This window comes from Patella vulgata, chromosome 2 (assembly GCF_932274485.2).
Source record: "Patella vulgata chromosome 2, xgPatVulg1.2, whole genome shotgun sequence".
NCBI classification, from domain to species: domain Eukaryota; kingdom Metazoa; phylum Mollusca; class Gastropoda; family Patellidae; genus Patella; species Patella vulgata.
The window spans coordinates 9567571-9621863 of NC_065880.2; the positions used below are offsets into that span (position 1 = coordinate 9567571).

General features: G+C 38.5%; 3 protein-coding genes and 1 long non-coding RNA gene across 5 annotated transcripts; 2 read left to right on the forward strand and 2 right to left on the reverse strand.

Moving 5' to 3' along the window:
- Nucleotides 1–15380: 15380 nt before the first annotated feature.
- On the reverse strand, nt 15381–18009 carry LOC126809773 (uncharacterized). Its single transcript, XR_007674941.1, has 3 exons — nt 17897–18009; nt 16818–16849; nt 15381–15725 (listed from the first exon to the last, which is right to left on the reverse strand). It is a non-coding gene; the product is annotated as an uncharacterized LOC126809773 (long non-coding RNA).
- A 473-nt stretch (nt 18010–18482) lies between these two features.
- LOC126810643 (hepatitis A virus cellular receptor 1-like) lies at nt 18483–19647 on the forward strand (the record flags this gene model as incomplete). Its single annotated transcript, XM_050535822.2, has 3 exons — nt 18483–18617; nt 18978–19052; nt 19627–19647. Coding segments are annotated over 3 exons (231 nt in total), but the record flags the coding sequence as incomplete, so codon positions are not given.
- Nucleotides 19648–36266: 16619 nt separating this feature from the next.
- On the reverse strand, nt 36267–43072 carry LOC126809767 (60S ribosomal protein L34). The gene is made up of 6 exons (XM_050534529.2): nt 43002–43072; nt 40140–40204; nt 39674–39687; nt 38739–38818; nt 37042–37145; nt 36267–36388 (listed from the first exon to the last, which is right to left on the reverse strand). The coding sequence occupies exons 2-6, from the start codon at nt 40202–40204 to the stop codon at nt 36310–36312; spliced, it is 342 nt and encodes a 113-aa protein (XP_050390486.1). The 5' UTR covers nt 43002–43072; the 3' UTR covers nt 36267–36309.
- On the forward strand, nt 43037–52344 carry LOC126809766 (vesicle transport through interaction with t-SNAREs homolog 1A). Of its 2 annotated transcripts, XM_050534528.2 has the most exons (8): nt 43037–43190; nt 44351–44409; nt 44993–45103; nt 45747–45821; nt 46586–46670; nt 47250–47320; nt 51646–51707; nt 52121–52344. In XM_050534528.2, exons 1-8 carry the CDS (start codon nt 43097–43099, stop codon nt 52215–52217), a joined length of 654 nt encoding a protein of 217 aa, XP_050390485.1. In that variant the 5' UTR covers nt 43037–43096; the 3' UTR covers nt 52218–52344. The 2 variants fall into 2 exon arrangements, with proteins under 2 accessions (XP_050390485.1, XP_055954511.1); XM_056098536.1 differs by lacking the exon at nt 52121–52344 and having other exon boundaries at nt 51646–51711.
- Nucleotides 52345–54293: the final 1949 nt, after the last annotated feature.

Below are 54293 nucleotides of genomic sequence, written 5' to 3' on the forward strand. Positions count from 1 at the left end.
GGCGTGGTTTCGATTCCCCGGTTGTACGTGACAAGGAGTTGGGTCGCCTGTCCAACCTCGTGGGTCTTTTCTGAGTCCGCCAGTTTCCTCCCACTGCTGAATACCCCTACGCGCAAGCGAATTGTTGAAATAAAATTGTCAGTACCGAAATGTCCTAGTTTGTGTCGAGTGGACGTTAACCTCTCTCTCTCTCTCTCTCTCTCTCTCTCTCTCTCTCTCTCGTATATTTCATTTCAAGCTTTTTAATCTAAAACTTTTTAATTACTTACTCAAATTTCATCTGCTGAATCGTGTTTTAATTCCATTTTAGATTTGATTTCATCTGTTAAAGGGCATGTGACTCTATTTTTTGGAACCTTGAAATATACAAAAATGGCTCTAAAACCACATATTAATTTAATATGAACGTATGCAAACGTATATTCAATTTTTGAAGAAAAAAATATTGTAATTTCTAATCAATTAGGTTCGGTGAAATACGAGATCAGATCAAATTAAACGGCAATGGTTTTTACGCCTGCTTAGTGCAAGTTTTTTTAATTATTATTTTGTCGTTTGTGATCCAGCCTTTACTAATTACTTCCATATTGTGTTTTAGGATATGGTTTTATTTGTTCATTACAAAATGGCACCCGAAACCATAGGGTACACGACTGTGTACTGATTATAAATTAATGTTAATTGTGTCTTAAAATATTGGATATTCGGATGCTATAGTTTCGCGGCAAGATAACAACATCCATGTTGAATTTTAAATTGATCAATATTCAATTCTGATTCGTGTTTTTAATTTCGAATGTTATGGGAAATATTGAGTTAGAGACTTAGCTCCTTTAAACCGAACGCAGACGATGGAACATTTATATCGATGAACAAAAACACTGTACAAATAGTTTTGTTTATCTTGTCGGCAAACGACGAACATGGTAAGGAAGACGAACGAATGTTTTAGGTCGAACAATACCTATCGCCCGATGACGTAATATAAATCATGTGATGGAACGAAAAACCGAGGTCCCGTGTATACATTAGCATGCAGGTAAAATCCCTTGGCAGTTGGAATTCGATATAAGAGTAGGTCATAGTGCCGCTACCCGGGCAAAATTTCCCTCATAGCACAATGTATGGCGTATGTCCGTCTTCATTAGCCCAGTATAGGAACAGAACAGTAGGTCGTTATACCCCATTTTATTTCATTTCATTTCATTTCATTTGTCAAATGATATGTCTATATGGAAGTCGATCGCGTGAATGTCATATTTCTTAATCGTCAACGGGCGTATAGCTGGCTCTATTGTTCTGAATGTATCTTTAATCGTTAACAGGCGTATAGCTAGCTCTATTCCTTTGAACCTTAAAATAGAAGAAAATAGCACATCCTAAAGGAGCTAAATCACCAATATTTGGGACCTAGAAATTGACACAAACCGATCACAACGCATATAATAATGTAATATGAATGTATATAAACTGATCAAAGTTGATCAATTTGACTGAAATTTTCAGCAAATTCCCTTTACATTATCTAGTTTCTAACTATTATAGTAAGAACTGCCAGCTCTTTATTTAATCTCCCATAATGTTTCTTTAAACTGAGTTACCGTCAATAAAATGTTTAAAATTGTTATTGTAATTTACAATCAATTATGTTCTGTTAAATACGCGAACAGTCGGAATTAAAAGGTAGTCCATTCTACAGGTTTTAAAACTATTATTTTGTCGTTTGTGAATCAGCCATATTTGATTACTTTTGCATTGTCTTGCGTGATGTATGTTTCTATGTTCATTACAATAGGCGCCCTAAACCATAGAAATAGTAGGGGCGGGGTGTGGCCGAATGGTTAGCACGTGCGCGCTGTATCATAAGGCCTGTCATTGAGTCAACTGACGTAGTTTCGAATCCCAGGTTGTAAGTGACAAGGAGTAGTCTCGCCTGTCCAACCGCTTGGGTTTTCTTCGGGTCGTCCGCTTTCCTCCCACTGCTAAAGACCCCTACGCGCAAGCGAATTATTAAACTAAAATTAAGCCTTATGTTAGTCCCGAAATGACCTCATTTGTGTCGAGTGGACGTTAAACTTTCTCTCTCTCTCTCTCTCTCTCTCTCTCTCTCTCTCATAGAAATTAGGATATTAGGATCACATATTGCCATGGCAATTCGGGGGGGGGGGGGGTAATTTCAAATACTATGGATACTATTGGGTTACACGTTCAGCTCTTTTAATTTATAATGAAAATAGCCGTATGTTGCAGGCGGGCCTAACTACTCATATTCTGACGATATTAAACATTTGATTAAACCAGTTATTAATACAAATTCTGACTGGTGTCAACAACAAATTTCAATAGTTCTACATTTAATATGGTAGCGGAGATAGTTTAGTCGGAGTCCATATTTTCTTAATTCCTCAAAATGGTGGACTGTCGTCTGCTACTACTTTTGACCAACTCCATATTTGGTAAGTTAAAACTATTGTTTAAATTTATAAATATATATAGGGCGGCAATAAACTCAAACCAAACATATTGTCAAATGGGACACACAAAGTATAGCCCAGGAGCTAATGACAAAATAATATGGCCACCAGGCGCCCCCAATTTGTTGTGGGTGTCCATACGAGGAAAAATCAGTTGGTCAGATCGGGCCCTGCTATGGGGCATATAACCACAGCAGCACCTTAAAGTACCTCTCAGGGGGCCAAAAATTAGGTCATAAGTTACATGGCTGAAACTTTCTAGAAGCAAAGGTATCCATAGCTGGAGTAAATATTTCACAAATCTAACCAAAATTTCAGACCAAAATTAGGTCACAAGTTACGTGACTGAAACTTTATAGAAGCAAAAATATCCATAGCTGGAGTAAATATTTCACAGTCAGACCACAGCCAATATATCCTCATGAGACTAATGGTATGGTCATCAGTTACATGGCTGAAACTTAACAAAAACAAAGATCAAAAATCTAACCAAAACATTGGTACCGGTCTTAAAGATGGCCGTCTGCTGAAAGGAAATGAAATGAAATGAAATGGGGTTTAACGTCCTACTGTTCTGCTACTAAACTGTGTTAATGAAGACGGGTATACGCCATACAGTGTGCTATGAGGGAAATTTAGCCCGGGCAGCGGCACTACGGCCTACTCTGATATCGAATTCCAACTGCCAAAGGATTTTTTACGTGCACGCCGATGTGTACACGGGACCTTGGTTTTTCGTCCCATCCGAACGGCTAGACAGCTATCCTTGTCAGGCCCTCCGTCCTGCATCACTGACAAGGGGAAACCACGCTGGAAAATCTGGATGAACTTTCTCGGCCAATGCAGGGATCGAACACCTCCAGGCTAGCGAGCCAGCGTCTTACCCACTTAGCCACGTGATCTCCGTCTGCTGAAAAGTGTGCATACACCATACAGTGTGGGCTGAATGTATCACTCCGGTTTATACTTATTACCGGGTACGCGGGGCCTCACTCGAATGGGTAGACGTACTTTCATCGCCAGGCCCCATTTCTACCACCGCCAACAACAGAGAAACCAGATTCGAAAATCTTGTGGAACCTTCCCGAGCAAAATTAAGCGGATTTAGTTCTGACCGTTCGGACATCAAATACTATTTCATTTCATTTAATTTCAGTTGTACCAGTATATAACCATGTAATTAATGCCCCAATACACACACCAAATGTAGTAAAATCTAATACAATACCGGTTCAAGTCAAAGACAGTATGGAAAAACTGGAGCATTTTCCCAAAGTACTGACTGTCCAGGCCGTGGACACGATGTTTAAACAAGGAGATGTGGTTAAAAAGGTCACAGACAGTCTGGCAAGAGACAGAGATTTGGTTAAAACAGTCACAACCAATATTATGACAAGAGACAGAGGTGTGGTTAAACCAGTCACATACAGTCTATTAGGGTTTATAGATTTGGTTAAAACAGCCACAGATATTCTGGCAAGAAATTTGGTTAGTAACGAAAGAAAGAAAATATACTATTCAAAAAAAGTAGGGGATATTTGATTTTTAAGTGTTATTAAAGTCACCTAATGAAACTGACGAAGAAACAAATGACAAAATGAAATGAAGTTCACATTCATCGATTTATTCCAAATGATCGTTAGACTAAGTAAGGCACAGACTGACCATTATAAGGGTAAAATGATACCCGGGGTCAAACAGCAAAGTTACCACAGCATCACAACCAAGTCAGTAACGGGTAAATCCTCCTCTGTTTGCCAAACAAGCATTGATCCGACGTGGCATACTCCTAATGAGACGTCTAAGGTCATTTTGGTCCAGATTGTCCCATTCCTGTTGCAACGCAGCAGCAAGTTCTTGGACATTGGCAGGAGGTTGTTGACGTTGACGTAACCTCTGTCCAAGCATGTCCCAGACATGCTCGATGGGGGAGAGGTCGGGACTCAGTGCTGGCCAAGGTAATGTGGTGATGTTCTGTTGTTGGAGGTAACCTGTAACGATCCTGGCCCTGTGACATCTTGCGTTGTCATCCTGGAAGATGACACGCGGCCATGATGTCGTGCGAACGGCACAACATGGACTGCCAAGATGTTGTCCCGGTAGTACTGGCCTGTAACACGCCCTGCAACAACATGTAAAGCCGTTCTTCCAGCAACAGTGATGCCTCCCCACACCATAACAGAACCACCCCCAAATCGATCATGTCTGATGACGTTAACGTCTTGGAAGCGCTCGTTTCGACGACGCCACACCCTCCTACGTCTGTCCAAAAAATCAACAGTGAACCTCGACTCATCTGAAAACATCACATTGCTCCAGCGTCGATTATCCCAGTGTTGACGATCCCTACACCAACGACGTCTTGCCTGAATGTGATGATCTCTCAAACAAAGGATCACGCGAGGACGTCGGGCGCGAAGGTGACCCCTATGCAGTCGATTCCGAATCGTCTGGCCACTCACTCTCACACCAGTGTCTGTTTGAAGACGAGCGCTGATCTGATTTGCTGTGATGACACGATTTCTCAAGGCCAAGGTACGGATAAATCGATCCTGGGCTTGAGTTGTCGCCCTTGGTCGACCTGAGCGAGGTCTGTCCTGCACAGATTGTGTATCACGGTATCTGGACCATAGCCTGCTTATGACAGACTGAGAAACATTCATCGTCCGCGCCACAACCGCCTGTGTTGTGCCGATCTGTAGCATGCCAAGGGCACGTAACCTTTCATTTTGGGTAAGCCGACGCATATCAAAATTTGTTTTCTGGTCACTAAAACAATTAAACTGATGTTTCCACCCTGGAATTCAATGCCACAATGACTGTAACATTCAAAGTCAGAGTCGTGCAAATCTTGGGTTGGACCCCCATGATGATCCCAAGCATCACCTGCATTCCATGCGGTAGCTATTGGTGCGTTTGGGCGTCACATGTAACTGGAAATGTTTCTTCTGTTAGGTTCTATAGTGACTTTTTTCGTAGTCATTTGCATATTTTAGTATTATGCCCCCAAAATCAAATATCCCCTACTTTTTTTGAATAGTGCGTCGACAACAATGGTGGAGGAGGGAATTCTTTTTATTATGGTAGAAACGGTTGGGGAAATTATGATTACGATAGAGCAAATTATGATTATGGTGGAGGCGGCGGAGGAGGAAATTATGGTGGAGGCGGCGGCGGAGGAGGAAATTATGGTGGAGGCGGCGATGGAGGAAATTATGGTGGAGGCGGCGGAGGAGGAAATTATGTTGGAGGCGGCGATGGAGGAAATTATGGTGGAGGCGGCGGAGGAGGAAATGATTATTTTGGTGGGGGAGGCGAAAGAGGTGGAAGTGGGAATTATGATTATGGTGAGAATTATGATGAGAATTAGGACTATGATGAGAATTAGGACTATGATGAGAATTTTGATTACGATGAGAATTATGACAATGATGAGAATTATGACAATGATGAGAATTATGATTATAATGAGAATTATGATTATAATGAGAATTATGATTATAATGAGAATTATGATTATAATGAGAATTATGATTATAATGAGAATTATGATTATAATGAGAATTATGATTATGTGGAAGATGAGAATTATAACTATGATGAGAAGTATGACTATGATGAGAATTATGATTATGACTATAATGAGAATTATGATTATGGTGAGAATTATGACTATAATGAGAATTATGATTATGATTATGGTGAGAATTATGATTATGGTGAAGATGAGAATTATGATTATGATGAGAATTATGATTATGGTGAAGATGAGAATTATAATTATGGTGAAGATGAGAATTATGACTATGATGGCTATTATGATTATTATGAGAATCATGATTATGATGAGAATTATGATTATGATGAGAATTATGACTATGATGAGAATTATGACTATGGTGAGAATTATGACTATGATGAGAATTATGACTATGATGAGAATTATGATTATGATGAGAATTATGATTATGATGAGAATTATGACTATGATGAGAATTATGACTCTGATGAGAATTATGATTATGATGAGAATTATGACTATGATGAGAATTATGATTATGATGAGAATTATGATTATGATGAGAATTATGACTCTGATGAGAATTATGACTCTGATGAGAATTATGACTCTGATGGCTATTATGATTATGATGAGAATTATGATTATGATGAGAATTATGACTATGTTGAGAATTATGGTTATGGTGAAGATGAGAATTATGACTCTGATGAGAATTATAATTATGAGAATTATGACCATGATGAGAATTATGATTATGGTGAAGATGAGAATTATGATTATGGTGAAGATGAGAATTATGATTATGGTGAAGATGAGAATTATGATTATGGTGAAGATGAGAATTATGACTATGGTGAAGATGAGAATTATGACTATGGTGAAGATGAGAATTATGATTATGGTGAAAATTATGATTATGATGAGAATTATGATTATGGTTATGATTATGGTGAGAATTTTGATTATAATGAGAATTATTATTATGATGAAAATTATGATTATGATGAGAATTATGATTATGATGAGAATTAGGACTATGATGAGAATTATGACTATGATGAGAATTATGACTATGATGAGAATTATGATTATGATGAGAATTATGACTATGGTGAAAATTATGATTATGATGAGAATTATGACTATGGTGAAAATTATGATTATGATGAGAATTATGACTATGGTGAAGATGAGAATTATGACTATGGTGAAAATTATGACTCTATGGTGAAGATGAAAATTATGATTATGGTGAAGATGAGAATTATTATTATGATGAGAATTATGATTATGATGAGAATTATGACTATGATGAGAATTATGACTATGATGAGAATTATGACTATGATGAGAACTATGATTATGATGAGAATTATAATTATGGTGAAGATGAGAATTATGACTATGATGAGAATTATGATTATGGTGAGAATTATGATTATGGTGAAGATGAGAATTATGATTATGATGAGAATTATGATTATGATGAGAATTATGACTATGGTGAAGATGAAAATTATGACTATGGTGAAGATGAAAATTATGATTATGGTGAAGATGAGAATTATGATTATGGTGAAGATGAGAATTATGATTATGGTGAAGATGGGTTATCTGGTGGTGGACGAGGAAAATATGGGGACGGAAGTGAAAAATATCAAAGGGCAGGTAAATATGATTATGGCTGGGGTGGAGAAAATTGCGATTGTGACCGGCGAAGTGGACATAGTTATGATTATGGTAAGGGTCGGTGCAGAGACTTATGATTACGCTGGATATGGGGATAATGATTATGATGGGGGAAATGGAGGGCAATCTGGAGGTGGGGATAATAAAGACAAGGCGGGGGGGGGGTGGAATTACGATTATGCTGGGGAGGTGGAGGGAATTATATTAATGGTGGCGGAGGCGGGGTGAATTATGATTACAATGGGGAAGTGGGGATAATTATGGTTATGGAGGTGAAGGGAAACACGATTATGGTGGGGAAGTGGGTCGGTTTGAGTGTGTGTGTGTGGGGGGGGGGCGGGGAGTAGAGGTAATTAAGATTACAGTGGGGAAGTGGGTGAGTTTGAGTGTGTGTGGGTGGGTGGGGGGGTGGAGGAGTTTATGATTACAGTGGGGGATTATGATTATGGAGATGAAGGGAAATACGATTATGGTGAGGAAGTGGGTGAGTTTGATTGTGTGTGTGGGGTGGGGTGGGAAATTATGATTACGGTGGGGAAGTTGGGGGGGGGGGGTATGATTATGGAGGGTGGAATAAATTATTATTATAGTTGGGGAGGTGGACGGAATTGCGATTTTTGTGGGGAAGTGGGGTTAATTATGATTTTGGTAGGGGGAGTATGGTGGCTTCAAACTGCCTACCTTTGGATGTGCATTTGTTTGCACTTTGGATATGAGAGAAGACAGTTTTGAATTTAGGACCCAAGATACATTGGAGCCACCGAAACTAATGACCAATCTCAGAAGATGTCTCTTGCATTAAAGTAGGGCGTTATACCCTACTTCATTTCTATTTGAAAGACATTTATTATCGCGAATGGAGATAAATGAAATGGAATGGGGTTTAATATCCTACTGTTCTGCTCCGAATCGGGCTAATGAAGACGGGCATACGCCATACAATGTGCTATGAGGGAAATTTTGCCCGGACAGCGGCACTACGATCTACTCTTATATCGATTTCCAACTGTCAAGGGATCTTTTACGTGCACTCAAATGTGTAAACGGGATCTCTGTTTTTCGTGCCATCCAAACGACTAGATAGTTGTCCTCGTCAGGCCCTCCGTCCTGCATCACTGACAAGGGGAAACCACGTCGGGAAACGAATGGAGATAAATACAAGAAATGATACAACTCAGTGTATGGTTTGTAATTTTGAGTTCGTGTGATACACATAATTTGAGTTCCAATGTTTTAGCCTTAAAATGTGAACCCCTTTTCGTTTTGTTTAATTTCAGGGGCTGCAATCTGTTATCAAGAATATTATCAGGTAAGAGATCAAATTGAGATGGTGCTCAGGTAGAAGATACTGGGTGGACATAGAGTTAGGGTGTTCTGGTGGAACCACAGTTAAGGTGCTGGAGTGGGGCCTTTATTGGGATATTGTGTGGAACCAGAGTTGTGATACAGGGTGGATCCAGCGTTGCGATACCGGTAGGTCCCCAGTTGCGATACTGTGTGGAACCAGAGTTGCGATACAGGTTGGTCCCCAGTTGCAATACTGGGTGGAACCCGACTTGCGATATAGACTGGGCTCAGAGTTGCGATACAGGGTGGGCCCGGAGATGCGACACAGGATGGGCCCTGAGATGCGATACAGGGTGGGACTAGAGTTGCGATACAGGGTGGGCCCAGAGTTGCGATACAGGGTGGGCTCAGAGTTGCGATTTAAATATATATATCGTCTCAATCTGAATCTTAAGATGCCACTCCTGTAAAACAGCGCCAAAATATAACAGGGGCTAGGGGGCTAGTGCTACAGTGCTTGGAATTGAGCACGCCCGCCATTTTGGAATTAAGTACGCCCGCCTGTTTGGAATTCGGCACGTCCGCCTGTTTAGATTGAGTCAACCTGAAGGAGTAAGAATTGTGGACATATGAGGTCCCCAAATAATTGTCCATATACTGGGCAACAGAATATTTTGACCCCTCCCTTTTATTAGCTTTTTTAATGAACACAATGTTCTTTTCCTAAGACTCCATTTTTAATTCACGGCGAAAGCGGCAGATCCATAGTGGGCGTGTCTTTTTTCTTCGTTAGTCTGCTTGGTGCAGAAAAGCATGACGTTAAACCCCATTTAATTTCATTCCAGACACTGGTATCAGTAGGCCTGCTACTATTGTTGATCACTGGCGATTAATATTTTCCATTCAAGAAACGGCCAATTCACTATTACGTCATGGGTGATGTCACGGGATACCATGGTGATTAGTCGTCACATCGAATACTGATTTTACTATTCGAATTGTTTTCCAAGTCATTGTTCGAATAGTCTATAAATTTGTAGATGTTTTCTTTTATTCATATACATAACTATAAATCTATCAACTCAGGATATATATATTTTTATTTGTTTATTTGTTTTGGGACATTTGTTTATTTCGAAACGGGGATAGGTGGCCGAATGGCTAGCGTGTAGGCCTACACGTTGTATCATAAGATCTGTCTTTGGGTCAACTGGCGTGGTTTCGATTATCCAGTTGTAGGGTCGCCTGTCCAATCTCGTGGGTTTTTTCGGGTCCTCCGGTTTTCTTCCACTGCTAAAGACCCCTACGCGAAAGCGAATTATTGTGTTAGTGCCGAAATTGACTAGTTTGTGGACGTTAACCCCCATCTCTCTCTCTCTCTCTCTCTCTCTCTCTTAAACCTACTGGTACTAATTATAATGATAATCCTCAAACCATCTTTCCCATTAATACTTTTTAGACTTTTTTAAAAACATTTTTCGGCACTTTTCCCTCTTCACGCGCTTTCCCTCTTTGTTCCAGCACCCTTCGACATAGTTCTCTATGACGTCATTTCTGTTTCCTGAAAGATTATTTTGAAATGTTTTATTTATTATATTATCTTGAAGAAGAAGAGGGTACCTCTTCGAAACGTTGGTTTAATAATATCTGACGATGAAGACAGTGTTAGTGTCGATTTGTTTTTATCTACTTTAATGTCTTACACACAGTTAGAAGAAAGCTTTCGCATTATCTCTGTGAAACAGATTGATACATTTGCCTAGGTGTGCGTGCGGGCGAACGCTTAATCGGAGACGGTCCTGCATATAACGTCATATTTGGATTTTTATTTAGGGTTAGGGTTCTAGGCTTAGCCCAGGGTTAGGGTTAGCGTTAGCCCTGTTTACATCTCAAGACTTTTGCGAAATCTGCAGGTCCTAACCCTAACCCACAATGCACATATAGGACGTCATATGTGCTAAAATGTGCAGGAGTGTCTCCGATCTAGCGTTCTCCATGCGTGCATGTTAAGGAGACACAACTTTGCGATCCTAACTGATTTAGAAGCTGATATATAGGGGTTTTTTTCATAGCCGTCATAGATCCCAGATGGCCGCGATACCAGATTTGGAGGAGGTGATGCTTATCAAAAATGAGAGGCTAAGGTGGTAGGCCTATGTAGTCTTTGTGGAACAATAGGCGCATTTGTCCGGAGCATTCCTATCCATCTCAAATCAGTTCCTAAGCTGCCTGACTATTGTGTCATATTGTTACTCAGAACCTGAGACAAAATGTTAAAGCATGCACGTCACCAACTCCAAAAGGTCCAAAAGAACGTCTTTTAGTCGTATCAGGAAAGATAAGTGTTTCGCCACAAATGCATCTTCAATAGAAGGCTTGATCTCGCTTTAACTACGTACATCTTATCAAGGTCTTCACGTAATACCCTGCATATTTCGGCACTAATTTAGATTGGGTATTTACTCAGCTTGTGAGCCTATCAGATTCATCGATAATCGCGATTACCAAGTCGCGCGCTTTCCAGCTAAAATGTCTACTTGTGATAATCGAGTTGCAAAGTTCAAGGTTCGTTCAATGTCCAGGTTTCCACGGTGTCACTATGCCACACCTCTGATTGGATGCTACTGTTCACGTGGCTGCAGATAACGTAGCTATAAGTTCAGGAATTGTAAAGTAATCTAGCAACGTCCAGATGTTGTTAAACTCGCAGTCGTTGCCTCAGGAACCAGATGTTGTAAAACTTGCAGTCGTTGCCTCAGCAACATGCCATAAATGGTGTATATTACGCTGATGAATTCCGCAAGTTGCGTGATCAATTTAAGATAAATGCTGCGGTGTCTGACCGATCTATGACAATGCCCCAGTTCAAACTATCCAAGTAGCCGTGGGCACTGCAAAGGACTGTAGCTTTAATTCACAAGATCATCCACCACCCAACATATTCTCCAGATCTAGCTTCCTCTGCATTTTTCCTCTTCCCACACCTCAAATCTGTCCTCAGAGGCCGCAGGTTTGGGACAGATGATGGCGTCGCCACTGCTATGGGAGAGGTTTAGGGTCACGTGACAAACAGGGATTTTCTGGCCGGTTAAATCATGCTGGAGAAACGGTGCATTGAAAAATAAGTATAACCATTGTCATATAGATCGCTTATTACTTAGGGAAGTCGCAAAGTTCCGTAGGGGCCTTTAGCAGTGGGAGGAAACCGGTGGACCCCGCGAGAATGGACCGGCGATCCTACTCCTTATCACGCACAACCGGGGAATCGAGACCACGCCATTATATATGAGTCAAATATGTGTACACATCGGAAATAAATGCGATCAAAGAAACCGTATAGTGTGGATATCCAGCCACAGAAACTCAAACTATGTTGTCCTCAGCGACTCGCTAAGTAGTCTGGAATCCATAAGAAATCAGAGATCGGACGCCCGTTCCGAACTGCTAACCCAGATCTACCTAGCGTACGAAAAGTCTCTGGCAAAGGGCAACCAGATAGTATGGGTCCCGTCGCACATTCACCTAAAGGGGAACGAAGAGGCGGACAGGCTTGTCCTAAAGGGGTCACAATTGGAGGTACCTAGTGTCGAGCTTCCTTATAGCATGAACAAATTTAAAAGTATGGTCGGGTTGCGCGTCAGCTCTGAATGGGAAAACACCCTTGCAGAACTCTACACATATAGATTCAGATCCGATGAGTCCTTAAATGCTAAGTTATTAGTAAATCATCCCAGCAGGAAAACCTGCCGGTTAATAACAAAGCTAAAGGTGAAAGAAACGCTCAGATATCGTACCTTTAAGTCTATAAGGTGCAGTTGTGGCTCGGACGTGTCTCCTACTCATATTCTAGTAGACTGTGCTCGCCCCACAGCCGAAAGGAAACCCCTCACGGATAAGCGGAGTTCCCTTAACACGGCTCTCAGTGTTCCGGACTTACTGTATCCAAAAGTAAGCAAACACGAGATCTATGAGTTAATCTACGAATTCGTGTGTGAGATCGGTATCCTAGATATGATGATGTGACCCCGCAGGGACGAAAAGGGTGTTCTACTTTGTGAAAATATGGGGAACCACCCCAAGCCCAACGGACGGGATCCATAAGTGATCACCCCGAGGGCTACTGCTAGTCGGACGTACCTACGTGAAGGGACGTCGGGTGCCCTGTGGGGGGCGTTTTCTGTTTCTTATTTTGATGGTAAGGCCTACGGCACCACAATGCCTGGCCAGAAAGCATTGCTGCATCCTTGAACCTAGGTCGGACAGGGGGCGGGGTCCTAGGGCCCGGCTGACCGTCCTACCTATCCCTACCGACCCAAAGGTCAGAGCATCTATGAACTCTACATCTAGGTCGGACAGGCGGCCCTAAACGCCTAACCAACCTACCTACCCAAATTAAGGTAGTAGCATTAATGGCTAAGCGGGCCAGACTGCGCACGCTCGCCATCCTTCCCTTTTCTACCCCCCAAAACTTTCTCCTCTCCTTTCGATGAGATTTTTACCTTGGGCATTCTCTGCAAAGACACTATGTCTCAAATTATACTGGACCAAGCCTAATCCCTACGGCTTCCTCCAGTAAGTTTCTTAGGAAACATTTTGTCTACGATATCGCCTTAGGTGGAAGTGGACGTAAAACTCTAGAAACGAACGAACGAGTCAAATATTACGGGTCTTTCTTTTGACTTCAAATTTAATATATAAACTATTATTTAGACAGTTATCAATATGACACGCCCATATTCAACACTCTAGAACATCGGATGACTGAGATTTGAATGGTTTAGAACACCCGCGAGATTTAAAATGTAACGATAAAATGGATAATTGAGACTTAGCCTGGTTTGTCCAGTACTGTTGCTACAAAAAGGTCTACGTTGCATATTCTCCAACCCCAAAATTTCGCTCATAATAAAGAAATTTGAATGAAATTTTCAATGTGTTCACTTTTCATTATCTATTTTTGAACTATTACCATTGCTACGATAATAAAATAGATATAACACAAATAGATAGAACAGTTTTAATATCGTATGTCACAAATAGAACAGTTTTAATATCATATGTCACAAATAGAACAGTTTTAATATCATATATCACAAATAGAACAGTTTTAATGTCATATATCACAAATAGAACAGTTTTAATATCATATATCACAAATAGAACAGTTTTAACTACATTTATTTGTTGTAATGTTTATCTAAAGATTGCGTAACAAGAACAGTGAACGACCATGACAGCAGTTCTAGACCCACGCTGAAAGGCTCCCTTTCCATGTACCGGTACGCGTTTCCATGTGCGTTTCTGTCGACGAAAGAAAAATTCGGTCTAATGAAAATGAGCGACTTTTTCCCAGCTTTTTTCTCGGATATTTATATTCTATATTTTGGTGTTCTTTGTTTGTTGCGTTTTACAAACACGTGTTCTGCAAATGGCATATTTTCGGGGCTTGTTGTTATTATAAAAAGGCGGCGACTAAACGTAAATCATGTCGGACTCACTTATGACATCGGATTCCCAAAACTTTTCAGCGACTTTTCGGTACAAATTGGAAATTATAAAACTAGCGCGCGGAAGCACGTACATATAAAGCGGACCTTAGACTCTGATTATAAACATAGAAAGGCACCATTGACGATATTAAAGACCCAGAAAATAACAGGGCCCTGTTTCTCAAAATCCTAACTAAAGATAAAATCCAAATTTTAGTAGATACTTCAATTTTGATTGTCTAAAAACTAAAATCAATCTAATATTATCCAATCAAATTACTAAAATTTTGATTTTATCTTAGTTAAAATTTCGTGAAACAGACCACAGGGCTTTATGAAGGGGGTATCACAGAGAGTTTAACGTCCACTCGACGCAAACTAGGTCATTTTCGGACTAACATTTGGTTCAATTTTATTTCATTCATTTTTCATTAAACAGGCGACCTTTCCCTTTGTCACGCACAAGTTAAAAAATTGAAACCAAGCCACTTGACTCAATCGTAGACCATATGCATTAATGAGCACGCGTTGACCATAACCATTCGCCACCTCCCCCCCCCCCCCCCAATTAAATAGTATTTATTGTACTAATTTTGTGGCAAGTAAACTAATTAGTTCTCCAGTCGGTGATTTTCACATCCAGTAATGTCGCAATCGCATGCCCTTAGTCATCCGTCTAATCGTGGAGGAAACCAAGTTGATGACAGGTGGATAATCAGACAAAATACAGACAGAATTGAAAGATTCATAGTTCTATAACCCTTATAAGACATATAGAAGTAGATTTCACAAATTAAAAACACTTATATGGATATAAAAACACTTATATGGATATAAAAACACTTATATGGAGTAATCGTTAATGATTAATCTGTTACATGTATATGGTTTCCAAATTGTTATCTATATATTGCACCACATTTTTTGCTAAATATCATTATTTGCTTGATAACGATATCTGTATGTGTATCGAAACGTAGCATGTTCATAAATTCAGAAGTAGTATATCCATATAAGTGTTTTTAATTTGATTTACAGGTCTGTATATAAATAAAAGAAAACATCTACAAATTTATAGACTATTCGAAGAATGACTTGGAAAAATATTGGAATAGTAAAATCAGTATTCGATGTGACGACTAATCACCATGGTATCCCGTGACATCATCCATGACGTAATATATAGTGAATTGGTCGTTTCTTGAACAGAAAATATTAATCACCAATGATCAACAAAAGTAGCAGGCCTACTGATACCAGTGTCTGAAATGAAATTAAATGGAATGGGGTTTAACGTCCTGCATGTGCGTGTAAAAAAAAACGTCAGGCACAAATATGAAGGAGGGAGGAGGGCGGCTCAGTAAATAAGGCTGCCGGGTTCGTTTAAGGTGTTAGTGTTCCACCCGAACACCATGGCTCTAGTTCCACCCGAACACTAGTTCCACCCGAACACCATGACTCTAGTTCCACCCCAGTACTGGTTCCACCGGAACACCATGACTCTAGTTCCACCCCAACAGTAGTTCCACCCGAACACCATGACTCTAGTTCCACCCCAATACTGTTTCCACCCGAACACTGTGACTCTAGTTTCACCCCAACACTGGTTCCACCCGAACACCGTGACTCTAGTTCCACCCCAATACTGGTTCTACCCGAACACTATGACTATAATTTCACCCCAACACTTGTTCCACCCGAACACCATGATTCTAGTTCCAAGCCAACACGGGTTTAACCAGAACACTATGACATTAGTTCCACCCCAACACGGGTTCCACCGTAACACTATGACCTTGGTTCAACCCCATCTCTGGTTTCACCAGAACATCGTAACTATAATTCCCCAGAACATCATAACTTTAGTTCCACTCCAACACTGGTTCCACAATAGCACTCTAACTCTAGTTCCACTCCAACTCTGGTTTCACCAAAACATCATAACTCTAGTTCCACCCAAACGCTGTAACTCTATTTCCACCCCGACACCGTAACTTAAAGTTACAATTTTCTAAGAAAGTCAAAACATGTCTTTTGCTCAATAGGTTGTCAACTCACTATTATACGATCTTTCTCACACTTAAAACTCTTCAAACCGGAAATAATAACACAATTACCTCCCTTGTTTTCTATTCTCCACCATGGAATAGCTATCTTCAAACTTTTGAATTTGAAGTTGAAAATGACATTTTTTCCAATTTCTCAACTGGCAATAATGAATTATAAGATTAATAGGATTAATCGTTAACAAGGTAGGACTGTTTATAGATACCATCTATTTTAGGGCTTTATTTTAATACATTTTAACAATATAACTTAAAAATAACAAATTGTTACTTTAATTTGATTTCGTACCTGGTAACATTCTTGAGAACAGGTTACAGCCGCTGAAATAAAATGAAGAGAAAATGGATTCACATTTTAATGTCTAACACAGTGGTCTTTTCTGACCTGTCATATTTCCCAGTGTAGCATTTACATATCATAAATTTAGAATGTCTCTGAATTTAACCAATCATATTTGTCCGCCTAAAATTTACAAACCATAAAATCAATATGTCTCTGAATTTAACCTTAAAACAGAGTAGGCCTACACGAAAATTATTGGCCCTAGCCCCAATGCTCATCCTAACCCTAACCTACAATCTCGCCAACAATCACAATCGGCGACCTTGACAAAAATTGAGCTGGCCTTAACAAATAGATTTAGCCCTTGGCACATCGAACGTTACAAATGGCGTCTTATCATTTCGCTGAAACGTCATACTGCTTGAAATATACCTTTAACAACTCCCATAGATATTGGTGTCACGGTGGCTAATTGGGTAAGACGCTGGCTCGCTAGCCTGCATTGGCCGAGAAAGTTCATCCAGATTTCTCGGCGTGGTTTCCCCTTGTCACTGATGCAGGACGGGGGCCTGGGAAGGAGAGCTGTCTAGTCGTTCGGATGAGACGAAAAACCGAGATCCAGTGTACACATTGGGGTGCACGTAAAAGATCCCTTGACAGATGGAATTCGATATAAGAGTAGGACGTACTGCCGTTGTCCGGGCAAAATTTCGCTCATAGCCCACTGTATGGCGTATGTCCGTCTTCATTAGCCAAGTTCGGAGCAGAACAGTAGGACGTTAAACCCCATTTCATTTCATTTCCGATGGATATTTAAATGAAATTAAAATAATTTATGATATTCACCCATTTAAAACAAAACACAGTTTATATGGAAATACAATCACTGGTTTATAGGCATAGCACGACGTTTCGACAAGTATTCTCTTATCGTTATCAAGCACATATTGACCCATGATATACAATTCAGTAATATTGTGGCTACTGCACAATAACACTCTCGCTAAATACCAAACAGTGTTTTTCTCTTAATTGTAAATAAAATAAAAACTTATAGAGCGCAAAGGTCGCATGTATACACTTACCATTTTTGCCGTTGAAATCACCCACTAAAATATCTTTATAATCTTCCTCTCCATCATTATTCTTCCCACTTCCAGACTTCTCTCCATTTTCCCAATCATAATCCCCACCTCCATCATAATCTCCACCTCCACCTCCATCATAATTACCACCTCCACCATAATTACCACCTCCTCCACCATTATTACCACTTCCACCATAATTACCACCACCTCCACCATAATTAAACCCACCACCTCCACCATAATTCCCACCTCCACCATAATCCCCACCTCCACCATAATCATAATTACCACTTCCACCATAATCATAATTACCACCTCCACCATAATTACCACCTTCACCATAATTACCACCTCCTCCACCATAATTACCACCTCCACCATAATTACCACCACCTCCACCATAATTATCACCTCCACCATATTTACCACCACCTCCACCATAATTCCCACCTTCACTTCCACCATAATCATAATTACCACCTCCACCATAATTACCACCTCCACCGTAGTTACCACCACCTCCACCATAATTACCACCACCTCCACCATAATTACCACCTCCACCATAATCATAATTACCACCTCCACCATAATTACCACCACCTCCACCATAATTACCATCACCTCCACCATAATTACCACCACCTCCACCATAATTCCCATTACCACTTCCACCATAATCATAATTACCACCTCCACCATAATTACCACCTCCACCGTAGTTACCACCACCTCCACCATAATTACCACCACCTCCACCATAATTACCACCTCCACCATAATTACCACCTTCACCATAATTACCACCTCCTCCACCATAATTACCACCTCCACCATAATTATCACCTCCACCATATTTACCACCACCTCCACCATAATTCCCACCTTCACTTCCACCATAATCATAATTACCACCTCCACCATAATTACCACCTCCACCGTAGTTACCACCACCTCCACCATAATTACCACCACCTCCACCATAATTACCACCTCCACCATAATCATAATTACCACCTCCACCATAATTACCACCACCTCCACCATAATTACCATCACCTCCACCATAATTACCACCACCTCCACCATAATTCCCATTACCACTTCCACCATAATCATAATTACCACCTCCACCATAATTACCACCTCCACCGTAGTTACCACCACCTCCACCATAATTACCACCACCTCCACCATAATTACCACCTCCACCATAATCATAATTACCACCTCCACCATAATTACCACCTCCACCATAATTTCCACCACCTCCGCCATTCCCAGATGATCCACCTCCGTTACCATAATTCATACCTCCACCATAATCATAATTCCCATCCTCACCATAATTATAATTCCCACCTCCACCATAATCATAATTCCCTCCACTACCAGATGATCCCCCTCTGCTACCATAATTATAATTCCCACCTCCACCATCATTACCACCTCCGCCATAATCATAATTGCCACCTCCACCATAATCATAATTCCCTCCCCGACCAGATGATCCACCTCCACCATAGTCATAATCCCCACCTCCACCATAATCATAATTACCACCTCTACCATAATCATAATTACCACCACCTCCACCATAATTACCATCACCTCCACCATAATTACCACCTCCACCATAATTACCACCACCTCCACCATAATTCCCATTACCACTTCCACCATAATCATAATTACCACCTCCACCATAATTACCACCTCCACCGTAGTTACCACCACCTCCACCATAATTACCACCACCTCCACCATAATTACCACCTCCACCATAATCATAATTACCACCTCCACCATAATTACCACCTCCACCATAATTCCCACCACCTCCGCCATTCCCAGATGATCCACCTCCGTTACCATAATTCATACCTCCACCATAATCATAATTCCCATCCTCACCATAATTATAATTCCCACCTCCACCATAATCATAATTCCCTCCACTACCAGATGATCCCCCTCTGCTACTATAATTATAATTCCCACCTCCACCATAATTACCACCTCCGCCATAATCATAATTGCCCCCTCCACCATAATCATAATTCCCTCCCCGACCAGATGATCCACCTCCACCATAGTCATAATCCCCACCTCCACCATAATCATAATTACCACCTCTACCATAATCATAATTCCCATCTCCACCATAATTATAATTCCCTCCACGACCAGATGATCCACCTCCACCATAATCATAATTCCCACCTCCACCATAATTACCACCTCCACCATAATCATAATCCCCACCTCCACCATAATCATAATCCCCACCTCCACCATAATCATAATTCCCACCTCCACCATAATTACCTCCACGACCAGATGATTCACCGCCACCATAATCATAATTCCCACCACCACCATAATTCCCTTCACGACCAGATGATCCACCTCCACCATAATTATAATTCCCACCTCCACCATAATCATAATCCCCACCTCCACCATAATCATAATCCCCAGCTCCACCATAATTATAATTCCCTCCACGACCAGAAGATCCACCGCCACCATAATCATAATTCCCACCACCACCATAGTTCCCTCCACGACCAGATGTTCCACCTCCACCATAATCATAATACTCACCCCCGCCATAATTCCCACCTCCACCATAATTATAATTTCCTCCATAGCTGTCCATGCTCCGAGCGACCCTCTTTTTAGCCTCTGGTTTTGTTTTCTTTCTTTCATTACTGAACAAATCTTTGTCTCTTGTCAGACTGTCTGTTTTAACCACATCTCTGCCTCTTGTCAGACTGTCTGTTTTAACCACATCTCTGCCTCTTGTCAGACTGTCTGTTTTAACCACATCTCTGTCTATTGTCAGACTGTCCATAACTGTTGTAAAAAACGCCTTCTCATTAAATTTTTCCATGCTGTCTTTAACCTGACCCCTTGTTGCATCAGATTTGTCTACACTAGGTATCTGGATTGGGCTTTCAATTACTTGGTTAGGCCTATAGATTGGTACAGCTGAAATTAAATGGAATGGGTTTCAACGGCCTACTCTTGGGCACCAACCGGGATAATGTTTCCTGTACAGCAGCTTTTCCGTCACCTTCTTGTCATAAATTTCCAACTGTCAAAAACTATTTTATAGGACGTTGGTTTTCCGTCCAATCGAAACAACTAGACTCTAGACCAATGGTTCTCAACATTTTTTTGCCAACGGCACACTTTGGAACACATGAAAAAAGTCTCGTGGCACACTGGTGGAAAATCATTGGTCTAGACGTTGTATCCGGTCATCAATGTAATACGGTTAGTGGGGCAGCGCTATACACACTGTGGAATAGGGTCGGGTTAAGCCTCTGGCATGTCAATAGATATAATTATTTGGCAAAGACATATAAATACAAATAATTGCCATGCAAGATACGCCCATAGTTTGCTATATATGGACAGGGAAAATCAATAGGATCGGATCATAAAAACATCTTGTAAAAAATGCAGTCCCTATTGCGTTGACAAGGTTTAGGAAAAGGGGGATAACTTCGGAACGGTAGGTCAGCGATCGCAAAATATCGATAGGGTATGTGCTCTCATGACTCCAGTCCGGGGGGGGGGGGCGAATGGTTAGCACGTGCGCGCTGTATCATAAGGTCTGTCATTGAGTCAACTGGCGTGGTTTCGATTTCCAGGTTGTACGTGACTAGGAGTGGGGTCGCCTGATCAACCTCGTGGGTTTTCTCCGGGTCCTCCGGCTTCCTCCCACTGCTACAGACTTATTAAAATATAACGATTAGCAGCCGTTTCGTTGCAATACCCGTTATATTTCATGTAAGAGGTTTTTTTCTTTTTGTATTTTTTGTATAGTTTATGCTACCCCCACAATTTTGTTATACTTGTTAAATCTTTCTTATTCATCTGAATTATTAACTTCAAATTCAAACGTTTGAAGATAGCTATTCCATGGGGGAATAGAAAAACAAGGGAGGTAATTGTGTTATTATTTCCGGGGTCAAGGATTTATAAGTAGGAAAATAATACCTATGATCGTATAAGAGTAAGTTGACAACCTATTGAGCAAAAGTCATAGAAATAAATATGTTTTGACTTTCTTAGAAAATATGAAATTCTCGCTTTAACCATACATTATGCAAGAGCTAAATCTGCCTATTGCAGATCTTTCTTTAGGCCTTTAATGTTATCTAAATTATTAATTAGACATAAAACATACATTATGCAAGGGCTAAATCTGCCTACTGCAGATCTTTCTTTAGGCCTTAAATGTTATCTAAATTATTAATTAGACATTAATTAACTAATCCAGATCATAATCAACTATCGATGGCATCGCCAGCCTGCGATGTTTATTGGATTAGGTTCCGATTTGCTGTTCGACTTCCATTCATAATTTAATCATGAAATTGATAATCGATTTTATCCTATCGATTTAGTAATGATGATCGAGGGTAAAATATCGGTTCCTAGTAGATCAATTTGACTGAAATTTTCAACAAATTCGCTTTACATTATCTAGTTTTTAACTATTATAGTGAGAACTGCCTGCTCTTTATCTAATCTCCCATAATGAATCTTATTAGCATACTCCGAATATCCACCTTCGTCTCTGTTAAACTACATAGCTACTGGTTTAATTTGCATTTAAGTCGTATACTCTTTATTTACTTATATACCACGTATATTACAGGGAATAGGTCCGAGCACAAAATTTGTCTCTAATACAGCTTTCACACCTATATACATTCATTTTCCTCCCTCTATTGTCTCGTCTGAACTAAACAGCTCCCCCTATTTGCGTAACGCTTTCCCAACCCTTTGGAACACGGATAGGTCCCACACCAGACGTCCTCTTTTTCCCACGCCCACGCATCTACCAATGGATTTGTCTCAGTTACGAAACAGATTCCAACCACCGCCAACCAAACCAAGACCTACAAAAGCAGCGCCAACCAAACCAGCGCCTATCACCCTCAGCGAATTCAGGTTCCATCAGGGCTTTTCCCCAGGTCCTCCAGTGCCTCCACCATTTGACCATTATGGAGAGTCAGGAGAACGGAGCACCAACCACCAGAAGTTTCGCCTGGAAGATCCACGGTCTGAACAAGTTCGTAAAGCCGGCCATGAAAACACCTACCATAGCCACTACCATTGAGGCATTGAACCTGAAATGGGCCAAGGACGTTGCCTTATCCGTGTCGACACACTGCCGAGCCACGCCAGCGGATAAACTGGAGTATTTGAAGTGACGTCACTTTACCAAAGACGCCATACAAGGGTACTCTAGCCGCGCCCTATCTCCACTGAACGCTCTCCTCGACTGTCTGTCCCCTTGATCGCCCACCATTCCTATCCTTGACACCACTACTAAACCTTCTATCAGCTGTAGACGATCACGCAGACTTTCCACGAAAAGACCACACGGCTACAAAGGTAAAGATGAGAAGTGTTCATGGTACCTACCACCTGTGATGGCCAAGACCCTGGTTATTGTATCCTCTAACCCGGCAAGGATAGTATCCTTTGTCGGGGACTGGGAGATCCATAGCTATTCTGGAGCCAAAAATCTGCCACATCAAACAGATCCTACAGAAATACATGGGGCCAGCACCGGGCTCAACAACAGGAAGCTGGACCAAGGGATACGCGAGCAGATGCCAGATCTGCTCGCTGTGACTAGAGCAGTTTTTCAGCAACCAAGCATTTCACCACACAGATCCCTACTTCTTCCCGATTCCAGCTAGACAACCAGATCGCTGAATAGCTGAATTCCGTTTACAGTGGTTTCATATACGGCATGTAAAATATACAAGCATGCATATCGGATATCATTATTTCAAATTATATTATTACCATTGGTCGAAAACGTAAGAACGATTTGAATAGTGACGATTCTTTAGCGAGAAAACAGTTCGCCATTTGTATCATATTACCGTCGCCAAAATGCTCTAAAAGTTAACGACGGGTATAATTGTAAGCATCTCTTACACATATAATTGAAATTTATATCATTCTATCAGGGATTCTGATACCTTTACGGTGCCTGTAAATAACAATTTGCCCCATTGTACACGCAACACTATAGAAAATGAATTGGCAATCCCTGGATGAGATTTGACGTGTAAATACTGAAAATATATTGTGCAGTACAGTGTTCAAAAAGACTAAAATCACCAAATATAAAATCCGATCTTATTAAATCCAAACTTTGCTAATCTATTATGTAAAGAAAGATTTTTAAAGTTGTTGTATGTTGTATTGTATATATATATATATCGGTAATTGTTTTATAATAAGTCTAGCTGAGACATAAAATTGTTAGATGTTGTCTTTTTTATCACACAATTTTGGCAGATAAAATATTCCAGTTAGTGGAAACAAATATGAACATTTTTTTTGTATAAAAATTATCATCCATTTTGGCGGAAAAAAATTGAAAGCCAGTGTGAGGCCTGGACACGACCAGAGAAATTATCAACTGTTGGATGGGGAATTTAAACTAGAATCAGGGAAAAGGAATGAGAAGCCGTCTTTAGGACAGGCAGTTGTCAATTTGAGTGACAATCAGCAGTTAAAACAAAAACTTGTGGCCATGCCAGATGTCAAACATGCAAAATCATAAACATATCCGACCATTTCCATAACAAAATATCTGGCACGCAATTCCCAATATTAGACCAACTTTCATGTAGCAGTTCAAACATAATTTATCTAATTTCGTGCAAGAGAGAGAGAGAAATGGGGTTTAACGTCCACTCAACACAAACCAGGTCATTTCGGGACAAACATATGGTTTAATTTTATTTCAATAATTCGCTTGCGCATAGGGGTCTTAGAATAAATAAGACCAGTCCCCACCCTAACCCAAAACTTGGGTTGGACTGGAAACATTAATTAAATATATAAAGGAAAATAACCTCACGAAGACCCGCAGACACCATGCAGTGTACATGTGGATATGGATCTTTTATTTTGGACTTTTGGGCTGGAAACATTTAATCTTATAATACAGGTACAGGAATCTAGTTTAACTTACCAAATATGGAGTTGGTCAAAAGTAGCAGCAGACTACAATCCACCATTTTGAGGAATTAATAAAATATTTTCTCCGACTAAACTTTCTCCGCTACCATATTAAATGTAGAACTATTGAAGTTTGCTGTTGATGGATGTCACGTCTTGTATCTATTACTAGTTATACGCAATTAAAATAAAATAATGTCAAATGTTTAATATCTACAGAATATAATTAAAATGTGCCGACTAAAGCACGTGATTGTCTTCATTATAAATTGAAAATTAAGAAATACGAGACGCGCATGATCGACTGTTATAGGCATATCAATTGACAAAGCAGCTACCATAAAATGATATAAAATGAGTTTTAGCGTTGTTTCCACATCAACAGGGCAGATGAGGGTTTTTTGCGTGATGCGTGCTATGAATGACATTGCGCCCTGGCAGTGGTGCCACGACCTACTCTTAGTTCGATTTACAACTGTCAGGTGACTTTCACATACTATTAATGGTATACACGATTTTATTCAAACAATCAAACAGTAAAGTGTTCCTGAGCATACCATCTTAATATCCATGACGTACAGAGAAAATACGAGAACAGGGGCCAGGCTAAGTGAGTAAGGCGCTGGTTGGCTATCCTGGAGGTCGTGGGTTGGCCGAGCAAGTTCGTCGGAATTTTCGACATGGTTTCCCTTTGTCAGTGGTGCAGGACGAAGGGTCTGACAAGGACAGTTGTCTAGTCGTTCGGATGGGACAAAACAAACGAGGTCCCGTGTACACATTGGCGTGCACATAAAAGATCCCTTGGTAGTTGGAATTCGATATATACTATTCAAAAAAAGTAGGGGATATTTGATTTTTAAGTGTTATTAAAGTCACCTAATGAAACTGACGAAGAAACAAATGACAAAATGAAATGAAGTTCACATTCATCGATTTATTCCAAATGATCGTTAGACTAAGTAAGGCACAGACTGACCATTATAAGGGTAAAATGATACCCGAGGTCAAACAGCAAAGTTACCACAGCATCACAACCAAGTCAGTAACGGGTGAATCCTCCTCTGTTTGCCAAACAAGCATTGATCCGACGTGGCATACTCCTAATGAGACGTCTAAGGTCATTTTGGTCCAGATTGTCCCATTCCTGTTGCAACGCAGCAGCAAGCTCTTGGACATTGGCAGGACGTTGTTGACGTTGACGTAACCTCTGTCCAAGCATGTCCCAGACATGCTCGATGGGGGAGAGGTCGGGACTCAGTGCTGGCCAAGGTAATGTGGTGATGTTCTGTTGTTGGAGGTAACCTGTAACGATCCTGGCCCTGTGACATCTTGCGTTGTCATCCTGGAAGATGAAACGGCGGCCATGACGTCGTGCGAACGGCACAACATGGACTGCCAAGATGTTGTCCCGGTAGTACTGGCCTGTAACACGCCCTGCAACAACATGTAAAGCCGTTCTTCCAGCAACAGTGATGCCTCCCCACACCATAACAGAACCACCCCCAAATCGATCATGTCTGATGACGTTAACGTCTTGGAAGCGCTCGTTTCGACGACGCCACACCCTCCTACGTCTGTCCAAAAAATCAACAGTGAACCTTGACTCATCTGAAAACATCACATTGCTCCAGCGTCGATTATCCCAGTGTTGACGATCCCTACACCAACGACGTCTTGCCTGAATGTGATGATCTCTCAAACAAGGGATCACGCGAGGACGTCGGGCGCGAAGGTGACCCCTATGCAGTCGATTCCGAATCGTCTGGCCACTCACTCTCACACCAGTGTCTGTTTGAAGACGAGCGCTGATCTGATTTGCTGTGATGACACGATTTCTCAAGGCCAAGGTACGGATAAATCGATCCTGGGCTTGAGTTGTCGCCCTTGGTCGACCTGAGCGTGGTCTGTCCTGTACAGATTGTGTATCACGGTATCTGGACCATAGCCTGCTTATGACAGACTGAGAAACATTCATCGTCCGCGCCACAACCGCCTGTGTTGTGCCGATCTGTAGCATGCCAAGGGCACGTAACCTTTCATTTTGGGTAAGCCGACGCATATCAAAATTTGTTTTCTGGTCACTAAAACAATTAAACTGATGTTTCCACCCTGGAATTCAATGCCACAATGACTGTAACATTCAAAGTCAGAGTCGTGCAAATCTTGGGTTGGACCCCCATGATGATCCCAAGCATCACCTGCATTCCATGCGATAGCTATTGGTGCGTTTGGGCGTCACATGTAACTGGAAATGTTTCTTCTGTTAGGTTCTATAGTGACTTTTTTCGTAGTCATTTGCATATTTTAGTATTATGCCCCCAAAATCAAATATCCCCTACTTTTTTTGAATAGTATATGTGAGGAGGTCATAGTGCCGCTATCCGAGCAACATTTCCCTCATAGCACACTGCATGGCGGATGCCCGTCTTCATCAGCCCAGTCGGAACAGAACAGTAGGACGTTAAACCCCATTTGATTTCATTTCATTTAGCACACGAACATCCACAATAAAACAGGACTTGAAGCGGTTAGGAAAGCATTCCTTAGTAAGCATTCCAGACCGGACGTAGAAATCCTCAAATTTCTCGACATTTGTCTGGAGAAGGAATGATTTCACTTTCAACGACCAAGACCAAGTATACCACACTGATCCGCAGTGAATATTCGCTAGGCCTCTACAATCACTGATAAGGATGACATCAATGTGACTTAAACATGCATTATGCAAGAGCAAAATCTGCTTATTACAAGTCTTTCTTTAGGCCTGAAATGTTATCTAAATTATTAATTAGACATTAATTAACTTATCCAGACCATGATAAACTCTAGATGGCATCGCTAGCCTTCGATCTTAAGTGGATTGTGAGCAGATTTACTGCATAACTTTCCTTCTCCATTAAACGATTAAATGGATAATCGAGACTATGCTGTTTATCGTACTGACTTTAGTAATGATGACCGAGGCTAGGCAGAAATTTGATTCGCTTAGTTCTCGGTTCATAGTGGATCAATTTGAATGAAATTTTCAGCAAATTGCCTTTTCGTTATCTAGTTTTTAATTATTATAGTGAGAACTGCCAACTCGTTATCGAATCTCCCATAATGTATCTTTAATGAGCCACAAATATTAACTTTTTTCCTCCGACAAATTAAATTCTAAAACATTTTTTTTTATGTATTAAAATGAGTAAAAGACACCATTATGCCCGAACCCGTAACGTCTTATGTAAACAATGCACGCGCCATTGAGCCAATAATTGATGCCGCGTGATGTGATATCACGTGTTGAAGGCAGTCATCTTTTCAGAGATATTAGAAGACTTTCGCAATCCTCTGTGAAACAGATTGCAAGTATACCTTCGGATTTCCGGAACGGCGACGGGAAAACGATTTGCCCCGAGTTGAGCAGATCTCTTTATGGCAGAGTAGTAAAGGGAAGTTCTATCAGATTTCTATGGGCGTTTTTTAGAAGACGTTTTCATGGTCTGGACATACACTCTAGACCAATTTTGGACGTTTTTCAACATTCTGAACAATCATCGTCCATCTGTCAAATTAACCGCAAATGTAAGTCATAACGGCATAGATTTCCTTGACGCCACCGTATTTATAAGCAGTAACCCCAAAAGAACAAGCCAATTAGAAACGAAAGTACTTTTTAAAGAAACCGACACACATCATTTACTGTTCAAAAGCTCTTTCCACCCAAAACATATACGTTCTCTGGCACAATGTAATCTCAGATTCTTCTTTTTCATGGGATATGTACACAGAAGGGCGAGTTTGTGTCTGCATATACTCTATTGCAAAGTAAGGGGAAGGGGGTACTCAAAACAATATCTTCGACGCATAAAAAACAATACTCTAGCTGACCTTGCCGCCAAAGAAACAAACAATATGCAATCAGCAGTTAAACATAAACATATCCGACCAGGGTCCTGTTTCTTGAAATCTTAACTAAAGATAAAATCCAAATTTTAGTAGATACTTCAATTTTGATTGGCTAAGTACTAAAATCAATCTAATAATATCCAATCAAATTACTAAAATTTGGATTTTATCTTAGTTAAAATTTCGTGTAACAGGGCCCAGTTCCATATTTATACAGAAGGATGATTTAGTCTTTGGCAAACTAAGGGAAAGAGCCGGATACTCCAAACAATATCTTCGACGCATAAAAAAAACATACTCTAGTTGTAATTACCGCCAAAGAAACAAGCCATATGAATTAACATTAAAAGTAAAACTTGTGGCCACACCCCAGTGTCAAATAATATAAACATATAAGATCACTTTTACCATAAAATATCTGGTACACAACTCCCAATATTAGAGCAACTTTCGTGCAGCAGTTCAAAATTTGCTGTAGACAATATGACAAACAAACAGGAGAGACCCAAAATACGCTTAGGGAAAGAATTAGCGGTTACAGATCAGACAGTCACCAAAAAAGACAAACCGGTCTGAGATCACATTTCTGATCTCACTGTCACACCAGTAGACTAAAAACGACTTTGAATCCCGAGAAGAAATAAAAACTTGTAGGTTAACAAGAGACAAATTTTGGATTGAAAAATTGAAAACAACAGCCCCCCGCCCCAACCCCGCAACATCCCGAATATTTATACGGCTAGGGCAATAGTCCACTTTGTAGTCCCATTTAGCGCAACAGCAGCAAGTGCATCCAAAATTATCAGAAAACAATATACTGATCTCCAGAAAAATCACCCGAAACTATTCACACTGCAGAAACTTTTAATTGCATATTCTAAAAAATAAACAGAACGGTATCTTCCAGTAAATTAGCCCTAAATATGACCAGCACTCACGATAACACAGTTGAATAAAATCAACTAGATATAGGAATACCTAGCCCTAAGTACGGGATACTGAGAGAGAAATGGTGGTTTAACGTCCACTCGACACAAACCAGGTCCTTTCGGGACTAACACATGGTTCACTTTTACTTCAATAAATCGCTTGCGCAGAGGGGTCTTTTTAGCAGTAGGAGGAAACCGGAAGACCCTGAGAAAACCCACGAGGTTGGACAGGCGACCCTACTCCTTGTCACGTACAACTGGGGAATCGAAACCCCGCCAGTTGACTCAATGACAGACCGTATGATACAGCGCGCACGTGCTAACCAAAAACGTTTTTAGAAAATTCCACCTCTAGTAAGAAACACACCAATGTGGCTCTCACTCGAGAGCCTCAATTTGATTAAATTTTTTCTTCAGAAACAGAAATACCAGAAGACCACCAGCTCAATCTCATTAGAATAATGATCTATATTTCATTTTTATTTTTTATACTTCCGATGGCCTACACTACGTGAATCTGATTAAAATAAAGATCTATAATTCGTTTCGTTTTTTTATACTTTCGATTGCCTACACTGCGGCTAAATCTATTTGTTAAGGCCAGCTCAATTTTTGTCAAGGTAGCTGAGATGTAAATAAGGTTTAGGCACGTGATTGTTGGCGAGATTGTAGGTTAGGGATAGGGTAAGCTTTTGGGCTAGGCCCATGGTTAGTTTTAGCACTAACACTTCCAGATCCTAGTGTTGTGGTGACAAGTAAAACGACATTTTGAACTATTAAAAACGAAACGAAAATAGGATCTGCGTTTTAATCAAATTCCCACCAGCTCCATCCACAGAAGACCATCAGCGCCACCACCGCCAAAAACAACAACCAGTGCCACAAACCAACTTTGTATGTAAATTTAATGTATATCATATATTTTTATAAAACTATATATAGGAAATACCACAAAGTAGATGTCCATCACCCTAGGTCAGTGTAGATGTGGAGACTTAACCCTGATTCTGCTTGAGAATGAAGATCCCTTGGCCCCAAAAAAAACAAAAAAATATATTTATATCGTTAAGAGGGGTTTTCTCCCGTCGACGCCGAGGAATTGTGAGCCGTGTGAAACATCGTAAAGCCGCGGTACATACTTAACAGGTTTAAGTGGGGGGAGGGGTGGGGGTTGGGGTACAAACTCAACTGGGCTCAAAAACTCAAAACAGTGACGCAAAGCGCCACCTTCACCTAGACCCTGTCACGCGGGCGAGCGACTGCTGTAGATCGGGGCGGCGATGTAGAATAGTCAATAACATTTTGGGTGACTTCAGCTGAAAAAAAAACCCGCAATACACCTGGGACATTAGACTCGAAGTTCTAGTAACCCGATCACTCGTCTACCCCAGCCCTTCAAGTTAATATTAACTTTACATTATTAAAATATCGATAAATGTTATCTAGGCAATTAAAATGCTGATATTGTGAAAGTCGAATCTCTTATGGCTGTCTGTTCAATAATTATTCAGGAGAGGTTGGATGGCTGAATGGTTAGCACGTGCGCGCTGTTTCATAAAGTCTGTCATTGAGTCAATTGGCGTGGTTTCGATTTTCGGTTCTATGTAACAAGGAGTAGGGTCGCCTGTCCAGCCTCGTGGGTTTTCTCCTGGTCCTCCGGTTTCCTCCCACTGCTAAAGACCCCTACGCGCAAGCGTATTATGGAAATAAAATTGAAACATATGTTAGTCCCGAAATGACCTAGTTTGTGTCGAGTGGACGTTAAACCCCATCTCTCTTTCCCTCTCTCTCTCTCGCTCTTTCAATAATTATTCTATTCATTGTGTAATTGTTGATGTGTGGCGCATATCTAGACCCGATTTTAAAATTCAATTTCATCACACCAAGCAACTAAAAGTTTAAATTTACACGTTTCATGGAAACAATAATAATTGAAAATTTTATACTGCCATTTAGGGCCCTCCACCTGGACCCCCCCCCCCCCCGCTTGAACATTTTATACTGCCATTTTGGGCCTTCCACCTGGACCCACCTGCGCTTGTATATCCAGACCGCGGTTATATAACAACTCTTTCGGGTCCTAGTGTAGTAAAGACAAGTAAAACGAAATTTTGAACTATAAAAAAAACGAAACGAAATAGGTATTTGCTGAAATCTTTTTATCAGCCTATTTTTAACGTGACTGGATCCAAGCCGGAAGATTATCTTCTGTTGATATTTAGAGGTTATCATTATTAAATGTAAGGTTTCGATAAAAGAGCTGGTCGCTCATGCTATATAGTTGAAAATGGTAAATAAATGAATATATTACTTTATTATGAGCGAGGGGGGTTGGATGGCTAATGGTTAGCGTGTTCGCGCTGTATCATAAAATCTGTCATTGAGTCAACTGGCGTGGTTTCGAATCCCCGGTTGTACGTGACAAGGAGTAGGGTCGACAAGGAAATCACGTAGTTTGTGTCGAGTGGACGTTAAACCCCATTTCTCTCTCTCTCTCTCTCTCTATTATAAGCGAAGTTATGAGTGTTGAAAGATGTAGTGTGTAGATTGTTTATTATCGCAGCAACGGTACTGGACAAACGAGACAAGGTCTTTGAATATTCACTAGGCCGCGACAATCACTGATAAGGATGACATCGATGCGACTTAATAAGCCACAAATATACTTTTTTCCTCCGACAAATTAAATTCTAAAACATTTTTTTTATGTATTAGAAAAATAAATAAAGACGTTTGACGTATTTGTAGGTAAAACTTATTTCCTATTTAGTGTAAATGGGTATTAAAATGAGAAAAAGGCGCCATTCCACCCGAACCAGTAAAGTCTTACGTTAACAGTGCACGCGCCATTGAGTCAATGATTGATGCCGCGTGATGAGACGTCACGTGTTGAAGGCAGTCGTCTTTTACAGATATATTTAAAGACTTTCGTAATCCTCTGTGAAACAGATTGAAACGATAATTGCGCTTATATTTCGAAAACTTTTGAGTCAGATTAATTGCATGTATTGAGATCGATATCAAAGTAATATAATACTATCGCTAGTAATATAATGAGATGAAAAAGTAATCTAATATCGTATATTGAAAGTTGGCTAAATATGTCAGTCAATGGCTTCCGTGGCGTGAAATGTTTTCTCTTCGCGGGAGAATTGTCAAAATCGCATAGACGTTTGGGCCTACTAGCCATGGGGGTAAATGACAGTAATGGAAAGAACCTTGTACAGGTCTCTATTTTATCAGGTACTCTCATGCACCATTACAATATAATTTATTTATTCCAAACAATAATAATCAAAAACACAAGTTGGGCTGTCAATCATATTACCGGATTTAGCTTTTCTGGTTAATTTCAACCAATCATGAGGTCGATTTATGAAACGGAAGTAAGGGAGTTATCTCCTTTTGTGAAAGTAAAAGCATTGTCATAATAAAATGACCATTTTCCGTGAGAAGGGTCGCGAATTTGTGAGTCTCATGAACAAAACCATAGGTTAGATAACACGTCTGATATATAGCGGAACCACAAATGTTAATTTTCAAAGAGTTTCACGAGTAATCTTGTTTTTCCAGGATTTTCCAGTACTGGAAATCACATTTTCATTTTTCCAGGATTTTCAAGGAGTATGAATAAAAGCGGATCTGAACATTCTGAAGTCTGTAGTATAGAAAATGTTTCATACAGTATAGTATTTGCAATTTTTTTTTGTTTTAGGTTGATGTGGGACCAAGCTATCCATAATTGTCGGGTCCAAATTTTCCGACTCTTTTTTGAAATCGGGGCCCTCTGGCCGAGGCCATGGCTATCCCCGCCAATAGTGGTTGGATTTTCATGTCCTGAAGTTCATTCTTGGATTCTGTCATTATGCCGACTCCATCTATGATACACTTAAAGCGAATGGAAGTGGTTTTCATAGACTTCCGGTGGGATATATCAATTTCCGGTGTCAAACTCGGTTCGATTTCAGCTTAGAGAAATCTATCACACAGTACCACTTTTGTGGCTTCTGAAGCATGGTAAAATGTTTCATGCGGTCATTTTTGATTGATTAGAATGTTCTGTAATGAGATTCAAGAAAAATTTGACATAAGAGGTTAACGCATATTCCTCACAGTGTTTCATTTGATTAGACCAAATCCCACTCAAATACTGCTGTAATAGAAGCAAACTTCTGTTCCAAATTACGACCGGCCAATAGTCCGATTAACAATCAATAGCTAACTACGTAGCAATATCATTAGGCTTTAAACAGAGCTCCAAATTGAACCAAATATATTTACATAACGTTATGTCATGACTCACGATTTTATTATGCCCAATTAACCAGTGCATAGCAGAATATTGCAGAAAAACTAATTGAGTGACAAACGATTTTATCAATACGGATACAATGTAAACAATACTGTTTGGAGACGAACAGTATTTTGGCCGTTTTTAATACCTTAAATCAAAGTTTTAGGGAAGACCCCAGATTAAAGGAAGGGCTGTCGTGTTGCTGGATAGATTTGATTGAATGGGAAGAATAGACCCACTCCATCAAAAGCTCAAGTATCAGAAGTCAATCCAGCAATGGCCGGAGAGGGATTTTTCGGGCCATTGCTTGAAGAATATGAGGTTAAAGAAGCATTATTATGTAAGATTTAGATGAAGGGCTGGCCTTCTTGCTATAACAAATTTAGTTCAAAATAGATAGTGAAAGATAGGTTGCCCGGCAACAAAACTCACGCCCACAACAGCAAGGTTGCCAAGGCAATTAACACGAGTTGTCGCATATTTTGTCGGTAATCAAACAATTATAATACACTAAAATCTGATTTTAAAGAGTAACAATGCATTAAGTAATTATCAGAAAATCATTAGAATAAAATTTAGTTCTATCCCATGCTAACGTTTAGTATACAAAACATTTAATATCATGGATTTAGCTGTTGAAATTATCAAAGATAGGTTGCCAGGCAACGAAACATACGCCCACAGCAGCTAAATCGCCCAAGCACTCAAGAGTTGTCACATATTTTTACTTTTTTCGGTAATGAAACATTTACAATACATTAAAATCAGATTAAGAGTAACAACTTATTAAGTAATTATCAGAAAACCATTAGAATTTTATAAAGTTTTGCCCCATGCTAACGTTTAGTATAGGAAACTTTTAACATCATGGATTTAGCTGTTCAAGTCATAAAAATTCATTGAAAATCAATATACTTGTTCGTCTCATGACCTCAGACACTGTGTATATATTTAAAGTCAATCGGATACTAACTTTGGCCTCTAGAGCGCACACAAGATTTTTCAAAGTAATCAAGGGCCATAACTCTGGCAGTAATTATCGGAAATCGCTGAAAATCAATAGGCTTCTTCGTCTCATGGCCCTAACACTGTGTATAAATTTAAAAGTCAATCGGATATTAACTTTGACCTCTAGAGCGTCCACAAAAATTTTTTTGAAGTGATCAAGGGCCATAACTCTGGCAGTAATTATCGGAAATCGCTGAAAATCAATAGGCTTCTTCGTCTCATGACCTTAAACACTGAATAATTTTAAAGTCAATCGGATATTAACTTTAGCCTCTAGAGCGTCCACAAGCAATTGTGGACGCCGGACAGACGGACGGGGGCGATGACAATATACGACCACGTGGGCGTATAAAAATCACTGAAAATGAATATACTTGTTTGTCTCAAGACGAAATTTAGAAAGTCGGCTCTGGTAGAGCACGCTGCTTAAAATGACCATAAAATGTCACTTGAACACAAAGATCGACTATTTAAAGATGTAAAACCACAACAGTTCCATCAGAGTTCCGACGAGTAATACGGGTGACGTAATTAAAGTAAAAAAATAGTATAAGGAATGTTTCTTGTTATTGTTATATTTTATGAATGTATAAATAAATAAATAAATGATTACACGTGTTCCTGTATTTATTACGGGGGTGGGTTGGTATAAATGTCGATGTGACATTGAATTTCTGTGGGACTGTCCTTGACCCAATTAAACCCGATTGACATTTCAATAGCGTGTTTTGTGCCTTTTATTATGTGCTAAAAATAGCACCACTTTCACTGTGTGAAAAATGACCGACTGGGAAAATTTTGAAGTGGAGGCCCTGGAAGAAAGTATTGACAAAATGTAGAGTCGTTTGTTTACTGTTTATTCTTTTAGCTAAAGTCTCGATTATCTATTTTACATTAAACTTTTAAATGGGTGCAGTATCAAAGCCATTCGATAGTCTAAAGAGTCGACTATGGGCTTGTTATATTAACCATACATTATGCAAGAGCTAAATCTGCCAATTGCAGGTCTTTAGGCCTGAAATGTTACCTAAATTATTAATTAGACATTAACTTATCCAGACCATAATCAACTCTCGATGGCATCGCTAGCCTGCGATATTTACTGGATTATTATCCCATTTGCTGCGCGACTTCCATTCATAATTTAATCATGAAATGGATGATCGAGACTATGTTTTTTTTTTATCGTACAGACTTCAGTAATGACATCTGCTCAAATTATAAACACCAAAGAAAATAAATTTTAAATATTTTTTTTTATTTTTGTACAACTATGATTTTTATTTTTTGCCAGCTTTATGTGCCTTTAAAACCTTGACAACTATTCTCTGTTCTTCAATAAGGAAGGCTCGGAGAATCCTAAAAATACAAAACAAATATTTTATATTGATCATACTTCATTTCATTGAATAAATTCAAAAATACCCAGACATTTGCTGACCATGCAATGTCATGGTATTGAGAGAGAGAGAGAGAGAGAGAGAGAGAGATGGTATTTAACCTCCACTTGACACAAATTAGGTCATTTTAAGACTAACACATGGTTGAATTTTATTTCAATAATTTGCTTGCGAATAGGGCTCTATAGCACTGGGAGGAAACCGGAGGACCTGGAATAAAACCCACAGGGTTGGACAGGCGACTCTACTCCTTCTCACCTATAACCGGGGAATCATAACCATGCCTGATGAAACAATGAAAGACCCTAAAAGTTAAAGAAAATCTCTCAAACTAGATTATTAACAATCATCCATTTAAAATAAATGCTACTTTTCATTGCATACATCATGAAATGGTAAAGTACAATACTTTGGTCATTTTGAGATTAAGATGATATTTTTTATTTCAATGAATACATGTCCTATTTCAGGGTGAATTTCATCCAGGCAGCAACATTCCTGTCTACTATCCGTCAAAATGTTCAATAACGTGCCAGCTATATTACAGCACATTCTCCTTGAAAGCTCTACCAAAGGAAAAACCCGTTTGTAAAACATATTTAAACAACTGACCTAGATCTGACACATCTGTGACATCTGGAACCACCGTAAGCTCGGCTAACTGTCTTTCGTTTCTTGGACATTTTAGGCATATCAACGGGTCGGCATGGTTTCAACTGTAATAAAATATTTTAAATGCAGTTTTCAACTCTTCTCGACTTGTAACTTAAAATATTTAGTAAAAATAGACAATTCGCTAATGGAGGCAAATGTACGTCTCATAGTGTGCTACAAGATAATATATATAGTGTGCTACAAGATAAACCCAACATTCCACCCCTCAAGGGTAGAGAGAGAGAGAGAGGGTATAACGGACAGACAGTCCCAGGATAGGCGGAGATATGGTTCAATTTTATTTCAATAATTCGCTTGCGCGTAGGGGTCTTTAGCAGTGGGAGGAAACCGGAGGACACAGAGAAAACCCATGAGGTTGGACAGGCCACCCTACTACTTGTCACGTTGAATCAATGACTCGCTAACCATTCGACCATCCATATAGAGTTGACCACTAATTAGGTCATGGGACCTCAGTTTTTCAACTAGACCCTTTTTCTTCCCAGACCCACCATCTTGTACCAATGACAAGGGGAACTATACTGCAAACTTCTCAAGTACTTTCTCTGCCAGCAATGTGACAGATCCCAGGACCTCTTGGCTTGTCAGCCACCGCATCTCCTATTTAGGAGAAATGAAATGAAAAGGGGTTTTATACAACGTCTTACTGTTCTGCTCCGATCTGGGCTAATGAAGACGGCATTCACCATATTGATTAAAGATAAAAATATATTTATTTAATAGTCAATACAAATAAAGATGACAACAAAACATCTGTCTCTTATAGAGTTATAAGGGAAATATCCATGGTAATAATAGTTTATAAGCCTTAGATTATGTCAAATGAAATGAAATGGGTTTAACGTCCTACTGTTCTGCTCCTAACCTGGGCTAATGAAGAAGGGCATACGCCATACAGTGTGCTATGAGGGAAATTTTGCCCAGGCAGCGGCACTACGACCTACTCTTGTATCGAATTCCAACTGTCAAGGGATCTTTTGTGCACACGGGACCTCGATTTTCCATCCCATCCGAATGACCAGACTGCTGTCCTTGTCAGGCCCTCTGTCCTGCATAACTGACAAGGGGGATCCACGCTGGAAAATCTAGATGAAATTTTCCGGGCAATGCAGGGATCGAATATTCGATCTCCTATTTAGGGCTCCCTCTTCTGCCACTTAAAGACGAAGTATAACTCTTGGGAGATCACTCATCAGAAAACCAGCTGGAATATAGAGGATCAAACCCGATACTTCCCAGTTAGTGAGCCAAGGTCTTCTGACCCACTGTGGCTTTCGCACTGGGGACTGAAGTATAGGTGACCTTTAGAATGGACCGGAGACAATTCTTCCCTAATTGTTTTTGGTATAAAAAAATGAAATGAAATGGGGTTCAACGTCCTACTGTTCTGCTCCGAAATAGGCTAATGAAGACAGGCTTACGCCATACAGTGTGCTATGAAGGAAATTTTGCCTGACAAGAGGCACTACGGCCTACTCTTATATCGAATTCCAACTGTCAAGGGATCTTTTACGTGCATGCCAATGTGTACACGTGACCCCTGTTTTTTGTCCCATTCTAACAACTCGACAGCTGGGTTTTTTGGCATAATTGGCTTACATGTATATTACAATGTTTCTACTAGTAGTACTTACGCCTTTTAATGACTGTTTACAATCGCCACATTTAGGAACCTTGCCTCGTTTCTTGGTGTAGATATAAACTTTTTTACCACCTAAAATACAAAATCAAAACAATTATTAAAACATGTCATTCAATTTGAGTTCTTGAAAGTTACAAAGATTGGATATTAAACCAATGGGAAAGAAATTAGTGCTAGATACACAAGATTAAATGATACCTAGGTTACAGTGTTACTTCCATACAGAGAAAGTCGGTGGGTATATATAAAATCTCAATTCAATTTTTGATTTCTTGAAGTTTACTTTTATACAGAAATGAAATGGGGTTTAATGTCCTACTGCTCTGCTCCGACTGGGCTAATGAAGACGGGCATACGCCATACAGTGTGCCATGAGAGACATTTCACCCGCACAGCAGCACTACGGCCTAATCTTACATCCAATTCCAACTGTCAAGAGATCTTTTACGTGCATGCCAATGTGTACAGGGGACCTTGGTTTTTCGTCCCATCCGAACAACTAGACATCCGATAAGGGAATACCACCCCGGAAAATCTTGAAAAACTTTTTCAGACAACACGGAAAGCAAAACCCGGGACCTCCAGGCTAGCGAGCCAGCATCCATCCCACCGTGACCCCCCAATTCAATCTGAAATTAATATGAGTTTTTCCACTGTGTTTCGGCTTATGTGAAGAGCAGTTCTTCAGGGGGTTTCAGAAGACAATGAGAGATGGCCACCAACTAAATTTCAGCTTGTAAGGTCAATAACTTGTTATTTTACGACCTTTTTCTATTTCAAACTTCAACCATGTTTCCCTCGGACACAAAATTAAAGTTTGTGATGTAGGACTTCAATTGTGCTGAGCGTTTTGTTATTTCCCTGTCTGTTAACCTTAATACTTGCCTACCACCATTTATAAAATAAAAAAAATATTCCCAAAATTACCTGGAGTTCGAACACTGTAATTTCACATCAATCAAAATATGAAAAAAAAGAAGACAAATTTCTAAGTTCAATTAGTAATGATGATAGAGCTTTTTACGGTAATCATATTTTTCTCTTCCTGAGTGTATCAATTCTAAGGGAAGGCAGATCTTTTTTTGGTTGGAGCTACATATGACTAGGAGAGCTCTTTTATGGGAGCGATTTTTTCAATTTGTTCATTAAGGGAGCTTTTTCCGGCTCTCCTCTAAAATACAAACGACGACTGTTTAAGGGCGCGCATGCACTTAATATTTTTTGTAAGAAATGACATAAATTTGCTGAACCAATTTTGGTTTTAATACTTGGAGAGCGTTTAGAAAAGAAATAGAAAATGTCTAAATTTGCTATTCAGTACAAATTAATACTGGAGATCTCAAGTTTCTCTTTATATTTCATTTTAACCATTTAAAATAAAAAATCAACTTACGGAAGTCTCTGATTTGACTTGGTGTTGTACGACAATCGTCGTCTTAAAGTTAAACGTTGCACCATCTGAAATACAAATATAGAATCGATTAAAGGATGCCAATTTGTTATCATTTCATAGCTTTATATGGCAGGAGGGTGGGGGAGAGGCGGGGGACGGAAATACGTCATCCACTTTGATACAAAATCTTATTTCTGGATAAATTTTATTTCAAAAATGTCTTTATGAATGAGAGAAAATTGGAGAATCAGAAGAAAATCCAGATGTTGGGCAGGGAATTTTAGTTTGTATCGAAACCATGTCACTGACACAATGTCAAACCTTACAGCACTATGTGAAGAGTTACTACAATAGAAATGACATTTTCTATGGCTGCTAAGTCTTGAAAACCCAGACTCAACAAAGATCGTCTTCAAAACAGTGTGGGGGTGGGATGGCCTAGTGGTCTAGAGTGTCACACTTCAAGCTCTAGCTGGCAGGTCACCTCAGGCTTGTGGTCATGGTTTCAATACCTGATGTGAACGTATGTGGCTTGGAGATAAGAGTGCTTTCTCTACCTCGTGGATTTACTCCATGTACTCGGTTTCCTCAAACAGGAGAGACACCTGCCTGTGTGCTAAGATATATAAAAGACTGATCTGCTTTATCACCCTCAGTGGAAGTGGACGTTCATATTTACTAATACGGTAGTTGGCGGTGCACGAAAAATTATTTTATCAGCCAATAAAATAAAAGGAGATCATAACAAGTGCTCCAATAGTGAGTTCCATGTATAGACACACGAATTCTGCTCGAATTTTCATTACTTTCTCTCTCAGTGGCTGTTTAAGGAGCTAAATCGCTAATATTTGGGACATAGAAATTGACCCTAATGGGTCGCAGCACATATAATAATGTAATCTGATTGTATATAAACTGATTTACATTCAATTGTTTCCGTACTGACTAATTTCAAATCATTTATGTCCAGCGAAATATTGCAGGAGTCTCAAACGAATGGCTATTTCTAGCGTCTGGTTATTCCAGTCTATTGCGCATGCTCTCCAGATAAGATATGGCGTCACCGTTTGACAAGAGTTGTGAAATATGTCTAGCCTCATTCTTTCTGGTCACTTGTTGCAAATAACGTTGAAAATGCACTATGGTACACAATACATGTACCAATAGTAAAAGGTTTATTTTGTCTTAATTATTGGATATCAGAAGCCTACATTTTCCCGGCAAGATCACAACATCAATGTTGATTTGAATTGACAAATAATTCGTGTTTTCAACGTGCAAGACTTTGGATGATATTGATAGGGTGACCCGTGCAGTCTACAGAATGTTGGTCTCGACACGGCTAAATGTGCACGCTTCAGTTGCGTGTCTCGAACTGATTTCTGACTACCCCGCACTCTCTTTGAGTCGATAAATAGCCATGGCACGTGCAATTCTCTACAAATATATCAACTATTACAGCCGGTAAAAAATCTATTGTTGACGATTTTGAATAGCAGTAAAATTTAGCTTCTTGGTTATTACAGCAGCTTTAGAAATTACGTTTGTTTTATTTTTTAAATTGCTTTATCATTAACTGTACCGTTAAGAGCCGCATCTTTTGGTTTAGTACAAATAATATCTCTGAAACACTCAGGTTAGACAAGAACATGATACTAGCAGTAGTTTCATTTTACTTTTACAAGTTTCTTAAAACAATTGTTGAGTTGTCTAAAGTGCTTATTTCTAAATTCAATTTCTTGTTCTAGCTCTCTGTTATGTTTCGTAAAAAAGTAGTCTTGATTATCCGGACCTGTCAATCAGACGTAGAATGGTTGATAGACTGGTTAAGCGAGACTAATTTCAAAACAAGGGCACGTAACCTATCTTTTACTCAAAAGTGTCTGGATGTTATGGACGACACTTGGAACCAGTTTTCAGTCTATTATTTATAGATGATTAATGGTCATAGCTTATTAAGTACAACATGATCGTTTATTTAGTGACTATAATTGTGTGAAACTGATTTGAGGCTAGGCATATATATAAATATTGTGGCGTAATTGTCGAGATATTTGGAGATATGTATTTATGGTGGGTCACACTAATATTGAGTTAGAGACTTAGGTACTTTAAGTTGACACTTAATCACTCACACTCACATAAACTTATCTTTACGCGAGATGCCAGTAATTTCTCTTGTCTCATGGCAAGCCCCGGGCAGAGATATCATTGAGACGAGCCCATACTTGTTAGCATAGTGGTAACACGAGTTACACAAATCCACCAAAGCAGCATCATAGACTGTTAGAGCATTTTGATTTGATTATTGACGTCAATCTCGAATTTTAAAATTCCATAACTTTGGATATGATTACTTTTAGAATATCCTGGATTATGCCGGGTGGGAATTGTTTTTTCAGGATATGTACTCCTCTGAGTGATTTTGCTGAATAACCTCAAGACCTATAGTAGAAGAACCGTCGAATTATAAATTAAATTACATGAAAATCTAAGTCTAAAATAAGCAGGGGCGGTGCTAGTGGTGCTATGTATGTGTCGAGTTCATGCAAAGTGTATGCATACCCCGATTCTTGCACGAAATAAATCCCTTTTATATGCAAAAGAAGTGAAAAACTCCGATAACAACAGGCCTTTTTCGTTTGGGCTATGAAAAGCAATTCAGTACACCATGCTGAAAGTGAGTACGGGCATCGATTGTCAAATCAATTCTACACAATAATTACAAATTTTAGAAGGGAAAAATATGGCCTGTCAAATAGTCTGAACATACAGGAAAGTAAAAACATAGAAATTAAGTGAATTATTTATTTCAATAACGCGATGAAAATGGATTAAAATCTTCTTTTAGAAAATCATCACCTTGTTGGATACAACGGAAGCGGAAAAGACCGGAAGTTGACATGTGACGTAGTAGTACCGTTAAGGTGAAGGTCGCAGGAATTAAAAACGAAAACATGGCTAGTTTATTAGAATCGTATGAACAACAATATTCTGGCGTTACAGCCGATATTACATATAATATTGGTCGTATTTCTAATTCTCATGGAGGTATAATATTAAAGAAATTTCATTTAAACAATATTATTCAAATTATTATAGGTATTCCCGGTATAATTAGGTCTGAATTATGAAAATATTCACGTAATAAATGAGTCAATCAATGAATATGATTCAATCAATGCTGTCATTGTTGACATCTGACAGCTACTACTTTATAATCCAACACAAGTTCGACACTGCTGTGAATCTCCTGCTGTGAATCTCCTGCTGTGATATTTTTATTAATAGAGATGTATTATATAATTGGATCAAATGCAAGTCTATAGGATAGAAACTTACGTTCTTACATTTGCATCAATTATTATTTTTTTTAATAATAATATGGACAGGGCCTACCAATACATATTACATGCAAATATAACCTTGCAGTTGTATGAATCAAGCCTGGAAATATGGAAGCTGTCACAGAGATTGTCTGACACAAATTGAGCCACATTGTCTGATACAATCTCTCTAGGGCCTGTCATTTTAATTTTCGCACAGATTCTGTCCATGGCAGATCGTAAAATTATGCATTGGTCCAAAGCTTTTAAAACCATTTACCTTCAACCTAGCCTCTATCTGTCAACAAGACCATCACTAACTGTTAACACAAAGAGTATCTGTGACCTACATTGTACTGATATTGACTCTCATTTCATCGCTTATTTCATAACCATTTAGTAATAAGTTAGGCCCTATTGCACATCTCTATATTCTTTTAAAAAACAACACATTTATTTAAACAAGCTTTTAACCGACTCCGAATTGCACACTGTTATTAGCTATACACACCTGTTTAATTTTTATTCGTTTAAACATACATTATGCAAGAGCTAAATCTGCCTATTGCAGGTCTTTCTTTGGGCCTGAAATGTTATCTAAATTATTAATTAGACATTAATTAACTTACCCAGACCATAATCAACTCTTGATGTCGATTAATATCCGATTTGCTGCTCAACTTTCATTCATGATTTAATCATGAAATGGATAATCAAGACCATATTTTTTATCATACTGACTTTAGTAATTATGATGATTGAGGCTAGGCCGAAAATTCAATTGCTAAAATCCTGGTTCAGCAAATTCACTTTACATTGTGTCTCCCATAATGTATCTTGATGAAATATATTTACCAGTATCAATTTTTCTTATGGAAATTTCAGCCGAAAAACAGACGTACATTCGACAGGCCGATAAATTGTTTGATGAAGCCAGTGAGTTGGTAAGTAGTTCAAGTCTCTGATCATCATCTGAGAGAGCCGCAGTGGCTCAGTGTGTAAGACACTTCGCTAGCCAGGGGTTCCTTGTTCGATGGCTGAGAAAGTTTATCAGGATTTTCTGATGTGGTTTTCCCTTGTCAGTGATGCAGGATGGAGGGCCTGACAAGGACAGCTGTCTAGTTGTTCGGATGGCCTGGAAAACCAAGGCCCTGTGTACACATTGGCGTGCATGTAAAAGATCCCTTGACTGTTGGAATTTGATATAAGAGTAGGCCTTAGTGCCGTTGTCCGGGCAAATTTTCCCTCATAGCACACTGTATGACGTATTCCTGTCATCATTAGCCCAGTCGGAGCAGAACAGTAGGACGTTAAACTCCATTTTATGTCATTTCATTTGCCCTGAGCAGTCAATCCATTTTTTTTCACTATAAATGAATGGGAGATCAGGGAACAGGAAAAATGCCTGTCAGACCCCTATGCAATTTTGGCTTTTATTAAATTGATTTCTGCAGAGGAATGAATCTACCCCAGTGTTTGAATTAAATTATCAAAATTAATGAAAATTGTGTTTATTTTCTCTTGTAGCTTGAACAGATGGACTTAGAAATAAACGATCACGATCCACAAAGTAGAAAAAAATATCAGACCAGAATCAAAAGTTATAAAACAGAAATGGGAAAATTACAAAAAGATCTGGTAAGGGAACGTCTGTCGTGAACTTCCGCTTTAATAGGAGTTGGAAGGTTTCTTTTTGGTTTAGGGGGGTTGGGTGGCCCAATGGTTTAATGCATGCATGTTAAATCATAAGGTGTATCTTCATGGGCGTCACAATTGTTTTTCTGGTGGGGTCTGAATATACTTGGACCCCCCAAAATTTACATAGTAGGCCCTAACTCCTGTCCTATTTATTTGCAACAATTACTAGGATTAGTTAAATTGTATTGGTGTGATGTTTTAGTTTAACCCCGTAAAATGTGCCAAAACAGTGTTTACAAAAGACTGAAACTTCAAAAAAGCTTTATGGAGGTAGCCCCCCAAACCCCCCCAGTCAGAGGATGACCCTCCCACACTCTCCCTTGTCAACATTTTATATAATTTTATTTGCCCCCCCCCCCCGAATATATATTTCACGGCTACGCCTCTGTGTGTCTTTGAATCATGTGGTGTATTCGATTCCTGGCTTGCACCTTACCAGGGGTAGGATTGTCAGTGAGTCCAACCTCATGGGTTTTCCCTGGTTCCTCTGGTTTCCTCCCACTGTTGAAGACCCCTATGCGCAAGCAAATTATTATTATAAATAACTATCTATTGTAATTTCTATTATTTTTATGTATTTTAGAAAAGAGCAAAGCTTGGAATAGATGCTAATCGTGATGAATTACTGGGTGAGGATACGCACGACTCAGAGGATCAGGTGAGGCCTATTCTACCATTAAACATGAATACAAAAATAAATTGACTGATTAAGAAATGACATAGATTTCTATATAGAATTACTAAGATATATCATGGGATGTTTGAGGTTTTTACCGGCTAAATCTATTTGTTAAGGCCAGCTCAATTTTGGTCAAAGTCGCTGAGATGTGAATAAGGTTAGGGCACGTGATTGTTGGCGAGATTGTAGGTTAGAGTTAGGGTAAGCATTGAGGCTAGGTCCAGGGTTAGGGTTGGGATTAACCCTAGCCCTGTTTACATCTCATGACCTATGACGAAAAATTGAGCCAGCCTTATCATCTAGCACTAACCTTTTTTGACCATGTGTCAGACTCAAATTTCTGTTCTGGTTCATCATCTAATCTACCGAGGTATTATTGGAGAAAATCCACAGGACGACTTGGACCAGCCTACATCAATATAAAACTATATCTAACATAAACAATTATTGGACCAGCCTGCATCAATATAAAACTATATCTAACCTAAACAAATTTTGGACTGGACTACATCAACATAAGACCATATCTAATGTTGGACTGGACTACAACAACATAAGACCATATCTAACGTTAACAATTGTTGGACCAGCCTACATCAATATAAAACTATATTTAATGTAAACAGATGTTGGACCTGCCTACATCAATATAAGTCTATATCTAATGTAAACAAATGTTGGACTGACCTACATCAATATAAGACTATATCTAATGTAAACAAATGTTTGTTTGTTTTGTTTAGAGAACCAGATTATTAGACAATTCGGAGAGATTAGAACGATCATCAAAACGATTGGATCATGGTTATAAAGTTGTATTAGAAACAGGTCAGTGGAATGATTTATGTCGGCCCCCAATCTCGATCCATTCACTTAATTTGATAATTCTTTAGTAGTTTATTGCTTTCAAAAGGGTGTTCAATCCCTGCATTAGCTGAGAAAGTTCATCCAGATTTTCTGGCGTGATTCTCCCTTGTCAGTGATGCAGGACGGAGGGCCTGAAAAGGACAGCTGTCTAGTCATTCTGATGAGACGAAAAACCGAAGTTCCGTGTACACATTGGCATGCACGTAGAAGATCCCTTGACAGTTGGAATTCGATATAAGAGTAGACCGTAGTGCTGCTGTTCAGGCAAAATTTCCCTAATAGCACACTGTATGGCGTATGTCCGTCTTCATTAGCCCAGTTCGGAGCAGAACAGTAGGACGTTAAACCCCATTTCATTTAATGCAAGCATTTAAAGATGCATTCTGGGAGATTTAGATAACGAGCTGACCATTCTTACTACAATAGTTTAAAAATAGATAATGAACAAGGAATATATTGAAAATTTCGGTAAAATTACTTCATTCTGAGCCAAGTGTTTGAATTTTTTAAAGGATACCTATGTTTATTTATATTTTCTAGAACAAATAGGTACTGATATGTTAGAGAATTTAAATAGCCAGAGACAACAAATAACCCGTTCACGTAATAGGGTGAGTAATAACTAATTGATTACTTCTTTAATGTAATTCTTTTTCATTTCCTTCTTGTTTAATGGACTGACCGCTCTTCGTTAGCCCAGTCGGAGCAGAAAAGTATGACATAAGGACGTTAAACGCCTATTTCATTTTATTTCATTAATCTAGTCCGAGCAGAAGAGTAGGATGTTAAACCCCATTTCATTTCTTTTAGTCCTGTCTTAGCAGAAATGTAGGCTGTTAAACCCCATTTCTTTTCAATTTACTGACATTTTAGATTTCTTAATAAAGCTCATTGCCGATATTACACCACTGACAATCGTCAACCACAACGGTAAACCTGAGGAACTTTCTCAAGCTACACTGAGATCAAACCCCAGGACCTCTAGGTTATCGAGTCAACCCCAAGTCAGCCCCGAGCCAGCACCTTCTCCCTGATCCACAGCGACCCCCCTACTACCATGGGAATATTTTTAGATATGGAAAATAGCGGTACCATATCTTCTCTGCATAATCTGTGTATTTAAAGCGAGAATTTCAAATTTTCTAAGAAAGTCAAAACATAATTATTTCTATGTCTTTTGCTCAATAGGTTATCAAATCACTATTATACGATCATGGGCATTATTTCCCACCCTTAAAATTCTATGACACAGGAAATAACAACACAATTACCTCCCCTGTTTTGCTATTGACAACATGGGGCAGCCATTTTCCAACGTTGGAATTTGAAGTTAAAAATGATATTTTTGCCAATTTCTCAGCTGGCAATAGCGAATTATAGGATTAATAGGATTATTCTTTAACAAGGTAGGACTGTTTATGGATACCATCTATTTTAAGGCTTTATTTTAATACATTTTAAAAATATAACTTGAAAATTTGCAATTTCCGCTTTAATTGGCTGACGGTTAGAAAACAAACTCAAAGTAGGCTGTAAATATTCCATTCATAATATGGCCATCATCATTTATCCTATTGGTGTAAACCCTATTTCATTTTATGTTTTGTGGCCTGGCAACCTACATTTTAAAATCAACTATTAAGCAGAGATGGTTGGATTGTCTGTTATTTTACCATCGTCATTTGCCCTGTTGGTGTAAACACTGATTTGTGGCCTGGCAACCTACATTTTAAAATCAACTATGGAGCAGAGATGTTTGGATCGTCTGTTAATTTTATCGATAATTACTATTTTCACACCTAAGATAATATATGAGTATGAGATTACTTTGTTTATCTGTTGCCTAGCAACAGAATTAATATGGTTGCAGAGTATTGTTACTCATTGATTTTTCTGGGATATCACATGATTTATATAAAATTATTTTTTTTGGATATCATTGTGGCAGTGTTTCTTATCATGTATGAATCTATTTGAAGGGGGGAGGCTATCTGAAAATGTTTATTCTGAAGTGTTAAAGCTATTGAATTGAAAATAGTGCAAGTAGTTAGAAAATGTAATAAACAAGGGAAAACTATAAAAATAAGTTGTTGCCAGGGTAACACATTTTGGGGGGAAAAAATTATGAAAAACGTAGGTACACTATATAATATCTCTGTAACTAATTAAGATATATTAGCCAAATTTGCAGGATATATAAACTAATATCTATCACAGAATCAGACAAAAAGCAATTTGAATTATCATTAATATTTCAAAAGTTATCAAAATATTTCTCCAAAGATAAAATATTGTGGTGAGGCAATTGTTTCAAACACCATTTTCCAAGAAACTATAAAAATTGTAGAGAAAAACTCTGTCTGGTTTTGGGGTTATCATTAAAGAATAAGCAGTCCGAAAATTAGACATTTATCTTTAATTGTACCAGAGATATGGCGTACCTATGTTTTTCATACATTTCCCAAAAAATGTGTTACCCTGGCAACATCTTTTTTTTTTTTTTTAAATGTTAGTTTTCCTAACTTCTTGTGCCATCTTCAATTCACTAGCTTTAGAATTTCAGAAAGCATTTTTCGGGTAGCGTCACCCCTTAAACATTTATTATTATATGTAGTTGATGTGTAATGAAATATATACATGTATCATGTTTCACTCATGTGATGTAGAGGTTCATATAATAATAATAATAAATATATGTACTTCAAGGATATTTAGGTCACCTGTGTTCAGCAAAAAAAAGTTTTTTTGTCTGCAATTATAATATTTGTACTGGAAAGGAATTGGGAGTGGGGGGGGGGGGGATCAATGTCTTGTCTACAAAATACTTCAGTGATTTTGAGACAAAAATAATTTTACATTGTAACCCAGGTATTATTTAATCTTGTGTATTTAGCACTAATGACCACCGCCTTTCGAAGAAAGCAGGGGACTATTAAAATGGGTTCGTCCATCTGTCTGTCTGTCTGTCTGTCTGTCCGTCACACGTTTTGGGCCACAATAACTCTCTTTCTAATTGAGCTAGAATGTTCAAACTTGGTGTAAGTATTTATTAGGTCAATGCGTGGATGGAGTTCGAATATGAGCTTTTCTGCTTAGGGTAAGCAGAGATAAGCAATTTGATTGGTTGATGCTTTGGGACACGATAACTTTAGTTCTAATTAAGTGAGAGTGATGAAACTTGGTGTAAAGTTTCATTACATCAATACCTTGACTAAGTTCGATAATGAACATTTTCTGCTGAGGGTAAGCAGAGCGATAAGTAATTTGATTGTTCGAGACTTTGGAATACAATAACTATCATTCTAATTAAAGTAGGATGTTCAAACATGGTGTAGGCTAGTTACTTTAGTAACGTAAATTGTAGAAGGCGTAAATTGTATCGGCTCTGCCTTCTAGCCGATACAATTTACGCCTTCTACAATTTACGTTACTAATTAAGTTACTAGGTGTAGGCGTTCATTAGTTGAATGCCTTGAGGGAGTTCAATGATGAACATTGTCTGCTTACGGTAAGCAATCTGATTGGTTGATGTTTTGGGGCACGATAATATTGGTTATAATGAAGTGAGAGTGATGAAACTCCAAATATAGATTCATTATATCATTACCTTGACTTAGTTCGATGGTGAGAATTTTCTGCTTAGGTTAAGGAGTGATAAGCAATTTGATTGGTCAAGACTTTGGAACATAACAACTCTGCTTTTGATTGAGGTAGAATGTTTAAACTTGATGTAGATGTTCATTAGGTGAATGTCTTGACTGAGTTCAATGATTAATATTTCGAGCTGAAGCTAAGCAGAGCTGATCAATTTCATTGGTTGATGCTTTGGGACAAGATAATCTTGATTCTATCTGATAGAGAGTGGTGAAACTTAGTGTATAGTTTGATTGCTCGATACTTTTGAAAAAAATAAATGTGCGATTAATTAATATGTGTCATTTATTTATTTGTGATTTCGGCAGGGGACATCAGCGCCTCAATGTTGGCTTGTTTCTTTCACATTCATTCAATATCAAATCTTTGTTTAAAAATTCGTAAAAATCATTTAAAATCACCCAAAATCATCCAATTTGTACTTGTCTCCAGTTTAAAGCTGACCATTCAATTTTGATAATGATTGTCCAATTTACAAGCGTTTAATTTCTCATGTTCGATCTCTGCATTGGCCGAGAAAGTTCAATGTGATTTTCCAACGTGGTTTCCCTTGTCAGTGGTGCAGGATGGAGGGCCTGACAAGGACAGCTGTCTAGTTGTTCAGATGGGATGGAAAACCGAGGTCCTGTGTATACATTGGTGTGCACGTAAAAAGATCCCATGGCAGTTGGAATTCGATATATATAAGTGCCAAAGTGCCGCTGCCTGGGCAATATTTCCTTTATAGCATACTGTATGCCATATGCCTGTCTTCATTAGCCCAGTATAGGAGCAGGACAGTAAGACGTTAAACCCTGTTTCATTATGACATCAACATCTAATCTGGGCAATAATGTTTCTATATAAGTTGTACTTCAGACACTGTATGATTGCCCGTCTTCATTAGCCCAGTTGGAGCAGAAGATATGACATCAACATCTAAACCAGGCAATAATGTTTCTATAAGTTGTACTTCAGATACTTTATATATCGGGTTCAGTGTTGGGATTTCAAAAATTTTCTTGTCAGACATTTGTCCGAAAACAAAGGAGTATAACTCTTTAATTAAGCAGATGGTTTCAGACCACAATTAAAAATCATGTGTCAACAATATATTCAAATTTGTTCGTAATAAAAAATAAGTGTATCTCGTTATTTTTCATATTTAATTTCCGTACGGTTCGTAGTGAAATGGATCTTGGTATATTTGATATATAGGATTGATAGTAAAACGGACCTTGGTTTATTTGATATATAGGGTTCACTGTGAAACGAACCTTATTGTATTATTTCTTTATTTCAGTTAGAAGAAATGAACAGTAATCTAGGGAAAAGTTCTCGAGTTCTATCTGGAATGATGAAAAGGTAAGTATACTATTTTAACATCTTCATTCTTTAAGTGGTTTGGATTCCTCCATATTACCTGACAAGGAGTAGGGTCGCCGGTTTCCTCCCAGTGCTAAAGACCTCTACATGCAAGTGAATTATTGAAATTATTTTAGTCGCAAAATTACCTAGTTTATGTCGAGTGGAGGTTACCCCCCTTCTCTCTCTCTCTCTCTCTCTCTCTCTCACTCTCTTTAAATAGATTGATGAAAGTGTGGTCACATAATTAGGCATTACCAATTTCATTATTTGTTATTCTTTAATAATTTATTTTCCTTCTTATTTATAAGTGGAAGTTTTGTAGTAAGCGTTATTCATTTTTTAAAGATGTATTATAAAAGATTTTAATAAAGAGCTGATAGAAATTAATATATTTTCTTTTTTTTTTTCAGAATTATACAGAATAGATTATTGTTATTAGGAATATTTATTTTTATTGTTTTGATAATTATTGTAGCTATTTATTTTACTGTTAAACGGCATACGTGATATACAACATATTTAAATGCAGTGTATATACATTATATTTAAATACAATGTATATACCAGTGTTTATATTTAAATACAATGTATATGCAACATTATATTTAAATACAATGTATTTATAAGTGGCAAACGTGATATACAACATTAAATTTAAATACAATGTATACAGTGTTATATTTAAATACATTATACATGTATTTAAATACAATGTATATACAACATTATATTTAAATACAATGTATATACAACATTATATTTAAATACAATGTATATACAACATTATATTTAAATACAATGTATATACATTACAACATAATATTTAAATACAATGTATATACCAGTGTTAGGATTTCAAAATTTTTCTTGACGGACATTTTTTCCAAAAAATAAAGGGGCATAACTCTTATCATTATTTAAGCAGGCGGTTTCAGACAATGTATTTATAAATGACATACCTGATATACAACATTATATTTAAATACAATGTATTTATAAGAGGTATACGTGATTGACATATTGACATATATTATATGTAAATTCAATGTATTCATGAACAACAATGAGAACAAAATGAAAAAAAATATATTTATAGACAATAGGAATCTTGAAAACCAAACAGTCTGATAGGTCAGACTATTATCAAGGGTAATGATATTTCCGAACCTTGTGTGCATGCCTTGTAGAAAAATACTTTGGAGGTGTCCTGCCTTCCTTGGTTCTGTGAAGGAGTCTTATTAGAATCCTCCACAGAAAACAAGGGGCGTGGGTCTTAAGTTTTACCATGCAACCAACAAAAATCAAACTTATGACAGCATTCAGGAAAGGGAGAAAGGCTTGCAAGGCCGACAATAGGTGTTTTCTGTCCACAAAGAATAAAGAAATTAAGCAGTGTAGAACTGCAAAATAATCCAATATTAGAATTCCATTCATGAACCAAAATAATAATGAAATGTACATTGTTTGAATTTTTATATTTTATGTGTAGAAAGTAACTGATTTGTCTTTGGCTCGATTTTTAGAAAAATAATTTTTTACATAGGTTAAAAAAATGTGAGAGAGTGTATGTATTACATGTATATATCAATGTTGAAATGTATGGGTAAAAACGTTTAAATATTCACTTACAATAATTAATTTAGTCATTTGTGCAATAATTATTTATATGTAAACATCAGTCCATTGTTTATTTCTTTTTTATTGTGAAAACTTTTTAATGAGATGCATACATTATTGTTTTATAAATCATTGGTTACATCAAGTACACCAATTACTTCATGACTGTAAATGGTGGAATTCCTAAAAACTCATTTAAAAATTACAGATTAAAGATACATTATGTAAGATTTAGATAAAGAGCTGACCATTCAGAGTACAAAAATAGATAATGTAAAATGAAAATATTAAGAATTTCATTCAATTTTCTTCATTCTGGGCCAAGTTATCACTTTTTGTAGTTTTGACAAGATGTGTGCATTATGGTAAACTGGTATATTCAAGACTTAGCCTCACTTTCCCATTTTTAAATTAAATTTTTAAATGGTGAACCGTTCTAGTCTAGTTCAAATCTTGAGTATCCGATGCCATCGAGAGTTGATTATGGTCTTGTTTTGTTAATAAATGTCTAATTAATAATTTATTAATATGCAGATTTAGCTCTTGCATAATGTATGATCGTGAAGAATCGACGTCGTTATATCCGATTGGTTACCCCTTTTACATATTAAGACATGTTTAAAGGTGTGTTCTGTGACTTTTTACGTTGATCAGACAATCAACCAAATATCTCAATAATAGACACCATTCAAAAAATGTCAGAGAAGTTTCTGTATATTACAAGTTTTGATTGGCAGGTTTATCTGCAGTCGACCAATCACAATCTGTACTTTAAAGAAATGTCTTTAGATGAAGCACATTGTAGAGTAAACAAGTCAAAAATTGATAATTACAAAGAAGTGTAAAATTTTAAAATTGCATGAACCGTGAAGTAAGATGGGGGGTTTAGTGGAGAAGGATGATATTATGTATTTTATTGTGTATGAATGTGTATAGTTCAAGTCTCGATCATCATGTAAGGGATTT

Bases quoted from the DNA above. Each gene is read 5' to 3' on its own strand.
- LOC126809766 (XM_050534528.2), top strand. From the start codon at position 43,097: ATGGCTAGTTTATTAGAATCGTATGAACAACAATATTCTGGCGTTACA. The intron at 45,104-45,746 runs GTAAGGGAACGT...TATGTATTTTAG, and splicing joins GAAAATTACAAAAAGATCTG to AAAAGAGCAAAGCTTGGAAT. The intron at 51,708-52,120 runs GTAAGTATACTA...TTTTTTTTTCAG, and splicing joins CTATCTGGAATGATGAAAAG to AATTATACAGAATAGATTAT.
- LOC126809767 (XM_050534529.2), bottom strand. From the start codon at position 40,204: ATGGTGCAACGTTTAACTTTAAGACGACGATTGTCGTACAACACCAAG. The intron at 37,146-38,738 runs GTAAGTACTACT...ATTTTATTACAG, and splicing joins GTAAACAGTCATTAAAAGGC to TTGAAACCATGCCGACCCGT. The intron at 36,389-37,041 runs GTCAGTTGTTTA...TTGTATTTTTAG, and splicing joins CACAGATGTGTCAGATCTAG to GATTCTCCGAGCCTTCCTTA.